Genomic DNA, 61171 nt, shown 5'->3' on the forward strand with positions numbered 1-61171 from the left:
CGTGTAGTTTTTCCTCTCTACAGGTCTTCAGCTGTTCCTGTGGGCCTGTGTCTTGAGTTCACCAGGCAGGTCACTTGCAGCAGACAAGTTGGTCTTACCTGTGGTCCCGAGGCTCAAGTTCGCTCGCGGGGTGCTGCCCACGGGCTCTCTGCGGCGGCAGCAACCAGGAAGATCTGCTCCGCCCCTTCCGGGAGCCTCCGTGCACCAGGGTTCCAGATGGCCTTTGGTGTTTTCCTCTGGCGTCCGAAATGTGTGTGCGCAGAACAGTCTCTTCTGGTTTCCCAGGCTTGTCCGCCTCTCTGAAGCTTTTAGCCTCCCTCCCACGGGATTTGGGGTGCAGAGAACTGCTTTATCCCGGTCTGTTTCTTCAGGTTCCGCGTGTCTCAGGCAGGGTCCTGCCGCTTCTGGGCCCTCCCCATGGGAGCCTCCCAGAGGCCTTATACAGTTTCCTCTTTGTGCCAGGGATGGGGCAGGGGTGGGCAGTGTTGGTGGTCTCTTCCGCCTCTGCAGCCCCAGGAGTGCCCACCTGACCAGGCAGTGAGGTCTCTCTCCCCTGGGGTCTGGGAGCAGAGAGCTGCTGCAGGCTGGGATCCGCGGGTGTGGGACTTCCACCTTTTACTTTTCAAATACAGAATTCATTTTAAAAGCCTGGCTTTCCTTGAGTATTAGAAACACGGAAACATCTGGCCTGTATTCCCAACTGGCAAAAGCTGGCTGAGTGGCCTGCAGCTGCTGCAGGAGGGAGAACTTAGGGGGAACACTGGCTGTCACAGCCAGCACTGTCACCATGGTTCCCAGTCATCTCCTTGCAGCTGAAGCCAAATGGCTGATGCCATTTGCCATGGAGCCTAAGCTGCTGTTTACCTGATCACAGGGAAGTGTTCCTTCCCTCCTGTGCTTTTCCCATACACAAGTCCCCAAAACTGACTGGTGTGTTTCCACAGGCATCCTCTGATTAAGCCAGTTTTTCACATGGCAATTAACTTCGCAAAGGTCTCTAGAAAACTCAGCAGAAGACTGGACAGGAATACCCATTCCCCTTTCTGCCATGGCAGATGATTCCCTCCTGCAAGGACTCCCTTTCCTCCCAGCACCTTTCCAGTCAGCCACTCTGAGGGCTCTGACAGGGTGAGGCTGCCTGGGTGGGGTAGGGCGCTTCCCTCCAGGCTGAGGTCACTGGTCTTCTGTGCTTGACCAATGAGGTGTAAATGGAGTTTTGCCCATCCTCTCAGCTGTCAGATGCTGGATGCATGTGTGTGTGTGTGTGTGTGTGTGTGTGTGTGTGTGTGTGTGTGTGTGTGTGTAAGCAGTGCCAGAGCCTCCTCACACGCAGCACATGAGGTCCTGAGCTTCAGGTGCAGATGGGAGAGCAGCAAGAACAGAGTGACACCCAGGCTTGTCCTCAAATGCCCTCGTTGGATCCCAAGATGCCCGTAACATCTGCTCTGGTTAGGATCACAAAGCTTTCTTATTTATAAGACAAGAATAGTATTAGTGCCCACACAGGGATTAGGAGGACTAAACTAGAGAATGGGTGGGAACCACTTAGCACAACACCTGACGATGGGAAGGGCACGAGGTTGTTAGTGTTCATTGTCAATGAATGGAATCCAGATTCCCCTGGGATGTGTACCTCTAGGCTTGCCTGTGGGGATTACTGTAATTACATTAATTGATGGGAGAACAATCTTAATTGCGGGAGAGACCATTCCCTGGGCAGGGGACCCTGGTCTGTTTCAAATGGAGAGAACAAGCTCAGAGCAATGCACTTGCTCTTTCTGACCATGGGTTCTGTGTATGCAACCACATACCTTAAGTTCCAGTCCCCAAGGGTCCCCTAGTATAACAGGTCACAGACTGGAGCTGTTGGCCATAGAACAATCACCTCTTCCTCATGTTGCTTTTGTCAGAGTATTTTATCCTAGCCACAGGAAAAGACACTAAGTCCATTCATAAATCTATTCATGTAATAATGAGGACACGGTCAGTCCTCAGAGTTTGTTGATCCTTGTATGTCTTTGCTTTTCTGTTCCATCCAAACTGCCCAGCATCTCCTTCATGCCCAGCATGGGAGGCTTGGGCAGGAAGGTGGATCTTATTCCCCCACCCCCAGCTCTGCCACTGTGGTTGCCTTGAGCAGGTATGAGGATCTTCTGCTGCTTCCTCACCGGGGAAACAGCCCGTGGTCAGTCCACTGGGAAGGGCTGCTGCACTGATGATGCCTGTGACTGTGTGTAACTGTCCTTCCTAGAGCCAATGTGATCTTCTTGTTAGGCTGAATGTAGGGGGTACAGCAAGTGGGCCTGAAGCATGCCACCAAGTTCAGTCCTCGTTGTCACAATCACACCTTTGTCATTGCCTAATGACTTCCCAATCATTGCACATTTCCTGTATCATCATCTATGCTGCTCTTTTGTGTAGAAACACAATGACACCATTAGGGAGGAAGGCCACGGGTGGAGAGAGAAGACACAGGTGGGCATCTCAGTCTTTTTCACCCTAGAAGCTCAACATGTGCTCAGCCAGGGCTACCATTAACTGTGCCCATTAACTGGGCCTTGCCAAGCAAATGAGGTATGACAGCCTCTAGGCTCCAGGCATGGTGGCTAAGGGAACTTCAAAGGAAGGACACCCCTTTCCACTTGTCAAAAAAACAAGGAGAGGGGCAAGCAGACGTAAGAGACAGTCATTGTTAGATGGAACTGCAGTCAATTTGAGAACAAAGTTAACTGAGAGGAGAGAGGAAGACCAGGACAAAGGCTTATCTGCACTTAGTGTCCCAGTGCCCCACCTCTCACTCCAGACAACCTGCAATCAGGATGGTTCACCTACTCCACCAGGCTATGGTCTCTGTAATTTCTAATGAACAGAATGGTTGTATTTTGATATTCAAAACCAGGGCTCTGGTTGGTGCACCCACATATCTCCCTGCTTGCTTTTGTATGTGTAAATGCCATGTGTGTGTATGTGTATATGTATGGAGTGTGTGTGTGTGTGTATGTGTGTGTGTATGTGTGTGTGTGTAGTATGTGTGTGTATGTGTGTGTGTGTAGTATGTGTGTGTATGTATGTGTGTGTAATGTGTGTGTGTGTAATGTGTGTGTGTGTGTATGTGTAGTATGTGCATCTGTGGATGCCAGAGGTGAGCCTCTGTCGTTCCTCAGCTCCTGCTCACATTGTTGTTGAGACAAGATCTCTCAATGAACCTGGAACTTGCCAAGTACAGCCTCTGCTTTCTCTATTAAAAACAATCCAAGCATTCACTTCTCAGGGACTCTGGCATATTGAAAAAGAGCTAAGATTTCATAGAATGGGGATTAGAATCGTGACCCCTTCCACTGTGTGTGTGGTACCACCGACTACTAAGGTCAGGTACTTCTAAGTTCATGATGTCACACTGATTAGACAGGGATAGAGACAGTGACACACGCCGACTGTGCACTGAGTGTGCAGTGAGCTCTAGACAATATCAGAGACTCGTGAACAGCTTGGAAGAATTAGTCACGAGCTGCTGTGATGTGAGCCGCAAGGCTGTATGGTGAAGAATGTGCTAGTTACACCAGGGAGGTAGCAGCCAGCACTGTGAACAAGATGGTCCTGCCAGAGGCGGCCCCCAGAAAAGGCACCGCTTTACCTATTCAAGCTTCTAAGGAGGAAGAGACATTGGCATGGTAAACGTAAGGAAGAAGGGTTTTTGAGAACAGGGAACAGAAATTGCTAGGACTAGGTACGCCTAGGAGTCACTCGTTTGCAGAGCCGGATGTGGTGCTGAAGACATACGCGGGGCTGGGGTGGGGTGGGGGGCACACGCTTATGACTGTAAACTTAAAAGTTTAGGCTGGTGATGCATCATCGAAGGGTGGAAGTCGATTTGTTTCCAGAGAGGGTTTAATGATGCTAGGTTGGAAGGTAACCAGGAGACAAGGTGCAGACTGGAATCATGAAGCCAGGGAAACTGCTGGGAATCTAGGCAAGGGAGCCATGCTTGCTGGGGCATCAGGCTGAAGAAATCAGAGCTTGGAACCCGACTCACTTGCTCATTCCTTTCTCTTGTGGTTTCCAAGACTGACTGCTTTGTCCCATCCCAGAGGACAGACCTGCTATCCAGTCAGACCTCCAGTAGAATGGACAGAAGCACTCTAGAGCCCTGTGGCATGGCCAGGTTCATCTGCACAAGCTGCATCTTAAAGTGTTCAGCCATGAGCCCTAGCAGCAAAGGTGGCTGGGGAATCTCACTCAGTTTGCTCTCAGAAAATGCAAGCGCTACAAACCCGATCCAAATCAGAAGCCTATGGCTGAGAAAGGCTCAGGAGGAGAACACCCCAATACTGTTTCTCCCAGGCGCAGGCCGTCAAACCGCCTTTAAATATTTATGTCTATTCTCATAAACTCGTGCTGCTCTCAGCCTGGGGCAGAAGATCTGCGTTCCACCCCTCCTCCCCAGAGGATGTTGGTTAATGCAAAGATTGATTTCTGGTCCAAGAGCTGAGAATAAGTGATCGATGAGCACAAATCCATGATTGGGGCATCAGTATCATGCCTGTGTCAAGGCACACAGATTTTAAGACTGTCAGGGTGGAGAGGGTTGCCATGAAATGTTGTCATCCCGATAAAACATTGTCACTGTAACCATGACCACAGACCCTTCCACACTCCATCAGAGAGAGAAGAGGTGGTGTCCACAAGAACCCACCCTTTCCTGAGGAGCTGATGACTGTTAATGGTTGCTGTGAGGGGGTGTGCCATTTTCTCCAAGGGTGTAGCCACTGAGGGACTAGATGCAAAGAAAAGCAAGGAAAACAATAATAAAATGAATGCAAGGTCACTTTCTCAGGGGTGTAGCCAATACTCAGGTGGAGTTGATTGGACCCCCAGGTTTAAAGACTCTGCCAGCTGGACTTCCAGAAGCGGCGTGCGTTTCCACCACACTCTCTGCTTGCAGGGAAACCTCATGAGACAGATTGGCCCTGGACCAATGGAGAAGGACAGTGGCAGGGCTGAGTCTGAGAAGGGTCAGGAAGCTGACAGCAGTGTTCTTCTGGGGTTGAGGGGTAGGGTCACCCTTAGCCCTGACAGTCTGAGCCCCTCTCATTATCATCTCAAAAGGGAAGGAAGAGGCTGTGGGGGCTGGCTTCTCTCTTTCCCAACTTCCTCCTCCCAAGATCTTCACACAGAGGAGGAGGAGCTGGGAAGAAGCAGGACCTGGGGGCAGCTGGCTCTGCCAGGACACACTGGACCATGGGGCTAGCCTGCCACCTGCTGGCTAAATTTGGTAGCTGGAGCCAGGCATTTTTGGAGACTTCAACAGGTAGGACTGAGAATCTTCTGGTGTCTCTGCAAGCCGTTAGTGCTGGAAACAGTCTCCCTACATAGCAAGCGCTGGCCTTGAACTTACAGTTCTCTCAAACTCAGCCTCTTTTTTTCCTCCATCTTTATTAAATTGGGTATTTCTTATTTACATTTCAATTGCTATTCCCTTTCCCGGTTTCCAGGCCAACATCCCCCAAACCCCACCCACTCCCCTTCTATATGGGTGTTCTGCTCCCCATCTGCCCCCCATTACCACCCTCCTCCCCAACAATCCCATTCACTGGGGGTTCAGTCTTGGCAGGACCAAGGGCTTCCCCTTCCACTGGTGCTCTTACTAGGCTATTCATTGCTACCTATGAGGCTGGAGCCCAGGGTCAGTCCATGTATAGTTTTGGGTAGTGGTTTAGTCCCTGGAAGCTCTGGTTGGTTGGCATTGTTGTTCATATGGGGTCTCAAGCCCCTTCAAGGTCTTTCAGTCCTTTCTCTGAATGGGAACAGGGGTCCCTGTCTCAGTCCAGTAGTTTGCTGCTGGCATTCGCCTACGTATTTGCTGTAATCTGGCTGTGTCTCTCAGGAGAGATCTACATCCGGCTCCTGTCAGCCTGCACTTCTTTGCTTCATCCATCTTGTCAAATTGGGTGGCTGTATGTGTATGGGACACACGTGGGGCAGGTTCTGAATAGCCATTGTTCCTTTAGTCTCTGTTCTAAACTTTGCCTCCCTAACCCCTCCCAAGGATATTCCTGTTCCCCTTTTAAAGGAGGAGTGAAGCATCCGCATTTTGGTCATCCTTTTTGAGTTTTATGTGTTCTGTGCATCTAGGGTAATTTGAGCATTTGGGCTAATATCCACTTATCAATGAGTGCATATCATGTGTGTTTTTATGTGATTGGGTTACCTCACTCAGGATGATATTTTCCAGTTACATCCATTTACCTATGAATTTCATAAAGTTATTGTTTTTGATAGCTGAGTAGTATTCCATTGTGTCGACGTACCACATTTTCTGAATCCATTCCTCTGTTGAAAGGCATCTGGGTTCTTTCCATCTTCTGGCTATTATAAATAAGGCTGCTATGAAATAGTGGAGCATGTGTCTTTGTTATATAATGGACATCTTTTGGGTATATGCCCAAAAGAGGTATAGCTGGGTCCTCAGGTAGTTCAATGTCCAGTTTTCTGAGGAACCTCCAGACTGATTTCCAGAATGGTTGTACCAGTCTGCAATCCCACCAACAATGGAGGAGGGTTCCTCTTTCTCCACATCCTCACCAGCATCTGCTGTCACCTGAGTTTTTGATCTTAGCTATTCTGACTGGTGTGAGGTGGAATCTCAGGGTTGTTTTGATTTGCATTTTCCCTATGATTAAACATGTCGAACATTTCTTTAGTTGCTTCTCAACCATTCGACATTCCTCAGCTGTGAATTCTTTGTTTAGCTCTGAACCCCATTTTTAATAGGGTTATTTGTCTCCCTGTAGTCTAATTTCATGAGTTCTTTGTATATTTTGGATATAAGCCCTCTATCAGTTGTAAGATTGGTAAAGATCTTTTCCCAATCTGTTGGTTGCCATTTTGTCCTAATAACAGTGTCCTCTGCCTTACAGAAGCTTTGTAGTTTTATGAGATCCCATATGTCGATTCTTGATCTTAGAGCATAAACCATTGGTGTTTTGTTCAGGAAATTTTCTCCAGTGCCCATGTGTTTGAGATTCTTCCCCACTTTTTCTTCTGTTAGTTTGAGTGTATGTGGAGGTGCTTGATTCACTTGGACTTAAGCTTTGTACAGGGTGACAACCTCAGTCTCTTAAGTACCAGGATTACAGTTGTGCCCCACCACAACCAGCAAGATTAATGCTGAGGCACCTAGGGAACATTAATTTAGAGACAGATGGGAATGCCACTGAGATGCTCAGAAGTTAGAGAGGTCATGGAGATTTAAGAACAGAGTTCAAAGAAGAAGCTGATGAGCCTGTGTTAGGAAGTCTCTCAGTCACAAACATTCAGTGAATATGGAACCAACTCCCAGGTAAGCCCATGAGCTTCAGTTTCTTTTTCCCCATTGAAGGGCAAGAAGAACGCCAGAAACCAAGCACTGATGTTCTTAAGACCCAATAAAAGTGTGAGCAAGTGATAAATGTCTCAACACATCGAGCAACTGACTACTCAGGCCAAAACTGTTATCTCCACCCTGACTTCCAAGGGAGCAGCACCTAAGACTTCTACACTACTAATTCCTATACATAAGGAGATCCATGACCAAAGTCAAAATTTAAAGGCTACTTGACTGGGGCCACTAGCTGGGTCCCTTGTTTACTGTGCTTTGTCCCAGTACCACAGGCTCTGTGAGCAGATGCAGAGAAGTAAGATCTGCTTAGCAGGGGCTGAGCAGGAAGGAAATGCCATCAGGAAACCAGACACTGGGATGAACCCTGTCCTATCTGCACAACACTGGGGATGAAGACGTAAATCAAGAACGCCTGGAAGGTGCTGATGATTAATGACATACAGAGAGGGCCACAGCTCTCTACAATAGGATGCACATATGCATCAGTGCCACTTACTAGTTATCCAAGGACTTTTATATTGACCTTCACATTATGTACTTCCATAAAGTCCGTGAGGAAGTGGGTACCACATTTAGGCACAGCAAGTCACAAGAGTTACAAAGCTTGCTAGGCGGATTGAAGAAGAGAAGAGAATGTGGCCTAACTGTTACTACACCATGATCTCCATTATTAAACTTCACTTCCGAACAGGAAGCAAATTTCTTGACAAATAGCTGAGGGAGAAGCAAGGCAACTAGCACAGAACACTGATCCTGTGTCAAGGCTGGACTTCAGCAACAGACCACAGAACTATGCTACCTACGTCTAGGTTACTCATCCAGTGGGTTCACAGGAGCTCCATGCTGAAGTATGCATGTGGAATCAACTATGGGAAGGAGTGACTCAAGGGCTGCTGATGTCCAAATGCTTGACCCACCTCTGGCTTCACCTTAGAAAATCTGTATTTCTGGAGCTTCAGGTAACTGGATATTAGCCATTCTGGTCATTGTTTTGGCTCATAGGCATCTCAAATAGGCAGGACTATGCATCGCCTCTCTCTTCAACTACCTACTGTTCATCAGTCTGAAATGAGATGATAAACTCAACAGCAAAGGACACTGAAGTACCTACAGGCTTTGACTTAATGAACAAATGTCTGTGTGTTTGTTTCACAAAACCAAGAGCTTCTAGTTCTGCATCTTCATTTTTTTTCTTCAATAAGACTCGATGACCAAGGGAATGAGTTTATAAAAAAAAAGTGTGTAATTCAGACTCATGTTTACAGAACGAGTTCACTGTGGTACAGCAAAGACATAGTGAGAGGAACAGCTGAGAGCTCTCTGGGCCACAAGTGGGAGGCAGATTGGGAATCGCTGGGAACGGCTTGGGCTTTTGAAATCTATAAAACCAACCCTAGGGACACAGCTCTTTCCCAAGAAGCACTGCCTTATCCTTCTGAAACACATTTACCAACTATGAACCAAGTATTGAATCACATGATTGTATGGGCACCAACATCTTTCAAACCCCTAAATAGATCTTTAGCATCATAAGAAGGAGAGAAAAGGCCCTGAAGGCAAAAGTCAAGACTCTGGAGATATGTTGAGAGGGCCACTGTCCATTTCTTGTTCACATGGAGAATGTGTGAGGGAAGTATAAGTGAAAAAGAAACAGCATGTATTTACGTCTGTGATCTGGGTTGGGGTTTAACCCCTACAGTCCAAGGAGCTGTTTTTTTACAACTGAAGGACTCCTATGAACCTATCTTGGTTTAATTTCTAGTTTATGTGTCAGGATTTTCCCTGGACCTGTCAGCAGAGGCCAAGGAAAGTACTCAACCTTGCTGCATGGCCAGCCTCTTCAGAAAGAAAAACCTCAGGAGTAATCACAGCTCCCTGGGCTTGACATTGTAACATTAGCCTGTCCTGGCCTTGCAGGGACCTGACAGGCATAATCCTACCACCCTGGAAACACAGAGGAGCATCAGTACTACATTTATTTAGATATTTCGATATTGCTATTCTCCAAAAGTAACAGCACCTGATTTCAATGTTCACATTCCATGTAATAATGACATCTATATTTTATTTTAATCTTTGAATGTTCCTCCTGGCAGAAGAATCCTGCTGAGTCTTTGAAGAAAAAGACCAGAAATTATCTGAACAGAACCTAACAGCAACCAAATACTTCCCTAAAACAAAGTCCAAACCATTTACTGTATGCAGAAGGCAGTGGACACTTACTAGACAAAAAAGTGGACCAGTTCTGAGAGAGGAAGACAAGAAATAGTGTAGGCAACAAACAGGAGGCATTATCTAATGTGTATGACACAACACCAGAGTGAGCAATGGAAAGAGATCCCCAAATCAGTGTCAGGAAAGTAAACAGGCCACTTGGAAGAAGAGAATGAAAATAAGACATATTGCATGCATGAGTGCATTCACACAAGCTTGCACATGCGTGCGCGCGCGCGCGCGCGCACACACACACACACACACACACACACACACACACACACACAGTGAGGTGTTATCCTGGCTGGTTCATTTTCTGAGCTATAATGAACAGTGCAACAATGATGCTGGATGTCTGAGGATCCCTGTATCACATCGATGGATCAGACAGCTGTCCTATTTTACTCGTTCTGAGGGACAAAATGGCTGGCAGCCAGTTGGGTGGCCCCAGTTTCACTTCCCATTATCAGTGAGTAAGCAACCATGATTCTCCCTGTCCTGCCCATCATTTGTTGACCTTGGTTTCCTTGTTTCCTGTCATGGTGGACAGGGCACAAGTCACATAAAGCACTTTTAATCCCACTTCCAGGATGCTGAGGATGGGGAACACTTGTTGGAGTATCTACCTTTGAGGGTCTTCTTTTGAGGACCATCTCTTTAATTTTTTAGTCCATATATTGATTAGATGACAGGGATGTGTGTGTGTGTGTGTGTGTGTGTGTGTGTGTGTGTGTGTGTGTGTGTGTGTAGTTTTGTGTGGGTCAGTGGTGTCTGCCATGAGACAGAAGACCTGGCAAGGATGACGTAGGTTTAAAAAACTCCAGGAATTCTCATAACTGAAAAGTGTAGGCATTAGTTCCAATTCAGGCCAAGGCCCACTCGTCTCAGAACAAGTGAACATGACATTGAACTAGGAGGATGATGTCATTTAGGGACAACACCTGAGATCCTCCCCCCTGCAAATGAAGCATCCTAACTTCTCAGATTGAACCAACTGGAAGTCTTCTTCCCTGGATCTCACCTCATCTCAACCCACAATGTTTATAAGTTCCCTGTTCACAAGGAAAAAGGTCCATGAGTTATTTCACCGAGAATCATGAGAGCATCCATCTTATTGGGCTGCAATTCTCCCAGGAAGAGTGTTCTCTTAGGAAGTGTTCCTTACTGGATTTTGGCACCATCCAGCACTCTGGGTTTGAGGTTTCTCTGCAGGTTCTTAGCTTGCTACTGAGGATGCCATTGGCTATTAATTGCACACTATTTACTGCCCCTGACTTTGTGACACTGGCTCTGGTCCTGGGGATCCATATAATGTGTAAAATACTCACTGGACAAGCAGTGTCGAGTCAGGGGCCAAACTCCTGGCCTATGTCGGCTTTGACAGACTTTTCTTTGTGGTGGGACCCATGTGTGTCCTCTTGAGCAGCTCTCAGGTCAGTCTTAAGTGCATCTCAGGGTATGAACTCAGGATGCAGGCTTAGGGTGACTTTGAGGTCCATGCTTAGCACCCTGCTGCTCTTCATCACCATAGAGGATGGGACTAACCAGGAAATAGGCAACAGGAAGGCCTGGTTTAGATGACTCCCAGAGCATCATCTTTGATAAGACTCCTGGACTGACAGGTTTAATTTGGCCTCTAAGAGCAGGAAATCCAAGGTTAAAATAATCCCCTTCAGCTTGGTACTTTCTGCTGGGACAGACTGTTTGCTAGTTTGCTCCCTAGAAGAGGCTATATCTTCAGACAAACCAGAGGATGCACTGCACTCAGCATTTGGTAAGAACACTCCCCAAGCCCCACAGTAGCTGCTGGGGCCCAGTGAACTTGGGGACCCACCACCTCTCCAAATCCTCCACCAGCCAAATAGAAATCCCCTTCCACCTGGTCCTTTCTGCTGGGACGGACTGCTAGCAAGTCTGCTCTCCAGAAGAGGCTATATCCTCAGACATACCAGAGGACCCACTGCACTCAGAACATTTGATATCATATCCTGAAGCATACCAGAAGAACCACAGTATTCAAAACATTTGATACCACATCCTGAGGCATTCCAGGAGATCTGCTGTACTCAGGGCATCTGACACTGCATCTGGAGACATCCCAGGAGATCCACTGCACCCAGGACACCACAGCTTGAAGGCATTCCAAGAGTTCCTCTGTACTTTGACACCACAGTCTAAGGACCTCCCAGGGGCACTGATGCATGCAGGGCAACTGACCCAAAAGACTGAAAGCCTCCATGGAGTGTGGCTGCACAGAAGGAAACAGAAACCACAGTCCATTGAACACCCACCCACCCCCACACCCCCACACCCCCACACTCCCACCCATACCCACCTCCATGCCCTCACCACCCCTATGCCCCACCCCTGGAGAACAGCTTCTCACAGGACAACAGTGTGACTGCTCCTCTGAAGACCCAACAGTATGAAGGCCTCCCAGGAGATCTACTGCAGCCAGGGCAACAAATCAGCAGCTTCTCTGTCCCTCTGAATACCCTCCAGTTGGAAGGCCCCGCAGGAGGTCTGTTGCAGCCAGGACCACAGGCCTACCAGGGAACCTGTTGCAACCCAGGAACAAAAGAGGTAGACTCCAGACAGAGTCACCTAGACCAGCAAACACTAGGAATAACCAGATGATGAGAGGTAAGCACAAGACCATAAGCAACAGAAACCAATATATGTGGGCATCATCAGAACCCAGTTCACCCACCACAGCAAACCCTGAATACACCAACACTCCTGAAAATCAGGAAGATGATCAAAAATTCTATTTCATGAAGATAATAGAGTCCTTTAAGGAGGATATAAATAACTCAATGAAATAAATACAGAAAAACACGGCTAAACAGATAGAAGCCATTTAAAAGGGAACAAATAAATCACTTAAAGAAATACAGGGAAACACAATCAAACAGGTGAAGGAATTGCATAAAGCAGTCCAAGACCTAAAAATAGAAATAGAAACAAGAAAACATAAATGGAGGCAAACCAGGAAATGGAAAACCTAGAAAAGAGGTCAGGAATTACAGAAGTATTACCAACAGAATACAAGAAATAAGAGAGAATCTCAGGTGTAGAAGATACAGTAGAAGAAATGACACACCGGTCAAAGAAAATTCAAAACCCAAAACATCCAGGAAATTCAGGACACAATGAAAAGACCAAATCTAAGAATAATTGCAATAGAGGATAATTAAAATTCCCAGCTCAAAGGACCTGAAAATGTCTTCAACAAAATCATAGAAGAAAACTTCCTCAACCTAAAGAGATGGCCATAATGGTACAAGAAGTCTACAAAGCATCAAATCAATGGGAGCAAAAAAGAAAATCCTCTCATCACATGATAGTCAAAACACTAAACGCACAGAACATAGAAAGAATATTAAAAGCTGCAAGGGAAAGGGGCCAAGTAACATATAAAGGCAGATCAGACTTCTCAACAGAAACTATGAAAGCCAGAAGAGCCTGGTCAGATGTTATGCAGACTCTAAGAGAACACAAATGCCAGCCCAGGCTATTATATCCAGCAAAACTCTCAATCAACATAGATGGAGAAACCAAAATATTCCAGGACAAAGCCAAATTCAAACAGTATCTATCTACCAATCCAACCCTACAGAGGATACTAGAAGGAAAACTCCAATACAAAGAATATAACTATACAAAGAAAAGACAAGATATTGAGAATCTCAAAACAAAGCCAAAAGAGAAAACCACAAGCACATAAAGCTACATACAAAAGCCAATATAACAGGAACCAACAGTCATCTGTCTTTAATATTTCTCAATATTAATGGACTCAACTCACTTATAAAAAGACACAAGCTAATAGACTGGATATGCAAATAAGATGCAGCATTTTGCTGCATACAAAAAACACACCTCATTAATAAAGACAGATACTATCTCAGAATAAAAGGATAGAAAAAGGTCTACCAAGCAAATGGTCCCAAGAAACATGCTGGAGTTGCCATCCTAATATCTAATAAAATTGACTTTCAACCAAAAGTTATCAAGTGTGATGAGGAAGGACGCTTCATATTCATCAAAGGGAAAATTCACTAAAAGGAAGTCTCAATTCTGAACATACTATGCCGCACATGCAAGGACACCTACATTCATAAAAGAAACTTTAGTAAAGCTCAAAAAACACATTACACACAATAGTAGTGGGAAACTTCAACACCCCAATCTCATCAAGGGACGGGTCATTGAAACAAAAACTAAACAAACACAGTGACACTAAAGGTTATAAACTAAATGGATTTAACAGATATCTACAGAACATTTCACCCTAAAACAAAAGGGTATTACTTCTTTTCAGCACGTCATGGTACCTTTTCCAAAATCTACCATATAATTGGCCACAAAACAACCCTCAGTCGATACAAGAAGATTGAAAAAAATCCCAGGCGTCCAATCAGACCACCGTGGCCTAAAGCTGATCTTCAATAACGCAATAGCAACAGAAATCCCATATACACATGGAGTGTAAAATTAATTAATTAATTTGTTAAAATTATTTCCCTGATACACTATGGAAATGATCAGAAGACCCAGCCTAGGGATCCGATTTTCTGCTGTCTCTAGTCCGGCTCATAGGTAGGTGTGACCTCCTCGGCCTGGCAGGCAAAGGAGACTGAAAATGCCCATGAAAGGCCAAAGCCTGAGCAGAAACATCTGCCTTGACTGTAGCTGTGAACTTTGAGGTGCTGGCGTTAACAAGCTGTAGCCTTGATTTGTGCCGGAACTGCAAAGATACGGAAATTTAGATTACTGCTGTACTGTTGCTACCCCCACGTTACTGTTCTGGGGATGGGTTTTGTGGTTTCTCCCTTTGTATACACTGGGCTGAATATTAATCTTGTTATAATAATAATAATAACTTGATCAGAATGCTGTCTTGGCTCCATGTTTCTCTCCATCCCCCACCCCCTCCCACTCCCCACTCCGCCCTTTTCATTTCCAGCCCTCCTTTCAGGTGACCCTGCTTGACCTTAAGCCACTGGGCCACCGTAGCCGAACAGGGACCTGAAAATGGAGGACCGGCTAAGAAACGCTGTTTTGCGTGGAGCTCCACAGAACAAAGTGAAAGCAAAAGGTAATTCCCAGTACAGGATAAGTAATTATATCCGCAGATTGATGGACTATTAAGGACTGCACGAACTGTAGGCTGGGGAGGTGCTTATGCAGGAGTGCTCAACTAGGAGAGAACCAGCGAAATGGGGCCGGTTAATACAAAGAACTGGTTAGTTCACAGCCTAAGAGCTGCTTCAAGCAAGAGAAGCAGGGTTTACAAAGCAGACATTGGAAAATTTTTTGTGCAGGTAGACTCATACTGTCCATGATTCCCGGAGCGGGAAATGGTAAATATACTAACTTGAAAAAAAAAATGGAATACACTTAACAGATCATTACACTGTTCACGGATCTGAAAAGGTCATGGTAGATACTTTTCCTTTGTGGGATTTTATCAGGGACGTTTTGGATCCTCACCATGAATCTCAAAAGATGAAAGAATTAGACAAGCTGAGGAGTAACAAGGGAAGTTAAAAAAAAACAGGGCGCTAGGAAGCAACTATCAGTAGTAGTGCCTCCTGTGCCACTGTGCCTCCTCTCCCTTCTCTGACAGAATTCCCAGACGAAGGAAGAGATGTGTTAGACCCTCACATGAGAGGGGATGGGTTTCAGAAAAACGATTTGCCACCCCACACCCCCACAACCCCACTCCCGGCCTTCAGAAAAGCAATTTGCCCCTCCACCGCTGCGGCTGGGACTCTTGGGCAAAAGAGAAGGAAAATGAACATAAGCTGTTCCAGAACTCTCCTGGGGACAGGAGGAGGTCAGGAGACATCCTGCCTGCTCTCTGTCTCCTACTGGAGAAATCCTTAGTTTTGGTTCTAGGTCTCTCAGCTAGGCTATCTGGGTCCCTTTGGTGGCACATTTAGTTCTCTTCCCTCTAGATCTATTGTTTGTCCTTGGCGTGCCAATCTGTCCTTGTCTGTCAGTTTATGTCTTTTTTTTTTTTTTTTCATTTCCTTGCTTGATTGTTGCTCTGCGTTTAATGTTAAAAAGAAAAGAAATGGTTAAGACTATCTGCTGGCTGTCCACCCCTTGAATTAGTTTTAACGTGTTGAAAAAGTGGGGAAAGGAGGAGAAAAAAAGGCAGTCTCAATTTGGAGCCCTGCACCAGTAGCTAGGAGTCAAGCCCAGCTGGAGAAGCTCTGCCAGGAGCCAATTGCGATTATAGCACAAGCTGCTCTTAAAGGGCCAGCAGCCCTGGGTTCGGTCCCCAGCTCCAAAAAAAAAGAACAAAAAAAAAAGGGGGGCAGCAACTTCTGGGCTTCTATGGCAAGGAAACTGATGGTTGTTTTTCCTAGAAATATCTCTGTGATTGTGTTTATTGAGATCAGCAGGTGACAAGGTGCTTCTTTCTTAAAATTACATCTAGAAAAAGTTAAGAAAATGTTGTCTGGTTTAAATAAGTAGATGTGTATAGCCACTTCATGTTTGGTTCTGACTGGTCTTAAAAGTATAGATAGGCTCTGCATGGCTTGGTTATAGAGTATTGGCTTATAAGTTATTGAGTATGATTTAAAAATTGTAACATTGGTAACAGAAACTCAGCTTAAAACTGGTAACTCAGGGTTGGAGTAAATCTAAATAACAACACGTGGCATGAGCCAACCCACAGATACAGGTCTCTAAAGATACCTCTAAATTGGGATAATATTTTATGTAATTCCTATTCTACAAACCAGACTTATAAAATATAAGATTTAAAACAAGGTCTCTTTAATGAGGTATCAAAAGCTGCACCGTCGTGCATTCACATGTAAGAACTGGCAGTCAAGCATTGTAACATGAAAGGAATGCACTTGGTATTGATTTTAGTGAGAATGGGTTGTTTATACGGATGAAAATTGGGTTTTCTTTCCAAAATTATGGTTATGCTCTGATACTGCAAAATAAACTTAAGAATTTTATTTAAACTGCCAATGTTCCATTAGCTGCAGTTTACAATTCAATCACAAGCTCAAGATTTCAACTCACGTATATTTGAGATTAAGGGGAAAAAATCAGGCATGTGGAGATTTATGAAAGGTTAATGAAACTAGCAACTTATGGGAGCATTAAAACCTGGCTTACCTACTCCAGCTGCCATTCTATACTATACAAAAATTACTATGGATTTAAAAGATTGTTTTTATATGATTCCTTTGCATCTTCATGATTGTAAAAGATTTGCATTTAGCGTGTCTGCTTGGAATTTTGAAGAGCCCATGAAGCACTATCTTTGGAAAGATTTGCCTTAAGGAATGAACAATGGCCCTACATTAGGTCAAAAATTTGTTTCTGGTTCAATACAAGAGGTCAGGGCTTTGACTCTTTCAGAGTATAATATTCATTATAACATTCGTTATATGGCTATTTTATTAGCTGATCCCTCTGAAGGAGTTTTACTACACCCCTTTGCACTTATACAACAAGCTTTAAAATCCTGGGGATTAGTTATTGTTCCAGAAAAGATTCAAAGGCAGTATCCTTTTCAATATTTGGGACATCAGTGATATCTTAAACAAATTGTGGCACAGAAAAGTCGGATAAGAAAAGACAGCTTACCTACTTTAAATGGTTCTGAAAGGTTGCTAGGAGATGCTGATTGGCTAAGAGCTCACCTTAAACTTACCGTAGGAGGACAGAAGCTCTGCTTGATATTTCTCAAGGGGGATGCGAATCCTAATTTCCCTGGACAATTAACTGATGAGGGACAAATAGCTTTGCAGAAAGCAGAGGAAGCTGTTAGCCGACAACAGAAACATTAGATAGACTATGACCCATTTTTGGCTGTTTCAAAAAGGTTTGTTTGCTGTTGACAAAAGGGACCATTAAAGTGGATTCATCTTTCTTCCTCTGCAAGTAAAGTTTGAACACTCTATTATGAAGCTGTTGCTGTGTTGATACAGAATTGTAGGATAGAATCATGAAAGTATTTTGAGTAAGAACCTGATGAAATATTTATTCTTCGTTCTGAACAGCAATTAAATTGGTTGTTGCAGAATACTGATATTTGGCCTATTGCACGCACAAATTTTTTAGGCAAATTTGATAATCATTATCCAAAAGACAAGTTGTTAGAATTTGCCTCTATACATGCTTTTGCATTTCCTGTAAATTTATACATGCAGCCGATAGAGAATGTGCTTACTGTATTTACAGACAGCTCATCTAATTGGACGGCAACATATGTAGTTAGATCACATGATCCTTCTCTTGAGTTTCCCCCTGCTTTGGCACAAATAATTGAATTAGCTGCTAGAGCCACTGATTTTGAAATATTGAAAAATCAAGCTTTTAATTTATATACTGATAAACAATATATCATGGTTTACAATTGCTTGAAATTGTTCTTTTTTAAGATACTATTAATTCTCAAATTTTGCAATTATTTATGCAAATACAAATCAGTTTAAGAGAATACACTGTTTCTTACTTTATAGAACATTTAAGAGCTCATACTAGATTTCCCAGACCTCTTAGTGAGGCCACAACAGAGTTACATACCAGGCAGATTATAGGCCTTACACAGAAACAGTTAGCCAAACAATATTATTCTTTACATCATCAAAATAGTAATTGCTTGAGACAACAATCTGGTATTTCTAGAGAATGTACATGTTAAATAGTAAAGACTTGTCCTCAGTGCCCTCAATTTCTTCCTGTACCACATAATGGTGTTAATCCTTGAGGACTCATCCCTAATCAATTATGGCAAATGTATGCTACTCATATTTCTGATTTTGGAAATTAAAATATGTCTGTAAAATACGAGTATTGATACCTTCTAGGCTTTGTAGTTGCAACTGCTTTAACAGGAGAAGCAACTAAAAATATAATTAGTCATTGCCTATGTTGGTTTCACTATACTGGATGTTCCAAATCAGATTAAGACAGATAATGGAATTGGCTATTGCAGTAGAGCATTTGAAATGTTTTGCTAACAATTTTGTATCACCCATAGTACTGAGATTTCTTATTATCCTCAAGGAAAAGGTATTGTGGAACAGTCCCATGGAACTTAAAAACAATATCTTCATAAGGGGGAGTTACATCCCCATATGCCACACAATTACTTAAATCATTCTCTTTTTCTTTTAAGTTTTTTTTTTTTTAACAAGGTGGGGTTTTTTCTTCCATCTTTATTAAATTTGTTATTTCTTTTTTACATTTCAAATGTTATTCCCTTTCCTGGTTTCCAGGCCAACATCCTCCTAACCTCTCCCCTTCCCCTTCAATATGGGTTTTCCCCTCCCCATTTACCCCCCATTATCACCCTCCCCACAAAAATCCCATTCACTAGGGGTCCAGTCTTGACAGGACCATGGACTTCCCCTTCCACTAGTGCCCCGACTAGGCTATTCATTGCTACCTATGAGGTTGGAGCCCAGGGTCAGTCCATGTATAGTCTTTGGGTAGTGGCTTAGTCCCTGGAAGCTATGGTTGGTTGGCCTTGTTGTTCATATGGGGTCTCAAGCACCTTCAGCTCTTTCAGTTCTTTCTCTGATTCCTTCAACGGGGGTCCCGTTCTCAGTTCAGTGGTTTAATAATGGCATTTGCCTATGTATTTGCTGTATTCTGGCTGTGTCTCTCAGGAGAGATCTACATTCAGTTCCTGTCAGCCTGCACTTCTTAGCTTCATCCATCTTATCTAGTTTGGTGGCTGTATATGTATAGGCCACATGTGGGGCAGGCTCTGAATGGCCGTTCCTTCAGTCTCTGTTCTAAACTTTGCTTCCCTATCCCCTCCTATGGGTATTCTTATTCTCCTTTTAAAGAAGGAGTGAAGCATCTGCATTTTGGTCATCCTTCTTGAGTTTCATGTGTTCTGTGCATCTTGGGTAATTCGAGCATTTGGGCTAATATCTACTTATCAATGATTGCATACCATATGTGATTTTCTATGATTTGTTTACCTCACTCAGGATGATATTTTCTACTTCCATCCATTTGCCTATGAATTTCATAAAAGCATTGTTTTTGATAGCTGAGTAGTACTCCATTGTGTAGATATACCACATTTTCTGTATCCAATCCTCTGTTGAAGGACATCTGAGATCTTTCCAGTTTCTGGCTATTATAAATAAGGCTGGTGTGAACATAGTGGAGGATGTGTCTTTGTTGTATGTTGGAGCATCTTTTGGGAATATGCCCAAGAGAAGTATATCTGGGTCCTCAGGTAGTGCAATGTCCAATTTTCTGAGGAACCTGCAGACTGATTTCCAGAATGGTTGTACACTGTCTTGGCTCCATGTTTCTCTCACCTTATGCCTTTTGCATTTCCAGCCCTCTTTTCAGGTGACCATGCTCGACCTTAAGCTTCTGGATGGTTACAGGTAGGAGAAAAACTGTTTATTGTATGTCCTGTCTGTAACATGAACAAAGCCCATGTGATGCTGGCAGCCAAGAGTAGTGCTTCATGATGCTTGTGATTTGCAAGAGAGAAGTGACTGGAACCAAGGTATAGATGGAGGATCAGGCAGGCCCTGGTTTGGTTCTGCTTCAGTTAGAGCAAGAAAGCCCATCTATCCATATGTGTGGCTACATAGCTCATGCTACCTGGCAGTTGACCTCAGTGTGTGTCCTACACTTCTGCTGACTTGTCAGCCCTCCTGTGTACTCAAACAATCCTGTACATTCTAGAGAATCCCTCTATGCCAGCCCCAATATGTGCCAGTCCCAATAAGGCCAAGCTATCCCATCTTTGTTGTGTCATAGTTCAAGATGTCAGGTAAAGAACCTTCCTAGGGTGAGCACTGACTCTTCTGTCCCTGATAACATTCCTGACCTGAATCCTCCATCAGAGGCAGATGTGCTCTTCCAGACTGGTAGCTGACACCTAGGCTGCTTTGGGCCATGAATACAATCACACTCTTCCTCCCGTGTTCCTCTTCCTTTCATTCTAGATGTAGAGGGTGATGTGATGTCAGTATCTCCTGGAACCACCCACGACACCAGCCTAGGGCCACTGTACTGCTCTGCTGCCCTGCACTGCTATTCGACTAATGGTGACCTCCTGTGGAGTTTGACAGAGAGCGTGGCAGTCACAGCACTATGGGTCATGGAGGCTATGATATGCCAATAAGAGTCTCCCATGGGTCATTTCTGTCAATGGCAGCTCCCGAATTCTAACGGTGGAATCCCTGAATGATTCTCTGTAGGTTTAGTGTTGCTGAGTCCTGGACCTACAAATTAATCTGTAAAATTCTCATGTCAGACACCTTGTTCTTGGATTCATTTCTGAGTGGTATCTGTACTGTTTTGAGCTATGGGTTTCTGAATTTTGTAAGGATGAATCTTGGAAATATCAGGTTCTCAGCTTTGTTCCTAGTCAAACAAGTTTGAAAAGGGTCAATAGCCACAAAGTACAACTATGGGTCCAGCCTATTTCCATCCCCTTAAATGGGTACAAATCTTTTTTTATACTATGTGTCAAGTGTAATACCATCTGCACATGACACTCCCAATTATAGGGCTTGTAATAAAGTTCTATCCAATGAAGTATGAGAGGAGGAATGTGGATACCTGGGCACAAGACTCCTGAACCTGATATCCACAGAGACACAAGTTTCACAATCATAGTCCTGGTTGCAACAGCATCAGCAACAGGCTTCTTCTGTGGAATGGTGCCTTCTTCCACTTCTAGGAATCAGAGGTAACCTCTGACCTCAGTCTATCAGACTCTCAGTAGGCTAGAATGCCTGATGAGATCTTGGTGATTACATTTTTCTCCTATGCACAAATGTTTTTCAAATATTTCATAAAGATGTGACTTGCCCTTAGGTTGGCCAGGCTTCTTGGCTGTAGTCCATCTTCTAGGCCTGAGCTCATCAGGTAGAACAATCTCTTCAGTATCAAGAAGCTGAATGTGGAGAACAAAACGAAGGAGATTGTATAAATTGAGGGAATAATTTTTTTCAGAAGACATGTTCCCAGCTCTTTCCCAATAGTTTTTGCACCTATAGACATTCTAGCACTCTACCAATGAATAAGAAAACCCTCGTTGCCATAATTGTCCCTCTAAACCTGATGTCTGAGCTTTTTGGTGGAGCTCTCCTGTCAGAAGAATCAGATGCTCTCTCAAGTGTTAGCCAAGGAGACATGCAGGAGCTGAAGGAGGAGGAGACAGGGGGCTTGTGGGTGCTCTCTACACTATGTCAATTAGGTTTTTCTTTTTGTAAAGAGTTGATTTCTGCCATACAGCCTGTCCAGGGGCATCCTAGATAACTTGTGGAAAGTGACAGGGTCCTAGCACTCAGAAGTTCTGCTGTTGGTTTCCTGCTCTTCTTCTGTACTGCCTATATAGGTGAACAGCCTGACATCTTCAGGTCTTTGTTCTGCTCACCACAATGGGGTGAGGAATGGAAACATAAACTCAGGGGTGTTCTCAAGGACACATCAAAAGTCTAATCACTTGTGGTCAGATTATGACTGGTGAGCAGGTGTGGAAGAACATCAAGAATGGGGTGAGTAAGCACAGACAATGTGAAGATCCTGGGTACTCAAAGGGAGAGAGGCACAACTATACCTTCAGGGATCATATGACAAGTCACAGAAAGCATCATCTGTGTTATCCATGTACAGAAGGCAAGCAAAGAGACCCACACGTAGATCCTGCATCAACCTGACCAAAAAGTTTCCCTTGGAAACTCAAAAGCTCAAGGGCTGGGACACAAATATAAACACATCTGGAGGTGAAGATGATGACCATGGGTTCTTCCTCCATAGCTGAAAAAATGTCCAAATGGTACTTCTGCTGATTGCCCACTCTACTGTGCACAGGCCAAAAGTCATACACTAGAAATTACATTTTAATGTTACTGTGTCCTCTCCATTTCCCAGTCTCATAGGAGCATCGTGAAGATGTAGGGACACAGATATGCCACTCTCCAGACATTTCTTCACAGACCAGTACCTTGCTAAAAACACAATCAGGGCCCAAATGCCCCAAAAGACTTCAGTAGAATTCTTAACCCTTTTGTGCAAATGGGGCAGGGAGTTCAAGAACATTTCTGAACACTTACTTAACAAAGAAGGGTCTAGATTATCTCATTACACTTTGACAAAAGTTGCCTGGAATCTGCCCATCATGGACCAGCTGAGGAAAGCTGCTAACAGGGAGTGGAACCAGCTCAGGAGAAAGAAATTTGCTGTAGTCAACAAAGATGAAACAGGAGTTGAATATCTGAAGACCACTTTGACATCAGACATGGGGATGGCAGAGTTTGAAGTTTGCCCAGTGGGTTGCCTGTCTTAATTCGGGGTTGACATCTAAGTGATTAGATGGATCTTGGAAGATACTTTGAACTTTGGACTTTTAACATTGTTGACCCTGCTATAGACTCTGGGGACTTTGGAAGTTGAACTAAATGTACTTTTCTTTTATTATGCTAAATTTGGGTATGGCCTCCATAGACTCATGTGTTTAAAGAAGTCTGTGGAGGCCAGGGAGTGGAATGTGATAGTTTGCATATGCTTGGCACTATCAGAAGGTGTGGCCTTGCTGGAGGATGTGTGACACTGTGGGGTGGACTTGGAGACCCTCCTCCTAGCTACCTGGGGATGATCAGTCTGTTCCTGACTTCCTTTGGGTGAAGATGTAGAATTCGGCTCCTCCTGCACCATGCCTGCCAGAATGTGGTGATGCTGCCATGGTCCTGCCTTGATGATAATGGACTGAATCTCTGAACCTCTGAACCTGTAAGCCAGCCCCAATTAAATGTCCTTTATAAAACTTAAAAAAAAAAGAACAACACCCCCAGGACATCAGCTATCTGTGGTATGAGCTGCAGGACTGAGCTTCACTTTGTGTCTTTTCCTCTCAGAGTTGTTTGGAATCCCAGGGTCTTAAAATCAAAGACTAGGTTTCCTAAGATGATCATCTTACTGCAACTAATAGACGAGGTCCACGGTGATTTTCAATTCTGATTCTAAGGGAAGACTATGGAAAGACCATATGAATGGCAATCTCAATCTTGTCCTTCAGATTTGTGGAGAACCTCTGAGTTCCTCATGTCAACAGTCATCCTAACTGTAACACCTTCACTCATCTTCTGGGAGGTAGGACTATATAGATTTGTTAGTGATGCCTAGAAGACAGAATTGGAAGCATTATGGTGTTAGACCTCAGACCCGTTTCCTTCTGTGGACTCCCTTCTACCTTGTTGTCCTCATGTCAGAGGTACATTGATCCTTGAACAGGTTGTTGGTTATTTACAGTAGATGGAGGTCCCAGCGAGAAGTCAAGTGTTTTTCCAAGCATCAGTTGTCTATCTCAAACTCTCTGTCACAGTCAGAGCTTGGCCTTCACTCTTTTGACACTTGCTCCAACTTCGTCACTGAGTGCAGCACACTAGAATAGGCATGACCTTTGGAGAGATGTGGTATATTAAATGTTAAAGGTGGAGATGGAAGACAGAAAACCCAACATGGGTCAAGGTCATGCAAGAAAACCCCACCCTTTGCTTTCTAGACTCCCATATTCTACAGAAGTCATTGTTGACACTAACAAGAAAGGAATGAAAAGTGTCCCAACCCTGAATAAACAAGAGGGTTGAACAGTGGTGCTGAGAGCTCTCAGGCTCAAGAACCACACTGGGACATGTCATGTTCTGAGTTTTAAGGTCCTTCTCAGCACTGATTCAAGATCAGGGTTACTGGTTTGGACTTCTCACAGGTAAATAAGAGCACATTGTGTATGGGTTCTGGGTATCCTCATGTGGGCTTACCCATCATAAAGTGTTACAGATGGAATGTCTTACCCATAGAAGGTTCTGGCAAAATAAAGTTAGAAAGAACAGTGGCAAATAAAGTAGGATACTAAGATTCAATATGCCTTAACATTAGAGAACTAGGCTGAGAGATTGAGGATCTCCAAATCTACAACCAAGACAACTCCGTTGGACAGAGAAGATCGCGTTGTTGTGACTGGCATCCAAGGAAGCAGAACGGCACTTCTGTGGGCCAATGCCTAGGCTGCTACTCCCAAGTCCAATCAAGTATTTCTCCAGCATGTACTGGCACAGCCTCAGATCCTTCAGGTTCTTCACCTACAAAAAGTTTTTCAACAATAGGCAATAGAGTTCAATCACTGGGTCCTTTATGGGTTTGAGAAATACCTCAATTGAGTTAAACTCTGACCTTCAAAGGCTCTCCAGGAAATATACATGCTACCTCCCCCCACATGCATGGACACACACACACACACACACACACACACACACACACACACACACACAGAGAGAGAGAGAGAGAGAGAGAGAGAGAGAGAGAGAGAGAGAGAGATGGGGAGACAGAAAGAGAGAGAGAGAGAGAGAGAGAGAGAGAGAGAGAGAGAGAGAGAGAGAGAGAGAGAACAGGAGAGAGAACAGGAGAGAGTCAGAAACAGATGCAGAGAATGAGACAAAGATGTAGCAAAAGAGGGATTTAAAAACAGAGAAACAGAAGAGATACACAGACAGGGAAGATGGAGGAGAGCGTGAAAATATGTAAAATATGAAAAAATTTTAAATGTTTTGCAACGTTACATGCTCTCAGTGCCCATAATTAGGGTAAGTTTTGTAAGCATCATATATACCTAGTAGCACTGATTTGGACCTACTCAAAGAAGTACAGTCTAGCTGAAGTAACTGGCATGAAAGTCTGACCAGTTGCTAACATTTATTGGAGGGAGAGGCTCCATGCCTGGAAAAAAAAACCTGGCAGAGGAAATAGAAAAAAGGATCAATCTGAAGGCAAACATATTTTTATCTATGTCTAGAATGTATTAGTCAATGACACAGTGGAAAAACCCCAGTGATGAGCTGAGAGCTGAGTGGTAACAGTGTCCGGTATAATGTGGGAAGAAACCGAGAGGGCCAGGAAGGATATCCTACAAGATGTCAGCTTTGAGCCTAAGTAAAATGAGAAGCTGAAGCCTCTAGTCATGTGTCTGACAGTTTTCAATGTTGGGATCTGAGGTGGCCACTGGGAGCAATTCATGCTCTTTAATTTTAACTCTCACATAGTGCAGAAGTGACCTGGAGGGAGAGTCTTCACAGAGGAATCCTCTAGATGAAGTTCCCCTGTGAGCAAGTCTATAAAGGATTGATTTCATGATCTTAAATGACATGGGAAGAAACACGGATTTGGGCAGTGCCACTCCCTAGCCTTAGGTAAAATAATTCATAAGAGCAGAAGGCTTTAAATGAGCACAAGTAAGCAAGCCTGCATGCATGCATTTATTTCTCTACACTCTTGAGTGTGGATATGACATGGGTAGCCCCTTTGCATGTGTGCCTTGGCTTCACAGTGGTAAGGCAGTATAACCTAGAAGTGTCAAGTCACTGTGACAAAAATGAAACTAAAAATGTTGTGTTTCAGATAATCACACAGACTCTTAAACAACCCTCAGAAAACAGTGGAAAATATCTGGTGGTTCCCTTAGTCAAAGTGATCAAACAGCTCCAAACTCCTGCTCGGTGGGACCAGGTGGGCATGACTTCACTCCCTCTGAATGTCTGATCTCCAGTCATAATCTAAGAACCACATTCATAGCGTCCTCTCAAGGGTCAGAGACTCTCTCTGTCACTGCATGTCTTGTGTCAGATGACAGGAAAGAGGAATTGTCAGAACTCTGAACATCTCTCCACTAATGACATTCTAGGAAGTACCAATCATATCAATTGGCATTCCCATAATAAAGTCATTGCTTTCTGTGTGCCACCATTTCACTGACAGAAAATTAGTGAGCACCATTCTTTCTGAACCATGAATGAAGAGCAAGAGAAGAAGGCACTCTGTAACAGTTGGATACCCAGACTTCCTACATTTGTGGAAGAACCAATTACACAAAACACTATCCCGTCTATACCTGGCCCTTTTCCCAGCCCTAACCTGCAGAGGAATTCTAGATCTTGGCACTGAAATGGATGACCCATATCACACTTGATGGTGGCAACCAGGGAAGGGAGGGGCCATACCATGTTGACCAGATATCCACACTACAGATGCTTGTGACGATGCAGATGAGGTTGCTTGACACATTGTTGGTGCCCTCCTGTCTGCAGACAGAGGCTTGTGTTTGGCCTGCCTGGTAGCCACATTGAGCAACTTCTTGTGGGAAAGCACCAGGATCTGCAAGGGACAATTGAGAGTATGGAATACCATGGGATGATAAGGACAGAGTCCCCATTACCTTGGTCATGATGCATCCATAGCTTCTTCACATAATGACACTGTACTGAGACTCTGGAGAGAAGAAGTATAAACAGACCAGAAGATAAGCATCCCAGGAAGACAGTCACAGGGATCAAGTGCCCAGAAGTAGAGGACAGCAGAGGGTGTGTGCAGATGGTAGAACTTTAGAGGATATTCCCATGTTCCTACACAATCAGGTCAGTTCTGGTATTGAGTATTTAGTTCTAGTATTTAGAAAAGAATAAGAAAAGATTTAATCAAAGAAAAGTGTTTTTCTATGCTGATAACTAATCACAAATTCTGTGGTGCTGAAGGATACAGGGATGACTGTGTCCAGTGGCCCCATCTTGTGCTGCTTCTAGGCATTACAGAAGACCAGCTATTCAACACACTGTGTCAGTCAGATTCCTGTTTTACAGCACTAAGCACCCTCTATAGAAAAGGAAGCTGGATCCCAGAAGTCAATCAGAGTGGGAGAACTTTCCTGAAGTGGTAGGCAGGACTGCAAACTGACCAGTGAATATCGGAGTGTTCAGGGAGAGCATTCATAACCTATGATGTTCAAAGAGTGAGGAGAAATCGGCCCACACCAAAGACCCTGAAGGGTCTCTTCATGGGACTTGCCACTCAGGGATCCCTTAGTCTCTATCAGCACTTCATTCAAGAATTGCTACTAATACAGGGCTGGGACTGAAGGAACTTTGAGAAATGGGTTGAAATCAAGCACATAATGAAAAAGCCACATGGGACCTCCCCATCTTCCTCACCTTGTCTTTCCTTTGAAGTATAAACAAGGTCCTCTCTGAGACAGAATGTTCCAGGTTGGAGGTTGAAAAGTGTATATTTTCACATATTGAACTAGATTTTTGAATGAGAAGCAGCATTAGCAACTGAACTTCAAAATGAGAGTTCAAGAGGTTTTGCCTTCATGGAGAGATCAGGTCCAGACTTTCAGTTCAGACTGTCCTCAGCAGTAAAAAACAGGGAAGGACTTTGGTCACAGCCTTGGGATTTTGACTCCAGCCTGTGTTGCTTCAGTCAGGAAAGCCTCATGATCCTTGACTGCTTTATTGGATTTCAGAATCTTAGCTGGTTATATCTAAAAAGAGGAGAGTGACAGAAGGTCAGAGCACAGAGGAATTAGCTAGCTCATTTGACCTGTAACATCCCAGTGTGTTATTTCTATACTTAAGAAAATTCCTGGACAGTAAGAGAGTGTGCTGAGGGAGACTGAGTGTCTGCATGGGAGATAAAGCCAACTACAGTGCTCGTGTACAACCAAGGTTCAGGATTACCTCTGGTGACAGTTTTTATCTGTACTCCTTACCAGCTTAGAAACTCATCATGCAAAATCAACAATGGTTAGCCACATGCAGGAACATGGGCTGTTGTTTGTTTGTCCCTCTGTCAGGATGGCCTCCTCATCTTCTGACTTTCCCATCACCAGCACAAGAGCAGTGGACACTTCAGGCCTTTGACATGTAGCAACGCCCAACACTCCCAGGGCCTGTGATCTGCGTGGAGAACAGCATTTCACCAAGCGATAAATTACAATAAATTTTCTTTAGGGTGTCCATAAATATCTATCACAGTATCACAGATACTTAACAGACCCAGTCATTTATGATGACTGCCTGTCACATGGCCCTCTGTCTCATGCTTTCTTTCTCTCCAGGGTCAGCTCTACAGAGCTGTTTTCTCAGACACAGTGTTTCCCAACAATCTTTATGAGGATGGGAACTAACAGTTTTATTACATGTGGACTTACCTTACCACTTTTGTCTTCCTGGATGTCCTGTACTCTGGAAACTGCATCAGCTCCTTGGGCACAGCTTGTTCATCACACTAATAATCCTGGGATATGGCACCTACTGAGAGCCTTGCACATCACAATACTTATTGAATAGCAACTGACAAAAGAACAGATCAAACTACTTCACATAGACAGTTTAGAAGCTGCGGTCACATCTCAGAGTGAATCTACATCCTTACTCCTTGTATGTAAGAATAATGTCAGGACTGTGAAGGGAATAATGGCTTTCATGATGGTAAAAGAGGACTGGAGCAGGCACAGTCCAAGAAGTGAGGAACAGGTTCCATAGCAAAAACTGGGAGCCTAGCTCTGTCAGACATCCCACAATTAGAACATAATCCCAAGTAAAAACAGTGGTAGCAGTTGATGGTCCAAACCCACTGACTGACCTACAGAGGCCCTCCTCTGTGCTCTTCAAGTCTCAACACTGGGAAGCAAGGCTGGGGAAGAGTCAGGGAGAAGTTGTTGTCATTGACTAACAGGGCTGTCACTAGGAAGACACCAGAGTAGAATGAAGGTCTGAAGAGTGGCTCAGGGGTTGCACCATGTAGCTTCCAGGTACAGCTGGGCTCCACATCACTTTTGCATGCAGCCTCCACTGTTAAATTCCTCCTCTGCTTTCAGTGACAGAAGCAACTTGCAAGGCCAGGTCTCCTATATGGACAATCATCATATGAGCTTGAAGGGCAGAATAGCCTTGTCAAAGTTTTACTGGGACATAGGCTTGAACAGGAGATGATGACAACATTGCAGCTTGAACTGAAGGGGACCACATTCATCTACACTGTTCATGTTCATGTTCACTCATATAGGCATTAGATTTCTCAGTAGCCTTTGGGCTCCATATCAGGACACCATGTGTTCTGTATGTAATCTGGAAGTCCTCTTGTATCTTCTTGTCTTAATGAGGACACACTTCATTCCCTAGACACCAGACTCCAGTCAAGGTACTGTACATGCTCCCACACTGAAGTCCTCCAGAGCTTTATGTTTTGGACAACATTCATGGAGAAGCCACAGAAATCTTTTTCCACTCTTTGCTTGTGAGCACTGGAATCTTAGATTAGATCAGAGTTGCAAACATCTGTGGTATTCTCTTGACTCACAGTTGAAAAGTACTGGAACACAAAATTAGCAGAGTGTTCCAGGCAGGTTAAGAAATCTGTAGGGACTAAACTGCTTAAGCTCCCTGAGAAGACAAAGTCAACGGAGAGGAGGAAGCCTCTTTAGCTTTCCTGTCTGCAGGGATTCTGGAACAGTAACAGCTGCCCTGGAGTGAACTGCATTGATGAATGTTACATTTGGTTATAGGGCTCCTGATGGGGAGACAGGTCACCAGAATACCTGTCACCTTATTCATCATTACTTTTGGCCTCTGATGATTTGGAAGTGTATAATCTTCTCAGGAAGGGTTCTAGTTCTTGCAGACAGCATGTTTCACAGTGATTCAGGCCTTAGAGGTTCCCTGTCAAACTGGGTGCCCTTCAAGAGTTCAATATGAATGCTCAGGGTTCCCTCCATCCTGGTAAAATTCTCCACTCAGGAAGGATTCCGGTACTGGCAGACATCATGTTTCACAGTGATTCAAGATTCTGAGGTTCCCTCAAAAAAACCTGCATGACTTTCAAGTGGACAGGATATATATATAGTCTGCTCCTACTCCAACCCCTTTCCCAAACAGAGAAGTCCATGCATGCTGTTTTCCTCATTTAGACCAGATGTCCAGGTAGACAAGACTATTTTGTTCTCTGTGTACCTACACAGAGTGAGAGCTCTTTCACTGCACCTGAAGAACTTACTATTCTCCCATTCTGGTCAGATGCATCCTCCATACTAACCTGGTGGACTCCTGAGTGTTGGTATTGAGTTAGATCCAGAAGTAACACTCATCTCTCCAACTTAAAGTCTACATCCTTAGAGGCCTGAACTTCTTTGTCAGCATTAGAAGGTGACTCAAGGGGTTGGGGATTTAGCTCAGCGGTAGAGCACTTGCCTAAGCAAGCACAAGGCCCTGGGTTCGGTCCCCAGCTCCGAAAAAAAAAAAAAAAAAAAGAGGTGACTCAATTATTATTATTATTATTATTATTATTATTATTATTATTATTATTGTTGTTGTTGTTGTTGTTGTTGTTGTTGTTGTTGTTTTACATCCAGATTCCTACTGTCATAGTCCTCTTGTCCTTAGGGTTTCCACAGTGACATTAGTACAATGTTGGGGCAGGCAGGTTGGTTCATATGGAGACAGGGGAATCCTCACATCATTGTTAAGGGCAGAATGGCACTGTTAGATAGTCTATTGGCTCAAGTGATTCTGCCGTAGATATGGACAACACAGCTGCTCAGCCCATCCTGCAGCTGTCACAGGATCTTCCAGAGACTGTCCATCCTGAAGGTCCATACGGACAATGAGGACATGGAGGTCCAGATCGACTTTTCAAATGTGTTCCATGAATTGTGGAACAAGATTCGATCAGAGCATGGGAAGGAAAGGTCTTCATGCGGATAGAAGATAGAAGGAATTGGGGAATGAAGATAAACGAGGACCAGCTTATGTATCCTATCAGAATGAGTGTTATTTGGTCTTGAGGTACAGGGATCGAAGGCTTCTCACATCTTCTTGCCTGATTTCAGATGGTTAGGTGGCTGCCAAAGAGGCCCTGTTCTTGTGAATCAAGTTTGTGTGGAGAATCCTCTATCATTATGTATGTACTTCACTAGGGATAGGCTATTGTTTTACTGTTTGGGCGTGCGGAACTAAAGTGTGGCAACCAGTCTCTCCCTGGTCTACAGATGCTGGTGTCCATTCTTGGCAGATGCTCCACAGTGATACAGGAATCACAGAGCTCAGGCCCTTGGTGTTCTTCTGAGCTGCAGGGAGACTTTGAGGGGGCCCATTAGATAGTTGACCATTGTTCCTCTGCCAGGCATAGATCATCACTATAGATTCCATCTGGACACTTGCCCCTGTGCATAGCAGTCTCACATCTTTTCTGCATACCTTGCTCAGATAGGAGAATTTTACTTTGTGTTTCCAGTTCAGTGTTAATTTGAGATGTGATCTTCAGCAAAACTGAGCCACTGTCCTTGTAGTCAGGAATTCATGACTGTCCTGGCCTCACATGCACCACCATCTGCAGAGGAGAAGCTGAAGGAGGGAAAGACAATAGATGTGAGGGGGACTAAAACTCAGGGACCCTGAACAATGGCAGGGTCATCCTTTCTCAGAACCTCTGACTGAATGACACCTCCCTTTGTAGATTATAACTAGGGGAACTGTGAAAGCACCTAGAGGGGAAGGACATGAGAGCAAGTACAGAGAAGGGAGAAGTTCCTTTTCCTGAATGACTAAAGACTGCACTGAGACAAGCAGTTGCCATTAGGAACTGCTAAGGCCATTGACTGCTGGATGTCAGCATGTTGTGTGTCAGGAAGCTAATGGATCAGCATGTCCTTTAGGGTGAGAGGGAAGAGTCCACATGTGTTGTTGGGCTTTGTCTCATGCTGACTCTGGAATACACAGAGTGCAGACACTCTATGTACTGTCTGAATTTAGGTTCCAGAATTACTCTAATGACCATCATCTGCAGATAAAGACAGCAGAAACAAATTCTAGAACTTAAACAAATGGAGGATAGTATTGATTGGGGGAGGATGAGTGGGTGAGACACCTAATAGATACCTGAGTGAAAGTGTGACAGGAGACAAGTTCAAGTTCTCCACAGTGACAAGTGACAGGACATGCTCACACCCTGAAATGTCTGGCCTTCCCGAAAGTGATTGTCCCTCCCCATATATGTTGGATACTTTTTGATAATTTGGTCAAGTTTAGGCCATTTGGGATAGAAGTTTTTAATTATGCACTTATCAGATTGTCCACTGCATTTATAGTACATTTTCATGATTAGTGACTGACTGTAAGTGTTTAGGAAAGTATGGATGGTAGTTCAGCCAGGAATAGAAAACAGGCCAAGGAAATCATGGTGAAGAAGCCAGTAAAGAGCACCCTTCATGGCCTCTATTGCTGTTTCTGCCTCTAAATTTCTACCTTGAGTTACTATGACTTCCCTCTTGATAGTTACATCCATCAGTTTTGTTTTTTTTTTTTTTTGGTTCTTTTTTTCGGAGCTGGGGACCGAACCCAGGGCCTTGCACTTCCTAGGTAAGCGCTCTACCGCTGAGCTAAATCCCCAGCCCCATCAGTTTTAAGTTAAACAAAAACACTTTCCTCCATAGCCAAGCAATACCCACTGCTCTTTCTGTTCCTGGATGAAATGAAGAGGGAAAGGCTTTGATGAACACTTGTTAAATTGTGGCTCCAGATCAGGGCTGCCTAATCCCAGAAGATTCATGGTAGTTTCCTACCTTATTAAAAAAAATCTTAGGTAGAGATCTCTATGGAGACTGGGGAAAGCTGGTGAAATACGAGAGAAACAGCCAGATCACTATAACTGTGCCCCTTTTCAGCTATACTTTAGAGTAGAAGGATATATCTAAGACACTGAAAATGTTGCTTCGAGGTTATGGAGCCTTTGATTTGGACAGAAAGCACACATTAGATGCTAAAAACAAACCCACAGATCCAGAGAGCTGCCTGGTGAGACTTTTTCCTTGGAACCACCACTGGGTTTGAAGGAAAGTGGACACCCACAGCTGAAACAGGGCCTCTACACTCTGGGATGCCACTATAAGCCCCATTTCTGTTTGGCTCTGTTCTTTCCCACTGTTCTGCTCACAAACTTGTCCTTCCCAATCCTCAGGACAGAGGAGAGTGCACCCCTCAGGTCTTTTCCATGTGTGGACCTTCAAGGATGCCAGAGCCTGAATGTCAATAGGAGTTTCAGGAGTTTTCACCTAAAGGGGAACTTAGTTTCTTCTTAAGCAGCCCAAAACACTGCACTATCAGAAAAACACACCATCATGTACAGAGAATCATGCAGGCAGCAGGTAACACAGCTTCCCCTATGATCCTCTATGCCTTCTATTCTTATTTCCTAGGCCCTGACCTGTTTTAACCTTCACAAAAGGGTCTCTTCTGATGCCCTGGACTACCATGCATGCTCTTTGGTCTCTTACCAAGTTAGTTGTTTTCATGCAGAACTACACCATCATTTTTGTCTTCCTGATTTTCCTGGATTCTGCCAGGTTGTCTGCTGCTTGGGAAGAGATACGTCTTCAGGCCTAAAGATCCCTGGACCCAGCAGTGAGTGAAGGCTTTGGACAGAGCACGTTTTTATTCAATGACTTCTGACTGGATAACTGATCATAGCATGACACAGAGTAAACCTAGAGCACAGGATTGAATCTCAGATCCTATTTTGACACTGGAAGACTTGTTCCAGTTAGGAAAGAATGACGTGAGGCCTATGAAAGAAGACTTAACTCTAGCAATGAACTGGACACACAGATGCTGTAGGGGAAGAACTTGAACAGGCTCCGCCCAGAATGCAAAGAGCAAGCTGGATGGCTAGGACACTGAACCCTAACCATGACGAAGAGCCCACACCCCATGGAGCCAAAATCCCATGGAAATGCAGGGACATATGTCATGAGGCTAACCTCTGACAAATGAGGAGAGTCCCAGCTCCAGGCTCTTCAGATGTGGAAGAGGACTGAGTGTCAGAAAGATGGCAAATGCTTAGGGAGCAACCCTTCTAGTTTCCCAGGCTTAGCCGCTTCGAGGTTCACTCACAAGTTTTGCATCTTTCTTGGACACAGTGAGAGAGATGCGCTGGGTGCCTACTCTTATCCTTCTCACAGGAGAGCAGGTCACACAGGCTGAGTGATCTCCATGATAGAAGCACTGTGTTTTGTTCTCTAAACCTCAGTGTGGCATCCTTCAGCCCAGCACTGAGACTCACACCAGACATGGTAGACAGAAGTCTGGACTTTCCAAAGCTGGAGCACTTTTGGAATGTGGTGCACGATCACATCCTGGAGGCTCTTAAGCTCTCACACCTGAAGCCCACTTCCCATGTCCCTCAAGTCTGCTGCTGTCTGTTGCATGCAGTGCCCCAAGCCTACCACAGTAGATTCTCAAGAGGATGGCTAGTTCAAAGAAATTCGAGCTTTAGAGTGAGACCGCAGTGAGCTTGGCTTGTATGAGAGACTAGGAAGGTGTGTCCTAGGTATGTAGCACGTGTGGGAACGTGAATAGATGTCACTTTGAATGCCCAGTGGCCTGACCAGGAGCTGATCAAACAGCACATGCACTGAATGCCTAGCGAAAGCAGCAAGAACAGAGCTATGGAGGGAAACTTCCCATTTCTACTCCTTGTGAACTCTGGAGCAGGCATTTGCTGTACTCACAGGGAGCATAGGTCTCCTTGTTGGTAGCATAGCAAATGATGGGAGGAAAAGAAACCTAGGAGCCCTCAGGTCTGTGTCCCGGGACATTCAGTTTGAGGTTTAGTTGCCTGGAGCCTGGTAGCAAGGAAGATGCTCTACCAGCTATTCAGCCCTGGTTAATAGATGATAAGTAAGACTAGCATGACACTGTACGACCAGTCTCTGAATGCCAGATTGGAACTTCTGGTGACACTGACCCCTCTCTTTTACATGCAGGATACATAAGAACTGGGTATCCACAGCTGAATCCCAATGTATTTATCCAAGCAGCATTGTCAGACTTCACAGGACTCAGTACACTCCACCTGTCCAGTTCAATTGTAGGGAGACATTGAAGTGGCCCCTTAGTACTTTGACCACTGTCACTCTGCCAGGCACTAGGTCCCCAAGTAGAGTCTCTATCTCAATATGTTCCCCATGAAGGGCAACCCTACATGTGCCCTTTCAGACTGGCTGTACCCACAATCACTTGCTGATTATTGCTACATCAGACACCACCTAGGCATTCTCCAACAAGATTTCTTCCTCAGATGGTATGGTAATAAGCAGGGTTTAATCCACCTGGAGTAGAAATACATTTCACCACCCCGAGACCCCAACTTTACTGTTTTGACAGAGAATACATGAATAAAGACAGAGAAAATAAAATTCAGAGTCGAGTCGCACCCTCCCATATTGGCTTACCTTTTCATTTTGCCTTACTGCCTCTTTCAGGGAAGCCGCTTTCTTGGAGAATGTACCTTTGGAGCCCACAGGAAGCAGCAATGTCTTGAAAGACAATCCCTGATTCTCTGGCAGAGTCTCTGGAAATACCCAATCCTCTGAGGGGGAGATGATGTTTTCATATCAAAGTCTTGCTTAGTTGGCAGGGGTATTTCGATTTCCAATATGGTGTTGCAGACACATGGGGAAGCCACAGGTCTTGAGTGGAGGTCACTGGTAGAAGTGCTGTTCTGCTTCTTAGTACCATATAGGGCAATGGGAGGCATGGAGACACTCCTGGCTACAGTGTGTCTGGCCACCTGCTCTCCTGGGGGCCAGATGTGAAGGAGGCCAAAGTTGGGTTCACTGGCTCTACTCTTTAGGGGAAGACCAGAGACAGAGTGATGTGCTGGTGATTGGGGTGGCAAAGGACCTTGATCCCCAGGCATGTCTGAAGTGGTAGTTCCATGCTCAATCTCTTGGCGTACCTTGTCTTTTAAGATCAAATATGCCGCCATTGGTTCATCGTATTTTTTCTTTTGAAGGGATTCCAAGATCTTGTTGGCATTATACCCCATGCCACAGAGCATTTCTACAATTTTGTAATCTGGGTAGGTCATGGTTGGGATGTTTACCTCACACTTCCTGACCCATGGATGTTTCTCAATGTCCTCGATGGAGGGCCTCATTTCTGGGGAAACTGTGAGGATTTGATGGATGAGGTTTTCAAGTTGTCCGGAGAAGTAAGTTGGAATGGTATACGTCCCCGTTGCAATCTTTTTCTCCATGTCTTTGGTGGTGACTCCTCTGAAGGGGCAGTACCCAGTGCTGATGAAATAGAGCAGCACACCCAAACTCCACACATCTGTCTTCTTGCCATTATATGGCTCCCTTAGTACCAGTTCTGGGGCATAAAATTCCTTGGTCCCACACAGCTCTTTCAGTAGGGTGCCAGGTCTGAACTTGGTGGCCAGGCCAAAGTCTGTCAACTTTCCATTGCCCTCTGCATCTGTTAGGATATTCTGTGGTTTTATGTCTCGATGGACAATGTCAAGGTTGTGGCAGTATTTCACAGCTGACACTGTCTGGCCAAATATTTTCTTTGCCACTTCATCCTGCAGCGGGCCACCCTCCTTTATTAATTCAAATAAGCTTCCCCCTGGAGCATATTCTAGTACAAAATTTACATGGCTTGATGTTATGAGAACCTGAAAGAGGCGAATGATGTTAGGATGGTGCAGTGTCTCCAATATTGCTCTTTCTGACAGGATAGAGCTGATGGTCTCCTTGCTGATCTCTAACATTTTTATGGCAACCAGGGCCTGCGTTTTCAGGTGCCAGGCCAAGTTCACAGTGCCAAATGAACCCTGACCAAGATAGGAAAGAATCTTATAGTGACTTCCCAAAGTCTTCTCTTTGGATTTGCTGGCCATAAGGCTTAATATCTCCCGTGTTCTGGTGAACACAGGTTGTGAGTTATACCAACCCGGCAACTAACAAACTACACAGCTATCAAGGAGTCCCACAGGTCACCAAAAAACAGCTCCCTGGTCTGTATGGAGAAAGACAACAGACTGGTCCACAGTCTTATACAGAGGACTCTCATTCTGCAATCACAGTGGTTCTTTGTGAGGTCATAGAATGAAACGCACCAACCACAGAAGGCTGTAACCCATAGTAGCTGTCTCCAGTCTGGGTCACAGGGAACTTTTCATTCTCATGATAGGAGACTAGCTTCTATCAGCTTCTTCTTCAGTAGATCAAAGAGACAGATATTTATTGTTTAGCAATTACAGGCAGCAGAGTGCCTCCATGTCCTTCATAGCTGGATGCTGAGTACGTCAAACCAACCATCTGGACTTTCAAGGATGAGGTGAATTTTGGACAATCTTTCTGCAGAGAGAGGCTAAGTAATCACAAAAAATAAACTGGGGGCTTTCCTACCTAGCCTCTTTGTTCTCAGAATAGGGCTCTGAGACTTAATTATTCACAAAGAAATGCCTAAGCCATAAGCTTTGGCTCATTCCCCAGCTATATTGTAAGTTAAATAACCTGCTTATTCTAGTCTGTGTCTGCCACATGGGTGGTTATTTCTCTGGAGATTCATGTTTCTGTCTTCCTCAGAGATCAAGGCCAATCTGCAGGTCTCCACTGTTTTCCAAGGTTCTATCTCTTTATGCTGGATGTCTCACCTTCTATTTCCTGCCTTGTTTAATTGGTCTTCAGCTTTTTATTGGCAGATGCTGCTTGTACACACTACCAAAGAGATTCTTTTTATATCCCCCTCCATAGTCCAACTAAAATGCCCATTTCATTAGCAATCTATAATCCAGAGAAACAACTGTGAAAACCAGCAGCTTCCTAAGACCTAGGGCTTTTTAGCAGCTGTAGTATCTGTCTCATTGACATTTTAAAATTTCAAGTCAATAAAGCCTGATTTAAACTATTTTGGGAGATCCCAGATCCCCCCTTTCATTCTATGAGCATTTCCTCTAAAGTCTTGAGAGAGTTCTTTAGAATTGCTTGACCTGTAAGTTGGCAACATATAATATTTTATGCCATAATGTGAAAAGTGTATCATAATGAATAAACATGATAAAGCCTCATTAGTTCCAGTCTGCAAAGGCATTTCCAAGATAGCCATCATCTCTAATAAACGTGCAATGTCAGAACCACTCCTTACAGACCTCCAGCCTGGAGCAGCTTAGGAGTCTGAATATGTATCCAGTGTGTGATGTATCAGCATATGTTCATGTTTTAAAATTTCAAAGTCTACAAAATGAAACACATAATCTATTATATGTTATCGATTTAATGGGGCATTATAAATCAGAATCTGGATTTTTTTAACTGAGAATATTGAGCCTCTATGGGCTGCCATTTTCTTTCCTCACACCTTTGTGCAATTTTCTCCTCTGGAAATTCTGTTTCTGTTCTCATTCTACATTGTGGATGGGATTTATCAAGACTCTTTATTCTGATTTTAAGAATACTCTCATCTCTCTTTTATGGCCTCAAACCTAGAATTTCATCCCATCTGTGACTTATCTAAGTCTGCTTTAATCTGAACTTACAGTGATATAGAAAACTGCAATCGCTAATGAAAATATAATCATTTCTTGCTTACAGTCAAACAAAATTATATCAGGTCCAAATGATATCGGTCATTGTACTTTTCTCCATTTCTAAATGCAAAAGTATTTTTGATTTATTCTATCTCTCTCCTTCCTTTGGAGACTTGATTATATTATTTCCAAACAAATTATTCCATTCTAAGATGTTTTTTATACTCAAATTCTTTTCTCTTTTATTGTTTTCAAGTTAAATACTTGAAAACCTTTGAGAAGGTTGGGGGTTCTCAGTGCCACCGCAGCTCAGTGACAATATTCATTCTTCTTTCCTGCCTCTTTATTCAGGCTCCTCGGGGAAACATATGTCTATGGCAGCTAGCTTCAATCTCTGCGTTTGCTCCAGCAGGCTGTCCTTGCCAGATTTTGGGCCAGAGCTTCCCTTTGCCCTGTATCTGCCACCTGCTCTGGGAAGGTAGATCAGACTTTGAGAATGTCACTGCATTGTTTTTGTCTGGGGGCCATTGCAGGCTCCTCTCCCAGGCACATGCCGGTTCGTGATGGGCACAGGCTGCTCAGTTCCTCTGCCGTACCAGAGAAGTGCATTAAAGCTGCAGCCTGAGAGAGACCTTTGACCAGCTCTCCACCCTCCAGCTCTTTTGACTCATGAGCCTCCAATTAGAGGAGCAGCACTTGGGAAGGGTCCAGTAGAAAAGCCTTTATTTTCTCCTTATCAGGCTAGCTCTTTCTTTCTTCCTTCCTTCCTTCCTTCCTTCCTTCCTTCCTTCCTTCCTTCCTTCCTTTCTTTCTTTCTTTCTTCCTTTCTTTCTTTAATTTACTTTAGAGCAGCCTTCTGCATTGCCTCTCTGTGGTTCACTGCTCCTTTTCAACAAAATTGTCTTACAACCAAGAGTCTTCAGGCTCTAAGCCTGGATTCTAGCCTCTCATTCAGTATGCTATTGGTAACTACTGCTTTCTACCCAGGCTCATTGTTCCCAGAATAACCGATGACTTAATGAGTTACATGCCCAGCCCGTAAGCACTGGCTCAGTCACAGACTAGTTCATAATTTATGTAACTTGCTTATTGTCATCAATAGCTGCCACACTGGTCGCCTGCCCTCAGTCTCATGTCTGACCTCACATTTTAAGGTCAAACTTGTGTTCTTGCCTCTTTCCCAGGATACTCTCCCTCTGCTGCTGGTGGTTCTCCCTTCTCTTCCTTGCCTCAGCCAATAGGACATAAGCTTTATATTGGCAGTTGAGGCTTGTACACAATCCATAAGAGATTTGTCTCTCTACAATTTTTTTTGTCAAAGCTAAGTTCACAGACTTCTGATTTTGTGATCTCAGGTAAGAAAGGCAGAAAGATCCATTGCATGAGGAGCCCTTGGTCCTCTCTAACCTGAACCTGTTGTCCCTTGTTCTGGCCAAGAGCCTTGCTTCCAGTGTGCATTAAAGAGCCTCATCAGTGGTCAAAGTCAGAAAAGAGGTGGAGTCCTCTAGATTGTCTATGACATGAAGATACTCATATTCTGAGAAACACTGATGTTCTTGGACTCCCCACAAGGCTTCTGTGATGCCTCGTCACCTCAGGGAGTCTTATAAAACTAATGACTTGACTCCTAACAGATAGGAGAATGGGTTATGGAGTTCTCCCTTTTGTTCCTGTGAGATAATTTGCCTTTAAGTCAGTTTTCCAGGGAGTATCAGGATACCTCGTAGAGAACTGCTTCAGGCTACAGTCTGCTTTGGGGGGAGTTCTCCAATTATTCTTGTCTCGTACTTGCTAAGACACTGATTGATCCATTTGTGGGACAGGATTGCATTCTGAACCAGAGGTCAAGCTCAAGTTTGTCTTTGAGACAAACACAACCTAGCTCATAAGGACTGGTGGGGACTGAGGGACCAAATAAAACAGCCCCTCTGCCCTGATCCACAGCCCTGATCCTGCTCATGTTCTCCTTTAGAGCAGGACCTGCTTCCCCTCAAGCAATGGACTAGGGTATTTCATTGCTTCTCCCTTGCAAATGTATTATTTATTCTCATAGTGTAAATGCAGTCTCAGGCTTATTGTCTCGTTGTGGTAACTTAAACCTAGTACTAGAAGGCTGTAGCCTTCGGATGATCTTATCAAGGTCTAGAAGGTTTTTTGCCCCTGAGACATACTATGGAATAAACTCACCCCTTCCTGGTTCTCTCTGATCTCTGTAAATCTCCCAGTAAAACTGCTTCCTTGTCTCCCTTTCTCTCTCTGCACCGCTCTCTCTTAAGTAGCCCTTTCTTCTCATGAGAGTTGAAGCATATCTCTTCTGTCAAATGTTTCTCTGATTCATCACTTTTTCTGCCACTCAATTTGATGGAACTTCCAAACAGGGTGCTACTTCCTACAATATTATCTTTATTTCCATTGTTTGGGATTAAAGATGTATTTTAAGAAAGAGCTGAAGGGGCTTGAGACCCCATATGAACAACAATGCCAACCAACCAGAGCTTCCAGGGACTAAGCCACTACCCAAAGACTATACATGGACTGACCCTGGGCTCAAACCTCATAGGTAGCAATGAATAGCCTAGTAAGAGCACCAGTGGAAGGGGAAGCCCTTGGCCCTGCCAAGGCTAGACTCCCAGTGAACTGGATTGTTGTGGGGAGAACGGTAATTGGGTAAGGATGGGGAGGGGAACACCCACATAGAAGGGGAGGGAGAGGGGTAATGGGATGTTGGCCTGGAAACCGGGAAAGGGAATAACAATTGAAATGTAAATAAGAAATACCCAATTTAATAAAGATGGGGGGGGGAAGATGTGTTTTAAGAGTCAATCATGCAACCACTAGGAACATGTTTTACCAGGAAACATCACAATCTCTGGTTTCAAAGTATAATCAAATATCCTGCAAGAATTCATGGAGAGTTGTACTACCATTCAGCTGTTTGTTATCCAGCTTGTATATTAGGAAATGGTTGACTTACTTTGTATATCCCCGTCATACGCTCCACTGAGGAAAGTCGTTAAAAAGTCAAGCAGGAGCAGAGGAAAGAACATGGAAGAAAGTTACTCACCTACTTTTTCTCCTTCAGCCTGCCTTCTTATGTGACCAAAAAACCCACTACTTACTGGGGTGCCACCTCAGTGGTGTATAAGGACCTCATCAGGGATCAAGGAAACAGCCCAAGAACATGACCACAGGACAAAAAGTGGAGGTAATTTCTTAGTTGAATTTTTTTTCTCCCCTGGCATCTCTCATGTCAAGTTGACAAGAACCGACCAGTTCTCTTGCCTTTTCTGAGTATGAGTCTATTTCCTTCTCAGCAGACTGAGAAGAGGCTGTGTTCTCTAAGGAGGATTGCCCAATGCTCTCTCCTTGTTTTTCTTTCCCTTGTAAATCTAGAAGTAAGTTGTAAAATGAAGTAATGAATTCCTATCCTTTTCCAAATGAAGACAGTTTACAATGGTTAGTCGGACAGTTCAGAAGCCTGTCTCTTCAAGGAAGGGCGGCTGAGAAATGATCAAAAAGGAATGAAGTCGTTCTCCCACCGACCCTGCGATGGGTCGCAGCAGTTCGAGTGGTGGTGGATAGGCAGTGCAGCTCCATGACAGATCCATCACACGCGTCTCCCACCCCACACCGCCATGATGCCCAAGAGGAAAGTTAGCGAAGATGGAGCTGCGAAGGTGGAGCCCAAGCACTGCTCAGCGAGGCCATCGGACAAGCCCGCCCCTGCCAAGGTGGATGCAAAGCCGAAAAAGGCGGCGGGAAAGGATAAAGCATCAGACAAAATAAAAGTGCAGATAAAAGGGAAGAGGGGAGCAAAGGGCAAACAGGCTGAAGTGGCTGACCAGCAAACTACAGATCTGCCTGCAGAAAATGGAGAGACGGTAAACCAGAGTCCAGCCTCTGAAGAAGAGAAAGAAGCGAAGTCCGACTAAGCATCCATCACATCATATCTGTCAGTGGTCCCTGCCTCCCTTCTTGTACAATCCAGAGGAATATTTTTATCAACTATTTTGTAAATTCAAGTTTTTTAGTAGCTCTAGAAACATTTTTCAAAGGTGAGGGAATTCCACCTCATCCAATTTTTTTTAAAGTATAAATGTTTTTTTTTTTTTAAAGAGGTTAAATCATTTGCTGGTTGTTTATTTTTTGGCAGAACCAGAAAATAGCAGGATACTGAATCAGGAGAGACTGTGACTGTCTCAGGGGTCATCATAACATCCTGTAGAGGGGGCTAGTTCTATAACCTACAGTACAAAGCATACTAGATGGCAATTTGGAGTCTCAGTTGTGCATTTGTGTCTGGAATATTTTCAGTTCTATCTGGTTCCATGTTTCTAGTAGAACCATTTTGTAAGAAAGTCAGTCTTTGGTCCTCGCCCTGTCAGAACTATGATGTCTATGGTCATGGCAGTCCATTTTCTTAACAGTTGTGATAATGTGCTGTGAAAGATGGAGATTTTGAGTCTGTGCAGTGTGTGGCCTAAAATTGTGAATTGGTGGAACTGAGCACTTGGTAGTTTTAAGAGGTCCTAAGGAAACTTGCCAAGCTTGAGGCTGGAGCATCACTGGAATAAGTTCAAAGAAAAACAATATGTAGCTCTTCATTTGCATACACGAACACAATGTGATTCTTCAGAGTTTGGGTACGTGTGATAAGAATTGGAGTGTCTGTACTCTGTTCCTCCACCAATAAAATCTCAGTTGTGAAAGAGTAAAAAAGAATGAAGCACTGGGGACTTTGACAGCGGGACTAGCCCTTGGATACACATTAGCTTTACTAAATACCGCCTCCAGCCTCTGTTATAAGATCTGTTACTTTTGTTGCCACCTCCTGGTCTCTGTTCTCTGAAGTTTCTACTTCCTCCTTGCTGTCCCTACCCTGATCCAGGAAGTTCCTGCTTCACCCTGCTGTCCCATGAAATCACCATGGCTGCCATCTGCTGCCCCTGCCCCCTTGATATCTTTCTGGGGGTCCTTTCAGCTCTGGGTCCTCAGTGGCCATGGTGAGCTGCCAGCATCTCCAACCATGCCACTTCACCTGTGTTTCTGTGTCTGCTTCAGTGCAGACATCAAAACAAATTTCCGGTTTTCCTTTGAGGAAGACCATCCCCTTCATTTGGCATCGATGTTCTTGCCTAGCTTTTCCTCAGGTTCCTTCCAAGCGTAGCTAAGTTGGACATCTCAACAAAGCACTGCAGTATCACGGTCTCAAAGGCTGCTGGGCAGTGGATCAGGGAGCACTGGTCGACCAATATGGCCCCTGATCTGTGGAGATAGAGCAGCTGCCAGGGCCTCTACAGCTCCTTTCTTCTCAGTCAGTTTCTCAGCTCACTGCTTGAAATGGCCATTGGCAGTAGGAGACACAGAGTCCAAGAGCTTGATGGCATCTTCGCTGGAGGCTTTGATTATTTTTGTTTCAGAAGGAAGACCTATCCGTTCAAATTTAGTGCTGGCTTTCTGCTCCACCTGGGGTAACTGGTACTCTTCTTTGGTAAAAGCAGTTCAAACCCCTATCCTTCCAGCTCTGCCTGTTCTTCTTGAAAGATCAAAGACTCCATTTCCATTGGTGTACAGCTGTGAACAACCAGGTCACCCTCGGGGATGTCTAACCCACTTGCAGCCAGTAAACCCACAAAACTGCCATTTCATCACCTTTCAGGGAGATTTCCTTTTGCTTCTGCAGAATGTCCCCATGTAAGGACTGGGCATTCCTGCTTTATGCATGTGTTTTGTGACAGCTCCTGCCACCGTTCTTGGTTTCACAGAAGTTGAACATGTCCCCTTGATGACCACTGTGCCCTCGGAACACATCCCCACTCACCACTGTCCTCTCTGTCTCCACAGTTAAGGATGCTTTCTGAGTCTTTTCCCAATCAGGTCCACCCGTTCATACGTAGGTTTTGTGTATTTTTAGCAACATTAAATACCCAATGAGAGCAGGTTGCAGAGAAAAAGCAATGTTTGCGGGTTGCCTTCAGAATCGTTCTTGTATGCTATACATAAAATTTCTTCCATTTGATCTTCAAAACCAGTATCTAACATCTGGTCATCTTCATCTAGGACAACACGTTAAAGTTTGGTGAGATCTAGCTTGCCATTCTGCAAGTGATCATCAATACGAGCTGGGGTCCCAACCAGGATATCAATCCCACTCTGCACTTGTTCTCGTTGACCACCATGGGGAGTTTCACCATAAAAAACACTGATAGTTTTTATCGATGTCACTGAAGTCTTTGCTCATTTGATTTGCTAATTCTCTTGTAGGTGCAGCACTAGTATCTGATTGGCTTGGCCTCTCTTCCTCTCTTGAAGTCCACCTTTAAATTACCCAATCAAAGGGATGGCAAAGGAGAAGGTCTTCCTGCTTACTGTCCATGCCTGGGCAATGAAGTCTGTCTCACTGTATACATGATGGAATGTCTTGGCTTTTAGAAAAAACGGGAAGTAAACCCCTCAGGCTTTGAGCTTTGAGAAGCTTGACAGTCTCTTCGAGTATGGGAAAATTAGAGAGAATCCTTTCGTCTCCATGAGTATTTCCTTTTCTATCTCATTACTATTTTCTTCACCAGGAGCATCCCTGGAGTTGGAGTTTGGTTCAGAATGGGAGAGGACATTCTTGAGCCTGGGCTTTTCTCTCCCTTGTCTCATTAACTTCTTTCCCTTTCTTCTTCTCCTTGGGCTTAGGCATGTCTGCCTCTGCTTCAGAAATTTCCTTGGTTTTTATCTCTGTTTTTTTTTTTTTTTTTACATTGGCTGTTTTCTCCTCAAGGGACTCCTTTTCTTCTGGGATGTTTTGCTTTTAGAAGCACTGTGGGCTTGAGGCTCATCCTCCTTGGCCTTGTTGGATTTAGCAGAATACACATCAACCTCAGAAGGCCCTTCCTTTTTCACTGCTTTTGCTCTGGAGGAACAAGTCTTTTCCATTCCTTTCGTTGCTTCTTCTGTCTTCGATTTTGGGTTCTCCTTTCTACTTTTCCTCCTGCTTGCGTTGGCAGCATCTCCTTGCTCTCCTCAGCCCTGTCTTCTCCCTACTTGGATGCACTGGGGAGTTTCCTGGTATTTTTCAGTGTGAGCTACTCAGGTCTGTCAGTCCCTCAACTGTGTGCAAAGGAGAGAGAGCGACAGAGCAGCCTTCTACTTGTGATCCACTCTGCATCTCTCAATAATTTCTTCCCTTGGAAAGAGATGATGCTTACTTCCCCTGCAATTTCTGTTAGAATTTCTACTACTCTGAAAACACGCCATGACAAAGGTACGATATTACTGCCTTGTCATGTACAATATTTTCTTGTGGCTGGCTCAATGGTTGTGAGTTTCCGTCCAAATCATTATGGTGGGAAGTTAGGCAGCTTCTAGACAGGCAGCGCAGTTGAGGCGCTGAGTGTTGTACATCATGCTCCAAAGGCAAACGGAAATCTCCTTCCAGGCAGATAGGAGGAGAATCTCCAAACACATGCATACAGTGACACACGTATTCAAACAAGCACACACCTCCAATAGTGCCCCTCCATTTGCCACGCAAGTACAAACAAACACACGCAGTTTCCAAGCTCTTTGCTCCGTGTCCTCCCAGCTCCTTTTTTGGTCAGCATTTGTCTTGATCAAACAATGAACTTTCTGAACGTAAAGTACTTCTTTCTATGGGCTCCTTAGCTTCCCAGAAATCAACCTTCTTTGTGACTGTGACAGGTGCTTAGGTGCAAACATTTGGGAAAGTATCTGTGAGTGTTTTTGAGATGTTTTTCTCTAAGGAACATAAGGCCCACCCTGCATGATTTTTGGAACATTTCCTTGGGGTGGATTTCCAGCTGCATCAAACTGTGAAAGCAACAAGATTCTCAACCATCCGCTGCCTGGGATTCCTGACCATAACACAGGGAAATCAGTTGCTTTTTCTGCTAATACCCTGCATTTCCCACCATGAGATACGGTATCATCATTACATCTGAGCCAGGACAAACCATTCCTTAAGTTATTCATTATTTAAGTCCTCATTATTTTCTCACAGAAGGAGAAATGGAAGTCAGAGAATTCCCTATCAGCTCTAGAGTCATTCCATTAGTCATGTGTCTACTCTCCTTTCCAAGTCACAAAAGTATTACCAATGCCTGCCACACTTTGCAGAGAAATCAAGTCTTTCAGACCACAGACTCTTCCAGTGATTTTTGTCCCCTCCCCCATCTCCTTCAACTGAATCTAAGGTAAATCAGCTCAGGGTCCTGACTAGAGCCTCAGTGGTGGAGGTGACCTGTGAATCTACATCTCTAGGTGGATTCCCCTACCAGACACTGTGCTAACTGGGTGTGATGGTCTCTGCACCTGTGGTTGAGCGTCTTACAAGTTCTGATCCTCTAAGTATGGATAAAAGCTGAACCACTGGGGACAAGAATTACACACAGCTAGTGTGGTTTCCTTCTTCTGCAATCAAATATCTCCTAGTGAGACATTACATGTGGATCACAGTCATGATGCAGATGAAGACAGAATGCTAGGCACACTGCAAAGCTGAAAACACTCAACCTGTCATCAACGAGCTCTATTAAATCTCAGCCGTGAATGCAGTTCTGAGAAACGATGAACCCTTCTTCAGTGATGGGATTCCTCAAATGCCCCTTAGTCCCCTATTAAACCCATGTGTGCCCTGTCAGTCACAGCCCTTGGGGATGCAGGAGTCAGAAGATGTAGAAAACAGGGCTCCAGCTGAGTAAACGTAGGTAATGGCACTGTGCCTCTGAAAGTGTCCTAGGGAAGCATCAGGAACAAAACTAGTCAACAGAGGTTGGTTTGTCCCGACTGAAGACCAGTCTCACTCTCCTTTTCATCCCCTCTGATCCTCCTCCTCCTCTTCAACCTCTCCCTCTCCCTCCCTTCCCTGTTGTGCTCCTCCTCTGCCTCCCCTTCCCTTTCCCCCTCCCTCCTCCTCTTCCTTTCCCTTCATCTCTCTCGACCAGGTCCAGTTGTTGTTACCAACTAATCTCAGTCATGAAGAGTGAGTTGGAGAATCATTGACCTCTCAGGGTTTGGCATCTAAAACAGCCTTTCCCTCTCCCAGCAGCTGTCAAGTGCCAATGGTCTCTCACCTTGTAGTTGGATTTCCAGTCCTTATCCCCACTTCCCTGTTCATAAGATTCCCTCTGGTATGAGCTTGCTTTTCTCATGCATACGCTGACAATCACTGTGAGTTTGTACTTCAAACAACACCGCTATTTCTCAGACATTGACTAGTTAACTACCACTGTGGCATTACAGATCTTTCTAGCACTTAACATTATTCAATTTCGCCTGCTCACTTGTCTGTTCGCTCTCTCTCTCTCCATATCTCTCTCTCTCTCTCTCTCTCTCTCTCTCTCTCTCTCTCTCTCTCTCTGTGTGTGTGTGTGTGTATGTGTGTGTATGTGTGTGTTTGTGTGTGTGTATATATTTCCTATCACAAGACAATCTCACTATCTCCCTCTCCTCTCCTGTCATACTTAACCCATGCCATCTTCCCCAATAATAGTGGAAAATGATTGTTGTCAAAGCTATAATATGTCACCATGGCTTTCACACCTTCTCATCTGCAAATTTTCATTATAGTGGTTGTTTAGTGTGGTATGAGGCTTCAGCTACTCTATCAACACTGGAATTTCAATGGACCTCTTCTCAGATATTTTGTTGTCATGGTGGTTATCTGTATCATAGACATTCTGGACTTTTAGATCTATAAAACCGGCCCTGCATGCACTCCAGAAGTTCACCAATAGCTAGATATTGGTGTCAATTCAAAGCCCTGGATCTGTGCCTGAGAAGTATCTGGTCATCCTGATGGCTTTAGCACCCTTCAAGGAGACTGCTTACCTTGTAGTCCCTGAAAACATGGCCAGTGACACCCTACTCTTCAGGTGAAGTGCCAGTTCCTGTCTCTTGTGTATTGCAGCGAGTGAGGACATGGCCAGTTCTGTTACACATGAGCACAGGGCCAGCTCTCCTGCCTGCCACAGATATCATGATGAATAAGGGGAGAGGGGTTTCTCCATCATCCTCACCATTGCCTAGCAGACAAGAGACAGAACCCTTGGGGCCTTTTCATACACAGCCCATTTATCCAGGGCTAGATCTATTGTGCTGCCCAAGCAAGGTTAAGGACCTGAACTCCTGAGTGTTCTAGCAGGTGAATGACAGGGGCTGCTCTCCTGTTCTAGTCACACCAGAGTCAAGTGTCATGCATGCCATAGGTGGTGAGGTACAAGGGCAGAGGAGGGTGTCTTTTTCTTGTCCACACCACTGAATGGGCAACAGGTGGCAGTGCCAGGCAATGTTGGCCAGAGTCTGACATGCCTCAGGGGAGTTTTACTGGAGAGCATGCTTATGTTGTCTCTTTTTTAGCATGAAAACCTCCAGACCAAGTCTGAAATACAGTGTCCTTGTTTTGGAGTCAGGTAGCCAACTGATGGTCCTGGTGTTTGGAATCTGGTGACTAAGATTACCCAGCTACACTGACCACTCTTCCTGTGTTGAGGAGTAGCTTTCTTGTGCAAGACAACGCACACATGCACAGAAAACAGCTGACTAAATATTTGCCCCTCTTTCAGGGCACTGGTAATTGTGGATTGCTCATATCACTCATGAAAAACAAAACCAGTATCAGTTTTTTTCTGCCCTACTCTATAAATCTGACCTTTGTCCCTCCTATATGGTGAGCTCTGGTTCCCAGTTATTACTATTTGGTTGCTCTCTTGTTTTAGACAAGACAGTCAAGCTCAAAAATATATCTCCACCTTTCTCCAGGCCTATTTCTAAACACACTAGGTACCAACACTTACTAGGACCATGAGGCCCTCGACAGTGTTTGCCAAGCTCATGGTAGAATTCATGGGACCTAGTAGGAAACTTTGCTGTTGTTGGCTATTTCCTCAGATCTTGGAAAAGAATTTAAAAATGGTTAAAAGATTTGAGTTTAGAAGTAGTACCTGATAACTGGAGACTGCTCAAAAGGGTTTAAAATAGCCATGACTATGTAAGAGAAATGCTACTAAAATTAAGAGAGACCCTAGAGTGGAAGCCAGAGACACCAGGAGAGGAACAGGGAAGAATGATGCCTGGTCCTATGTTAGTAAGATTACAGAGAAGGTCCATGTTCCATGCTGTATTGGCCTTTCTCTGGGGCACAGAGGTGGAAGTACAAAGCTCAAATAATTAGGCAGTTATCCTGGACTAGCACCACATTCAATACTGTTAATTTCAATGCTGCCAGCCTGCTGCCCGACTCTACACCAACAGAGCCTCTTTCAGAGAGCAGAGTAGTTGTGGTCATGACTGTCTCTCAATCTACATGGAGGGACAATAGGATTTGACATGGTGATGCTGCAGTGGATGCAGACAAGATGTCTAGCCGTGAACCAACGTGAGGACAAGGTACATTCTAGGTTCTTTCCTTGGTCATATCTCTTATGGACATTGGAGCTCAGCTCATCCAGATGGACACTAGGAGTTCGGCTTCAGCTTGTAGTGGGTCCACAGTACCTCTGAGTGAATATCTCATTTGTGGTTGCAGGTGGAAGGACCCTTTTATTTGTACCTCATGGAACATAGGATCTGAAGAGGTAAAATGCTTCCTCCCCTAGGTATATGCACACTGGTACAAGACTGACATATCCTGTTTGTCAAGGAAAAGGTGTGTGTGCCTCTGCCTGTTTAGGAAGACAGTGCTTCTGGTAGCTTTTCCCAGGGTTCCTCTAACTTGTTAACTCTGCATGATTTGAATCATGGGCTCAGTGGAATGGGCTCTACCTGCTAAGGCATCCATAGGGTCAGTAACCATATGGACTGCTTGGGCTCTGTCTTCTTTTGCTAGATCCTTTGCAATACCTCTCCATCTGTCTGTGTATATAGAGAAGTACGAAGCCATGATTTGTTTTGTATTCTGGTCTTCACCCTGGCTTGGACCTTTAATCTAAAGCAACCATTCCAAGTGATAACTCCATAGGGAGATCCAGGGGGCCATGAAAGTTGGACAAGGTATGGGACACAGATTAGTGGTGAGAATGTATTCTCAGAAAGCAAGAGGAAAACTCATACCCCAAGACTGATTCTTACCATAGTGCCTAGCTCCGGTTTAGCTTTCTGTCTGGATACAAGATGCTGTACAAGCAGGAACTTTGTGACTCTACTGAGGTAAGGCCCATCTGCCCTGTGGGGAGAAATTTTGCCTTCTTTTGTGAATGCCTGACTGTCTGGTAGAGTCAAGTCACACCGGGGTCTACTAGCAGATTTCCTGATTTGCTGATACATGGAAGGTTATGAGGGACACACTTGAAGCTCATGTTAATGGGATCAATGTTTGTTGATCTTAAAGGAAGGAACTGGAAGAAAAAGAGAGGCCTCCATATGCTTAGAGATACTGAATACATATCAGGCATTGTCTCTGTGTGCTGGGGACTTTGATTCCCATGATTCTATAAACTATTGTCAAGTCCAGGAGAACCTTGAGACTCGTGCAGTACGGACTCAACAGCCCTGGCCATTGCTTTTCTTTGTTTCATTTCTTTTATTTAGTAAGCATTCCATTCATTCACATCTCAAATGCTATCTCACTTCCAGGTTACCCCTCCACAACCCCCGTCCCACATCTGCCCTCACACCCCTCTGCCATGTTTATATGAAGGTGCTCACCCACCCTCCCATCCTCTCCCACTTATCCAGTTTCTCCCTATGCTGGGGAAATCAAACCTCTACAGGACCAAGGGGCTATCCTCCCCTTGCTATCAGGAAAATATTTTCTTCGATAAATAGGTACTTGGAGCCATGGATCCCTCCCTGTACACTCCTTATTTGGTGGCCTAGATTCTGGGACCACTGGGTTGTTAGTTAGGCCAATGTTTTTCTTCCTATTGGGTTACAATAACCCTCTCCTTCTCTACTCCCTGTGACAGCTGCTCCACCAGGGTCCCTGAGTTCAGTCTGATGGTTAGCTCCAAGCATCCACATCTGCATTGCTCAGTTGCTAACCAAGCCTCCCAAGAATCAGTCAAACCAGGTTCCTGTTAGCAAGCACCTCATGACAAAGACAACAGTTTCAGGTTTGGTGTCTGCACACAGTGTGGATTCCCAGGTAGGAAAGTTCCTTGAGGACCCTTCCTTCAGTCTCTGCTCCATTTTTTGTCCTTGTTCTTCCTGTGGACAGGAACATTTCTGGGTAAAATACTTTGAGATGGGCAAGCTCAGCCCTCCATTGGGGACTGTGCCTATATACTGGAGGTGGTCTCTTCAGGATCTATCTCCCTGTTCTCTGCATATTTAGTCTAAAGCCATTCTCAGTGGTCCTAGGAGCCTCTCATTTCCTGGTCTGTGGGACCCTCTGGTGGCCATCTCCAGTTCATCATGCCTATTACCTATTTTTATCCATTTCCTAAATCTCTCTTCCTCTTTACCATCTCCTCCACTATCTTATATTGCCCCCTTATTTCCTCCTCCTGTCTCCCTCCCTGGTCCCCTTATTCCTCCACCTCCTGCAATAATCCTGTAACATCCTCAATGCAGAACTGAAGCATCCACACCCTGGTCTTCCTTCCTCCTTAGCTCCATATGGTCTGTGGGTTTAATCATGGGTATTGTGAGCTTTTTGGCTAATATCCTCTTTTCAGTGAGTACAAACAGTGTGGGTTTTTTGTGTGACTGGGTTACCTCACTCAGCATATTTTCTAGGTCCATCCATTTGCCTGAGAATTTTATGAAGTCATATTATTTAATAGCTGACTAGTATTCGATTGTGTAAATGTATCATATTTTTTGCATCCATTTTTCTACTGAGGGACTTTTGGTTTGTTTCCAGCTTCTGGGTTTTTATAAATAAGGGTGTTATCAACATAATGGAGCATGTATCCTTGCTGTATGTAGGGGAATTTTTGTGCATATGCCCAGTATTGATAAACTTTGTTTCTGAGTCTTTATTTTCTCTCTTTCCAATAATCCCCTCTCCCCACCTAGAAGACTACTGGACGTTTTGCCAGACAGACCCACATACTCTGCTCTCCTTTTTAGGGGTAGTTAGGTCTTATTGTCTTTTCACTCTCATCACAGACACAGATGTCCCAATTTCAAGTTTATTGCCTGGCCCAGTCCAGGAGGATTTGGATCTTTCTTGCATGAACTCTGTTCTATTCTCAAGTAACCATGTCCTATTTCTTCAGCCAGCTGAGAAGATGCCAAAGCCACTACATGTACCATGGCCTTAGCAGACATGCCTGGTCAGTAGACTCTCACAATATACAATTTTAGAGTCCTCTGCCTATCAGAAAGTCACTTGTTGTTGTTGGGGTTGTTGTTGTTGTCGTCGTCGTCGTTGTTGAGAAATATCCCTAGCTCACCTGTTGTTGTCCTCCCTCAGTCACCTTCTCATCACTGTGACCAAAATGGCAGGAGGAAAGTAAACACTCTGCTGAGCCATCTGTGTCTTTCCACCAAGTTTACCCTTCTATTCCTAATGGGCCCTGTTCACAGGGGCTGAGGTCTGCAGTTGCCATTCTTTACTGTTGTGTCTCTCCTTTCGCAGTTCTAACAAGGCTACGTAAAGTACACTGGGGTGGAGTAGGTGAGGCAGTAACCTGAGACGTGGAGCTGAGATACTGTGGCCTCAGCTCATGCTCCATAAAGGATGCAGCCACTTGGCCCCATGGAGAACAGGAGCACTAGATGTTGCCTTGTCCAGCAACCTCTCAAGCCTGTTTCTGCTGGAGTAAGGGAGGCCCCAGCCTGCCTAGGAGGATGTGGTTCAAAATGAACATCATTTATATTATGGTTCCATAAAGAGTCGGTTCATATATTCAAATGTTGGGAAATGAGTGGTTAGAATTGTCAGTGAAACTTACTCAATACATTTTGAGTCCCTTAAACTTAGGCAAGGAAAGTCAGACCTGTATATTCCCTGAGGTCTTCAGGGGTCCCAGTGTCTGTCTAATGGAAAACATTGTACAGGAACATGGAAGGATTTCTAAAGCAGGTTATGTATATTAGGAGGGTTGATTTAGGAATATCTGAATACAGAGGGCACTTAGCTACTAAAATTGGGAGTAAGTCTTCTACTATGTGGCAGTTCTCTCCACAGGTATTTTCCCATCTCCTTGGTTGATGCCTCCATTAGTGAGACAAACTTAGCGACAATCCAAGTGTCAACTCTAGACATTTGTGAGAAGAGCTGAGGAACATCCAAAATTGACACCAACTGCCATCTCATCTTCACATTGGCATTTCTCTCCAAATGCCTTTTTATTGTACAGTGAGCATCTCTTTCCAACTGCCTACCTCCATGTACATATGAAATCTGTTGTCAACTGCCTTTCTTTTTTGTAAATAGACTGTCTATCTCCAATTACGTTCCTGTCCAAATAGAGGGCATCCCTCGCAAACTGCCTTTCTCCCAGAATGTAGAATGACTCTGGGCAAATGCTTCCCGGACTTCCTCTAAAATTCTTAACTGGAAGAAAAATACTCTTGGGGCCCAGAACCAATATCTCAAAATTGACATCTCTCAAAACCATTCAGATGAACTGCGAGAACAGTAGAAGATAGGAAAATTCAGTCTGATTAAATCAGGGTAGAATTATCCCCAGTTTCTTATAAAGTTAGGTAGGGGTATGTCAGGTAGTGTCTTGGAGATATTTGTGTAGATATGGGAGTATCTGATGGAATCTAAGTTATGTCGAGTTCTGAGCGACCCTGTCTGACAAGCGAGCAAAGTTCAATGATGAGAACATATATAATTGAAAAATTAATAGATCAGGAAGAAGGTGGGGATGCAAGGCTTAAATTGTGTAAAGTACTGTCAGGAACTATCCAAGAAACCTAGCCTTAGGGCCAGCACCACAGGAAAAAAAACAACTCAGGAATCATCACATGATACTTTTCCCAAATGACCAGCGTGCATTTGAGACCATGAATCCAGCCTGCAACACAAAAACACAGGCCTTAGTGATCATAGAACTGTAGAGGTCATCAAAAATCTCATTGGAAGGATCCAGTCACAAATACCAACAGTGGAAACACTATACCATTCTAATATCAAGAGCCTCTATCAGGTTCTAGGAACATCAGAGAAGATCCATCTACTTTCTGAGAATGCTCCAGAAGGAAACGCCTTTGACCAAATAGTGGAAGGGGGCATGTTGCAGAAGGCAGAGCCAAAGAAAATACTTGGACACTTATGGGCATCAATAAAGTACTGCCACAAAAATTGAACTTGTCCATCCAGGCATAAAATTCGAGAATACCCAAAAAGATGCAGTGGATTATGTAAAATCATAGACGTCACCAGCCCATCACCGCAGACACTGCCCCTCACTGAAATGGCAGCATGGGACCAAGGATTTTATGCTCCAGAACTGATACTACGGGAACCACAGGACGGCATGGAGGCAGAAGGGTAGAGTGTGGACATGCTACTCCATTATATCACCACAGGGTCCCCTTTCTTCAGTGGAAGGACCACGAAAGAGATCAGAAATAGATTGTCACAGAGACCTATGACATTGCAACTCACTTCTGGCAACCGGAAACCTGATCCATCAAATTCTGACGGTTTACCCAGAGATAAGGCCCTCCATTGAGAACATTGAGACACTTTTGTGTAATGAGAGGAAATGTGAAGTACTTAGCTCGACTGTCACCTATCCAGATTCTCAAACTGTAGACATGCTCTGAGGTATGGAATTTTATAGTTGCAAGAAATTAAATCCTTGAACAAGTAAAACTACAGCAAAATGATGGGGGACATATTTAAATTTAAAAGAACAGGAACAGAGGGCACTTGAGCATGGATCTAAGACTTTTGTCATTACTGGGCTTGCATGCCCTATGCCACCCACATCATGAGCACATCCCTTTATTCTCTTCCTCCACCAAAGAGAAAGGGGAGTAACCCCAACTTTGGCCTCATCCATACCCAGCCCTAGGAGAGCATGGGCCTGCTGCCCTGACACAATAAGGCCAGTAGTGGCAAGAAGTGCTTCCATGCCTGCCACTACATTACAGTGTCCCAAGAGGAGGAGCACAGAGACTGCCTGTGCCCTCCATTCTGGAGATGTGTCTACCCACTGAGCCCACATCAGCTACCAGAAGAGCAAATGCCCCTGCCATCTAAGGAACTCTTAGACAAGGAGCTCTAAGTAAGGGACTAGACAAGAGTATCAGGGGTTTCCTGTCAAGAATCTGTTGCCTAAGGAGTCTCAGACAAAACCCTACTACATATCTCTCAAGAATATGGGTCCTCTGACAAGGCAGGACACAGAACCCATGAGTTTCTAGGCAAGTACGGGATGGTGCATCACTTCTTGACCTTCTTCACTATACCATGCTACAGCCATTAGCCTCTTCTAGGGCCTACTAACATCAAAGGGGGTCAATCTAGATACTGAGTGTGCTCCAGCAGGGGACGTCCTGACCTAAAAATGGAGAAGGACCCAAGCAGGAAAAAGAGGCAAAGAAATACTTCTGCAAATAGTTGAAGCCATTACGTACTGCCAGAACCTTGACATCCAGATATAAAGCACCAGATTGACCTCAGAGATTCAGAGCTTGATTTGAAATAAAACAGGCATGCCCTGAACCTCGTTGCAGACTGCACATCTTACTGAAAAGGCAGCATGGGACCAAGGCATTTTATGCTTCAGATTTCACATTAGGTGAGACATGTAATGGCAAGGAGGCAGATGGGTAAAGTCTAAGCGTGCTCCTTTATTTTATCACCACAGGGACCCATCCCTTTGCTGGAGTCACCATGAAAGAGATGGAGAAGACGATTGTCACAGGAGTCTATAACATTAAACCTCACTTCTACTGGCAACTTGAAATCTGAATCACCAGATCCTCACAGTTTGCAAAAAGATGAGGCCCTCCATTCAAAGCATTGAGAAAGATTCTTGTGTAATTAAATGAAATGTGAAGTAAGTATCTCGACTGTGATCTATCCAGATTCTCACACTGTAGACATGCACTGAGGCACGGAGTTTTATATTTCCATGAAATTGGTATCCCAGAAAAAGTAAAACTATACCAAAGATGGGGACAAATTCAAATATACAAGAACAGGTACAGGAGGCACTTGAACATGGATCTAATACTTCTATCGTGACTGGGGATCCATGCCCTATGCCACACCTATCATGAGCACATCTTTTTATTCTCTTCTTCCAGCAAAGAGTGACCCCAAATTTGGCCACTTCCATAACCAGCCCTTGGAGAACATGGGCCTGCTGCCCTGACACATTGAGGCCACGGTGTGGGAAGAAGTGCTTCCATGCCTGCCATTGCTTTACATTGTCCCAAGATGAGCAGAGATACTGCCTGTGCCCTTCATGCTCAACAGAGGTCTGCCCCATGTGTCTGCGTCAGCACAGCAGAGGAGGAAGTGCCCCTGCCATCTAAAGAATCCTTGCACAAAGAACCCTTATTAACACCTACAGAATGGGGTGATTCAAGGGACTGGGCAAGAAAAGGAGGGATTTCCTGTCAAGGATCTGTTACATCAAGGAATCTCTGAGACCAAACCCTACTATATAACTTTCAAGAATATGGGTCCTGTGAAAGAGGCAGGATACAGAACCCCATGAATGGGTAAGAAAGTATGGGAGTGAGCACCGCATTGTTCACATTCTTCCCTATACCATCCTAACAGCATTAGCCTCTTCTAGGGCCTACTAACATCAAAGGGGTCCATGAAGATACTGAGTGTGCCCCAGCAGGGGGCTCACCTCCTAGTTCTGAGGATCTCCTTGACCTAAAAGGAAGTGCCAACAGTGTGATGAGCTCTGCTATTTCTTCAACCAAAGGAGAAGAGAGGAGAGGAGAGGAGAGGAGAGGAGAGGAGAGGAGAGGAGAGGAGAGGAGAGGAGAGTACAGGACAGGAGAAGGGATGGGGAGAGAGGAAGAACAAGAGAGTGCAAGGGCAAGAGGGAGAGCAAGAGCTACAGGGAGAGCAAGATAGACGGAAAGGGAAGAAGAAGAAGGAGGAGGAGGAGCAGGAGGAGGAGAAGGAGGAGGGAGGGAGAGAAACAGAGAGGGAGGGAGGAGGGGGAGAGAGAGAGAGAGAGAGAGAGAGAGAGAGAGAGAGAGAGAGAGAGAGAGAATATGATTAACCCCACTCTTTTAGTTGTGCTTCTCAGTGAAGTCAGAGAAACAATACACTTAACTAATGGAATCCCCGCTCCCAGCATTGCTTCACCAGTGAGCTCCCTCATTGGCTAATAAATCCTAAAAGGTAAAATCTTATTTCTGGATGCTTAATCCTTTCCTATGTATCAAATGAAAGAGAATTTGTTTTATACCATTGTTTCCTCAACTTGTTTTAATTTTTTAATCTGATTCTTCTGAAGAGAACCATAAATATGTAGTTTATAGTGATACACTTCAAATTATCTGTACCACAACCTTTAGTGTGTATGTAGGTAACGATTTTAACAGTATAAAAAATAGGGAACCCAGTGCACTCAGAACCCTTCCTTGCCAAGGGCAGTGACATTTCTTTTTCTGAGCTTATATAATACACTCAACACTTAGTGACTCTTCTCATTCGTGTCCTACTCTGAACAAAGGACATTACGGCTCACAAAAAGATTTAGCCAGTCCTCTTGGCACAGGTCTGCCATTCCAGCTACTCAGGAGGCTGAGGAAGGAGAATGGCCTGTTCAAGGTTAGCTTAATCTACAGAGTAAGCGCAAGACCAGCCTTAAGAACAGAGTGAGATCTTGTCTCAAAATAAGAAGTAAAGAGAGTGCTACAGATGGGCTCCATGGTAGAGGACCAGCCTAACCTGAAGGAGGCTCTGGGGACAGTCATTTTCTTTGGACAAAAAGAGAACTTAATTAATTTGCCCAAGAGCTGGGGCTCACTTAATACCCCTCTTAATACCATGTGAAGTTCACAAATTTTTTAAAAGCCAGGTATCAATATATAGCCTTGGCTCTCCTAGAACTTGTTACATCACTCAGGCTAGCCTGGAACTCACAGAGATCTACCTGCTTCTGACTGTAGGGAATAAACTCTCAACCTCTATGTCCAGCATGAAGTTCCTGTTAAGCCAGGCCATTTGATTTGCATTTCGCATTTATCTTGCATGGTCTGCAAGATTCCTGAAAACATCGATATAGTTGATGAGCTAGGGATGCCAGAGTCTGAGAAGAGCAGAGGACAGGAAAGTGAATTCTCACACAGGTATACTCAGAGGCAGCCAGCTGATCTAGAAATCCTTGTCTCTCTCACGTTCATTCCATCGGTGTCTACTGCAAACCTCAGCCTCACCATCATGTTCTCTGGGAATCTCCCTCCTACCTATAAACCTGGAGAGGTGGCCTCGCTCTGTGCTTCTCAGGTAGCTGTATTAGGGGCTGTGCCTGCCTGTTTACTGGATCAGCTTGGTGAGATTAAATCTGTGTGTACCCTTTCCACCCACATATGCCCAGAACAGTGCCTGCCATGTGTGAATACTCAATTGTGGCTGACAGGAAGCATGGGGCCAGAGGGAGAGGCTGTGATGAAGTTCAAAATGGCATCATCATGCTGGTATGAGAAAGGCAGAAGGCCTGGGAAACACATGAGTTAACTCTCCTATCTAGGTCATACTGAGGTATGATGTTTAGTCTTGGTTTCACTGTCTGAAAAGGACCACAGTTCCTTCTTTATAGGGTAGCTTTATCACTTTAAAGGACGTCCCAGCATCTTATGTTTTCATCCATATCTTTTTTCACAAGAATTCACCTGTTTAATGATTGACATCTCAGAGCTGACAACTGTTTCCTATATCCCAGTGCAAGGTTATCAGGTAGACAACAGACCCACATCAAATGCATGCTCCTCATCGACCTGTGCTGCATTGGAATAGTCCAGCCCCACACAGCCTGCTTTCCCCAGTCTCCCCACTGCCAAAACACTGACACTATCCTTCTAATCTTTAAAAAAATATATGTTATATTGTACAAAAGTAGGCACTTTAAAGAATTGACCTTACATTGTACAAAAGTAAGCACTTTAAAGATCATGGTTGAGTGGCACGTAGCACCTTCATACTGGAGACAACCACCCCCCACCATCTAGTTCTTTTTTTAAAAGATTAATATTAATTTCATATAAGTACACTGTAGCTGTCTTCAGGCACACCAGAAGAGGGCATCAGATCCCATTACAGATGGTTGTGAGCCACCATGTGGTTGCTGGGATTTGAACTCAGGACCTTTGGAAGAGCAGTCAGTGCTCTTAACCACTGAGCCATCTCTCCAGCCACCCCCCATCTAGTTCTAAGGCCTCATGATTGCTACAAAGGAAACCATTCACCCACTCCGGCTTATCCTCAGCCTATGACAAACGTCGTTTTCCTTCTTTTGTCTGTGGATTCACACATATGGATCAGGTGGGACTGTGCAGCATCTGGCTTCTTATGCCCACAGCCTCTCTGTGCTGTGTACAGGGATGTATTTGCACAATAAAAGGCCATATATTGAAGGTGGGATGGCTGTCTCCCTTCTTTTGAGACAGACTCTTTCCCTGAGCCTGGTGTTCACTGCTTCTGATTGGCTGCCTCATCACCAATCACATGGTCTCCACCTGCTAATGTGGGGTGACAGGTGCAGGCCACCACCCTCACCATTTACATGGGTGAGGAAGATCAGACCTCAGCTCTTCATGCTGTAGCAACAGCACTGTACCCACTCAGCTCTCTCCCCAGTCCTGTGTCTGCCTTCTCTTATGCAGACTTTGTAATGCTTACAGGGACCATTTACACTGTAGCATGTATTATATAATTTCTTTAATTACTTTCTCACAGGTCACTGTGTTCATGTGACACATGTCATTCATCCATTCCCCCTGTGACAGAGATCCATCCAACCCTAAGCCATAAGTCTAACAGTCACTTCTGACCTTTCTCTTTCCTATATACCTCCAATCATGTATAGAATCAAATCCTATGCATTCTCTCTCCAAATATAGTTCAAATCCCTCTGCTTTTTCTCTCTGCTTGCATAGACACCCAGATCTCGCTAACTTAGGTAGAAAGAGATTATTTCAGTGGTGAGCTGAAGCTACAGCCCACAGTTTGGGGCTATGTCAAGGTGGCAGGAACTTGAGGGAGGTAGTCATAGCCAAAAGCGAGGCAGAGAAAGAACAATCCCATGCCTGCTGTTGAGCGTGTTTCTTCCATACTTCCACCATCCAGGACTCGCTATCAGAGAGAGCACTGCTCACAATGATCTAGGTCTTCCCCTGAATCAACTTATAAAGAAATGCAATGTCTGACTGATAGATATACTTACAGAACAATCTGATCTACACATTCAATCCCTCATTGCATTGTTACTCCTTGGCAATTCTAGGTTGAGGTAAATTACCATTTTACAAGTAACTAGTTCAGCATCTGTGACATTTTACCAGAGGAAACTTGCTTATGACAACTAGGCA

The 61171-nt window shown here is 44.4% G+C and overlaps 2 protein-coding genes and 1 pseudogene across 2 annotated transcripts; 1 reads left to right on the forward strand and 2 right to left on the reverse strand.

Annotated features, from left to right (window-relative positions):
• Window positions 1-24492: 24492 nt before the first annotated feature.
• LOC116908753 (putative sperm motility kinase W) lies at window positions 24493-37120 on the reverse strand. Its single transcript, XM_032912145.1, has 2 exons — window positions 35726-37120; window positions 24493-24699 (listed from the first exon to the last, which is right to left on the reverse strand). The coding sequence occupies exons 1-2, from the start codon at window positions 37118-37120 to the stop codon at window positions 24493-24495; spliced, it is 1602 nt and encodes a 533-aa protein (XP_032768036.1).
• Window positions 37121-42390: 5270 nt separating this feature from the next.
• On the forward strand, window positions 42391-42684 carry LOC116889894 (non-histone chromosomal protein HMG-14-like). Its single transcript, XM_032890717.1, has one exon. The coding sequence runs from the start codon at window positions 42391-42393 to the stop codon at window positions 42682-42684; it is 294 nt and encodes a 97-aa protein (XP_032746608.1).
• A 765-nt stretch (window positions 42685-43449) lies between these two features.
• Window positions 43450-45440, reverse strand: LOC116908817 (annotated as a pseudogene).
• Between the last annotated feature and the right edge of the window lie 15731 nt (window positions 45441-61171).

Source organism: Rattus rattus, chromosome 1, assembly GCF_011064425.1.
Source record: "Rattus rattus isolate New Zealand chromosome 1, Rrattus_CSIRO_v1, whole genome shotgun sequence".
NCBI classification, from domain to species: domain Eukaryota; kingdom Metazoa; phylum Chordata; class Mammalia; order Rodentia; family Muridae; genus Rattus; species Rattus rattus.

Excerpts from the sequence above, each read along its gene's own strand:
- LOC116908753 (XM_032912145.1), bottom strand. The coding sequence starts at position 37,120 with ATGGCCAGCAAATCCAAAGAGAAGACTTTGGGAAGTCACTATAAGATT. Across the intron at positions 24,700-35,725 it reads GCTTCCTGTGGGCTCCAAAG|GTGAAGAACCTGAAGGATCT; the intron begins GTACATTCTCCA and ends AACTTTTTGTAG.
- LOC116889894 (XM_032890717.1), top strand. The coding sequence starts at position 42,391 with ATGCCCAAGAGGAAAGTTAGCGAAGATGGAGCTGCGAAGGTGGAGCCC.